General features: G+C 44.3%; 2 protein-coding genes and 1 long non-coding RNA gene across 4 annotated transcripts; all 3 read right to left on the bottom strand.

Moving 5' to 3' along the window:
* Positions 1-6484: 6484 nt before the first annotated feature.
* Positions 6485-16885, bottom strand: LOC104060735 (L-threonine 3-dehydrogenase, mitochondrial). Of its 2 annotated transcripts, XM_054063581.1 has the most exons (10): positions 16768-16786; positions 16447-16506; positions 13208-13409; positions 12807-12849; positions 11057-11127; positions 10186-10335; positions 9923-10095; positions 8749-8839; positions 7908-8177; positions 6485-7237 (listed from the first exon to the last, which is right to left on the bottom strand). In XM_054063581.1, exons 3-10 carry the CDS (start codon positions 13389-13391, stop codon positions 7098-7100), a joined length of 1122 nt encoding a protein of 373 aa, XP_053919556.1. In that variant the 5' UTR covers positions 13392-13409; positions 16447-16506; positions 16768-16786; the 3' UTR covers positions 6485-7097. The 2 variants fall into 2 exon arrangements, with proteins under 2 accessions (XP_053919556.1, XP_009560863.2); XM_009562568.2 differs by lacking the exon at positions 16447-16506 and having other exon boundaries at positions 16768-16885.
* Positions 16886-26316: 9431 nt separating this feature from the next.
* Positions 26317-35387, bottom strand: LOC128851824 (uncharacterized). The gene is made up of 3 exons (XR_008449317.1): positions 29300-35387; positions 26548-28178; positions 26317-26434 (listed from the first exon to the last, which is right to left on the bottom strand). It is a non-coding gene; the product is annotated as an uncharacterized LOC128851824 (long non-coding RNA).
* Positions 35388-35434: 47 nt separating this feature from the next.
* Positions 35435-70882, bottom strand: MTMR9 (myotubularin related protein 9). Its single transcript, XM_009562569.2, has 10 exons — positions 70213-70882; positions 66693-66801; positions 65073-65198; positions 55630-55803; positions 53035-53252; positions 50959-51120; positions 47475-47616; positions 46500-46720; positions 44230-44381; positions 35435-43531 (listed from the first exon to the last, which is right to left on the bottom strand). Exons 1-10 carry the CDS (start codon positions 70395-70397, stop codon positions 43368-43370), a joined length of 1653 nt encoding a protein of 550 aa, XP_009560864.1. The 5' UTR covers positions 70398-70882; the 3' UTR covers positions 35435-43367.
* Between the last annotated feature and the right edge of the window lie 282 nt (positions 70883-71164).

The raw sequence follows: 71164 nt of genomic DNA, 5'->3' as shown, positions 1-71164 counted from the left end.
GGCATGTTCAGCTAGAAAAGTTTTAACAATGAGTGACTGACTGCAGGAGCTCTCAGGAAGATTTTGGTGAGCCCTGAGACTGGCTGGAGCATCTCACACCTCCATCAGAAGGATGAGCAGTAAATTGAGGTGGCATCACGATTTACAGGGTGTTCAGAAGAGGAGGGAAGCAAAATGGAGATAATGAATGGTTTGTAGGACTTTGCTTTGCAAGGTAACAAAGTTCTGCTTGAGGTCCAAAGAAATGGTGTGGCCAGCTGGAGCAGGGAAGTGATCATCCCTCTGTATTTGGCAATGGTGAGGCTGCGCCTCAAATCCTAGGTTCAGTTTTGGGCCCCTCACTAAAAGAGAGACATTGAGGGGCTGGAGCCCGTCCAGAGAAAGGAAATGGAGCTGGGCAAGGATCTGGAGCGCAAGTGCTATGAGAAGTGACTGAGGGAACTGGGATTGTTTAGCCTGGAGAAAAAGGAGGCTGGGAGAGATCTTATCATTCTCTACAACCACCTGAAAGGAGGTTGAAGCAAGGTGGATGTCGGTCTCTTTGCCAAGTAAAAAGTAATAGAATAAGAAGAAATGGCCTCAAGTTGTGCCAAGGGAGGTTTAGATAGGATAATAGGAAATTTCCTGTACTGAAAGATTGTGAAGCCCTGGCAGGGGCTGTCCAGGGAAGTGGTGGAGTCACCATCCCTGGAGATGCTCAAAAACCATGTAGCCATGGTACTTTGGGACATGGTTTAGTAGGCATGGTGGTTTTGGACTGATGGTTGGACTGAATCATGTTAGAGGTTTTTTCTAACCACAATGATTCTTTGATTCTATGATTTTATGATTGTACAAAATATTATCCTGCACTTTAGATTTTCTCTGCCCATTCAAAAGAGAGGATGAGAGAGCGGTTTAATGTGTGGATGGCATGCACCCATTAATGTTTTTTGGAAAGAAGATGAAATCCCCTCAAAGCTGAACACTAACCTGAGCACTGCACCTTCTCAGAAGCTTTTGTTTGCTCCCCAGGGAGGCTCACAAGGACTATGGAAAAAACAACTATCAGAGGAGAGTAAATGCATAGAAGCAACCCGTGGGTCAGGATGGATGGTGGATCCACTGGACCACCACTCCAGTGCTGAACTGGATTTTTACTAAACTGTTGGCTTGAGTCCTCAAAAAGGCACAGATAATCATAGAATCATAGAATCACTAGGTTGGAAGGGACCCACTGAGTCATCGGGTCCAACCATTCCTAACACTCCCTAAACCATGCCCCTCAGCACCTCATCCACCTGTCCCTTAAACACCTCCAGGGAAGGTGACTCAACCACCTCCCTGGGCAGCCTGTTCCAGTGCCCAATGACCTTTTCGATGAAAAATTTTTTCCTGTTGTCCAGGAAATCACTACCAGCTTGAAAGAAAACTCCCTAAATTGTTCCCAGTCAGGTGGAGGGAGCAAATTTATTTTGTGGATGAGCAATGCCCACTACAGATCTGAGGTCCATGATGGTTCCACTGAAACACAGTTGTCTTTTGAATCCTGTCTCTGCTGGCAAAAACCAGCCATGTGTGCCAATGCTTGTAGGTGCTGTATAGAGTTACTGCCATCTCTAAACATCCAAGTTTATTCCAGACATTGGCCCTGACTTGAAGAGGAGTGCATTATCACAGCCATCGCCATGTAATATACATGAAGCACCAAGGAAGGATAGAGCCAACATCTTTCTTATGACACTGCTACCCAGCTGGGATGTGCAAGCCCACCTCTCCATGCCCTCCACATTCCCCTTCAAACCCAGCTACACCACAGGCATTCAGACCCACAGTGAGTTTGGGATCCTGTACAATTATGGTATGAATCCAAAAATAGCCTGAAGGGCACTCAGCTGGCGTGAGCCTCCAGAGAAGGGTAAAGACTTCATAATGCCAGATAATGTTCACCTAAATTAGAAACAGACTGCACTGACTGGGCCAGGAAAGCCCCCAGCCCTGCCAGAACGTGGGATGTCATGAGTGAGGGCTGCAACGTGGGCATCCCCACCCCCAGAGCCACACTTCTGCCCTCTGGCTAACCTGGGATCTCTTCTCCACCTCCCTGGATCGGAATTCTCCCTGGAGGCATGCAGAGTCCTCAATAAATGGTATATTACAGCCTGGCTGCCTCCCGAGGAGGGGTTTCCAAAAGCACAGAAGTTAATGATCTGCAGCCCTCTTGCTGTTCTGCTGAAGGAAGAAGGTTCCTCCTTTTCTGCACCTCTCTGATGTCTTAAGCAGCCAACAGCAGAAAGCAGCTGCATCGGTATGGGCTTAAACAAAGGAATTAAGCTTAGCATTTTAGGAATTTGTCATTGCAACAGGACCCAGATCCAGGCAGGGGTTGCATTTCTATCCCAGGCTTGGGCAGTGCCTTACTGGATGACAGAGAGACCCTTTCTGTGGGCTCTGTTTCCAATTCAGCAGTCTGGGTATTAATAGCTCATTGCACAGAGGCACGTGGTTCAGTACCCATTCCAAACCAAGGGAAGCTGAACAAGCTCACTCTGTCAGCACTCACAGCATGAGAAGGAGCAGATCTCCTTCCTTTAAAGCTTTTTAGCGTACACCTACCCATAACTATGGTGTCAGCACTGCTTCAGCTCTGTGCATTCCCTCTTAAACGGAAACAGCAAGGTGAGGATAGTGAAGCCAATCACTGACTAGAAGGCAAACGAGAAAGGAAACATAGAATCATAAAATGATAGAAGTTGGAAGGGACCTTAAAGATCATCCAGCTCCAAACCTCCTGCCATGGGTAGGGACACCTTCCACTGCATCAGGTTGCTCAAACCCTTATCCAGCCTGGCCTTGAACACTTCCAGGAACTGGGTTTCTGCAACTTCTCCGGGCAACCTGTGCCACTGCCTCAGCACCCTCAGAGTAAAGAATTTCTTCCTAATATCTAATCTAAATCTCCCCTCTTTCACCTTCAAACCATCCCCCCTCATCTATCCCAGCACTCTCTGATAAAGAACCCTTCCCCAGCTTTCCCGTAGCCCCCTTTAAGTACTGGAAGGCTGCCCTAAGGCCTCCCCTGAGCCTTCCCTTCTCGGGGCTGAACATGCCCAACTCTCTCAGCCAGCCCTTGGATCATCTCAGTGGCCTCCCCTGGACTCACTCCAATAGGTTTGTGTCCTTCCTGTGCTGAGGACACCAGAACTGAACACAGGACTCCAGGGGAGGTCTTACAAGAGGAGAGTAGAGGGGACAAATCAACCCCCTTGACCTGCTGTTCTGCAAGAAGCATAATGCCTGCATTAGTTGTTAAAGCATGGTCAAGCAGAGCACGTCCTCCACAAGAAGTTCCCACCATTAGAAAGTGGAGGTGTAAGAGGAGGAAAAGGCCTTGTTTAACCTGGAGGGAGTGTTCATTCACTGGTGAATGCGTCAGGGCGGGTCCGTTGTAAAGCATTAGGAGCACACTCATTCTCATGTTTGCACAAACTTCTCCCCACAACCAATGCAGCTGGTTGTGCAACAGCTGGAGCCTGCACAGAAGCAGAAACGAGGACCCTACAATCCTTCATTCTTGGCATGCGGTCTGTAACGCTGAGAACACCATTGCTCTTTCCTTGCAATTTCAAAGCTGCTTGGATGTAAAGAGAGACAGAAACATGGCTGAAGACAGACCAGCTGGCTGCTCAATACAAGAAAGGGCTAACAAACCTCGAAGTGACAGAGGAGTACTTGAAACCTAGCACTTTTTGGATGGCTGCCACCTACAAGTACAGCCCATTCACCTGCCTGGTTGCACCGAAGATTAAGGGGTTACCATGCTGTGTCTGCCTGTGAGGAACTCTGCTACACAGAGCAACTGGGATAACCAGTAGAAAGTTAAACGTACATACACCTGTTTAATAGTCCCTGCACAGACTGGAGACTGTCTGTATCTTTTTCTGTGCCTCAAATCATGCACCACTTCTGTGGCTGAAGAAAAGGCTTCAGCACCAACCAGCACAGAATCATAGAATCATTAAGGTTAGAAAAGACCTCTAAGATCAAGTCCGTCAGCCCAACCCCACTGTGCCTACTAAACCATGTCCCGAAGTGCTATGGCTACATGCTTTTCAAATTCATACAAGGATGGAGACTCCACCACTTCCCTGGGCAGCCTGTCCCAGTGCTTCACCACTCTTTCAGTAGAGAAATGTTTCCTAATATCCAATTTAAACCTCCCCTAGTGCAACGTGAGTCCATTTCCTCTCATCCTGTCACTCCTTACTTGGGAGGAGAGACCAACAACCATCACTGCTCTTGCATGCTCTAAACAAGGATGACAAAACAAAGATATGTCTGCATAGGGTTTTATTTCAGGAAGTACCAATCCACAACTTACAATATGTGAAAAAATATTGTTAACAACTTTTTTTTTCCTGAATATGTAATTTAACAACTACAACGCTCAAATGTCATGAGGGAAATCTCTGCCCAGAAGTCAAACATGAAACTGGTAGCAAAAGTTATACATTTTGTACCACCTCAAATTGGTTTAATACAGAAAATACTGTACCATAGTTACAACAGAATTTAATGGGGAAGACAGCAAAAAATGTAACATGAATCCTTGGTCACAGGTTGACAAATCAGGATTTCAAACAGGACCCAGACCCTGTAGACATCTCTAATGACATTCCCTATCATCACTTTGTTACCTTTGCACAACTCAGTTGCATGTTTATTTTGGATTTTGCAAAACAGAAGTTTAAGTGTCTGCTGCTAAATGAAGTCAGTGACTTTTGGCAGACAGAAGTGCACAAGTCTGAAAATCACCTTCACTGTAGCACATTATCCAAAGCTTTTGCACAAATGTCACAACCACGGCCAGTGTGTTTCAGAAGAAGCGACATCCTTGCTCTTCACTCCTGTTAGTGTTAACCTAACAGGAGCTGGGAACAAGGGTGAGGGGAGTAGACCTCATGACTTTGAGGAAAGTAAAGCAATGGAGTGAGACCCATCAACAACTCTTTATTTTCACACATCTTGTAGAAAGGAGGCAATGAGGAGTCCCCAGGGTCTGAATTATAAGAGACTGGAAGGGACAAGACACTTCAGCTCGTATTAAAGCCCTTAACCTGACAGCTCAGCATAACAGTTTACTAGGAGATAATCCTGTTTTGGCAGGGCAGAGGACAAAACCTGAGCCAGTCTTTCCTTGGAGGGTATGAACGGAGGGCCAACTTTGCTGGCCTACTGAGCCAAAGATTACACTTGAACAACACGACAGTTACAACATCGGCCAAAGTTTAAAAACTTGTCTTTTCAGAAACATAAACAATATAAAAAATGATTCCATAACAGGCCACAACCTTAGAAATTTTTGAACTTAAATAACTGGGAAACACATACTTTGCCAAGAGATAAACAATAAGACATAGACAACACCAAGAGATACAAGTTTAACAAATGTTTAAAGTAACTGGGTTTCACCACAGAATATTCATTTTAAGGTTACTTTCATGAGAAAACGTTGCCCTGCAGCATGTAGACTCCTTCACAAAGAGACAGAAATCTGGTCACTTCAGTTATCCAATCGCTGAGGAAATACCGCAAGGTTACAGAGAGCATAACAGACTCACAACTGCCAAAGCATCATCACAGAAAACATGGCAAATGCTGTAGGCAAAAAAATACTTCAACTTGTTCACCTACGCACGCTATTGGAGTATTCAAGACAAAAAAGATGGAGAGCTTCATATAGAGAATTTCCAGTCATTTTGAAAATAAAAGAATTTTTCTTCGGAAAAAAAATAAATCCAAAGTTCCCAGATGCTGTTTCTCAAGGCATCCTATTGCTGTAATAGCCGATGGCTCAAATTCACATCCTAGGAAACTGATATTTTACCTAAAATATCTTTCCTGTCTCTCCAGTTTGTCTTTTCTCAATGTCTCCTGAGTAGCTTTTTGATAGACAGATCTTCCTTGCATGCAGATACTAAGACTCCCTTGTTAATCCTAGAATCTCCTGTGCATGAAACTCAATGAACAGAACAGCCCTTAACTGTAGCTAGAAGATTGTTTCAGCTTCTGGATCCTTCTCTAAGGAATAAAAGCATATGAGTTACACATAAATAGCACCTACAGCTACACTTAGAGTGCACATGGAAAAATGTAGTGAACATGAACAGATTTCAAAGGCTGACTTGACTCTACTGTAAGACTCCATCATCAGCCCACCTTTAAAACTTGCTCCAGGCAGTAGGCCATCATGCTAGCACGGCAAACAACTGGGACAACCAAAAGTACTCCTAATTAACAATAAACCCATACCCAGGCATTGCCTTCTTGAAATATGATCCAGATTCACGTACATGTGACAGCTCTTCTGATTTCAGCTCTACCTCCAAAGTTAAACAGGAGGCAGTACCACTTTCAAACAACAGGACAAGGCTTAGCTTGTAAACCCTGTCTTTTTAAAGCATATTGAGAATTCAAGTCCTATTCCTCTTCACATTTATAAGCATTATAAGACTAATGCAACTTTGTATGCCCTATGTATAGAAAAGTGTATGCTTATACAGCACTCTCTCTATATATAAATAGGAACTATCAACCAAAGTTTGATTTCAAACTAGAATTGCAATGACCCCTGCCATCTAGAAACATGAAGTAGCTCTTCTAATCTCTTTTGTAAGCAAAGAGTAGAAAGGATCATATCTTACTATACCCTGATATCCTCCACCAGGAAAACGAAAACCTAACGTTAACTTTGCGGGATGTGCCTGAAACACCAGGTTTAACAATATTACCCCATATTGTTTGCCAAAGAAGACGCAGGAAGCAGGAATGATTGGAGAGCCATCAGCCAGGAGTAAGTAAGTGCTTTGCCTTTTTGTTTTTTCTAGTTGCTCAAGTTCAAGAATTCTCTGTTTGTCATCAGTGCTGTGTTTGGAGACTGTACCAAATGATATGATTTATCTAATAGCACATTCCAGCTACAGTATGTTTCTGCCCAACTCTATTGCTACTTACGAAAATTAATAACTGACATGCTCTAAGACTCAGAAAATTATAAACTAATTTAGCCATTTCTTCCTGGTCCTCTGTGGAAATCTGGAAACATATTACAAAGTATTTCAGTTAGCTTGAGCAATCCTGGAGTCAGACCCAAGGAAGCTGAACATCGTAGTCACCAACTCAGGGAGATCATAATCATGTTTCCAACCCCAATCCCTTCGGGCATTCCTGTCATCAAAGTTCATTGGCCAGCTGTCAGCTGCAAGGAAAGAGAGAAGAAAGAAGGAGCATGAGTCTTAGGAAAGATTTCTTTAAAGTTCAAGACCTATTATCACTGGGCAACTGAACTACTACAGCTGAATTTCAAACTGCAAGGCTTGAATTGTACAGGAGCAATTTCCAAGTGTCCTAAAAGAAAGGGGCCACAAAGACAATATGAGGGCTAGAGCACCTCCCACATGACGACAGGCTGAGAGAGTTGGGATCGTTCAGCCTGGAGAGGAGAAGGCTCAGGGAAGAACTTCTAGCAGCCTGCAAGTACTTAAAGGGTGCTACAGGAAAACTGGGGAGGGGCTCTTGACCAGGGAGTGTAAGAAGCTAAAAGAAGGGAGATTTAAATTAGACATTAGGAAGAAATTCTTTACTCTGAGGATGGTGAGGCAGTGGCACAGGTTGCCCAGAGAGGTTGCAGAAACCCAGTTCCTGGAGGTGTTCAAGGCCAGGTTGGATGGGGCTTTGAGCAATCTGATGCAGTAGAAGGTGTCTCGGCTCATGGCAGGGGGTTTGGAACTATATGATCTTTAAGGTCCTTTCCAACCCAAACCATTCTATGCTTCTGTGATAATGATAATTCTATGCTTTTGTTTTGCTCTTAACGTATAGCAATCTTACATTTTTCCTTACCCGCTGTCAAAGAAGCTGATACTAACCTATGGCTTGCCTGACTTCATCCACACTGTAGGTCACCTGGAGCTCTGGAACATGCTTCTGCACCTCCTGCACCAGCTCTTCTGGAGTGAAGCTCATGGCACTGATGTTGTATGTCCTCATGCTCAGGGCCTCTGCAGGGGCCTCCATGACCTCTAGAGTCGCTCTCAGACAGTCATCAATATACATCATAGGGAGTCGAGTGTCTGGTTTTAGGTTGCATTGAAATTTGCCAGTCTTCATGGCATCATGGAAAATCTGGACAGCATAATCTGTAAAAAAGAACAATGGATGTGTTCCCATCTGCCTCCGTTCATTATTCACTTCATGACAATCAACAATCCTCAGACCACCTCGAAAGTCTCCTGTCTAAAATCCAGCAGGAGAACTGTTTATGACTTACACTGTACAGCAGGAGTATAAGAAGTCATCCTGAACTACCCTTTGGGACATGGTTTAATAGGCACGGTGGTGTTGGGCTGACAGTGGACTTGATCATCTTAAAGGTCTTTTCCAACCTCAGTGATTCTATGATGTGGTTCCAGCATTTGCGCATTGCAGCAAGACCGCAGAGTTTAAAGTATTTTTAAAGGAAATGGTCTCAATGGCTGTAATTAATCCAAAACCTCTCACACACTGTTTAGATATAAAGGCTACAAAATGATACCTGAGGCCAGAATGGACAGAAGTATTGTTGTCTCACTACTGAAATAGCACCTCTACACTGATGCTCTGTGCTGCCGCAGATTGAATTTTTACAAACACACTCAAAATGTCTGTATTGGCTTATGCTTTTTTGCTGTCCTTGCCTGCAACACTGAGAAATACATACAAGTCACTTACCTGTTGTTCCCCCACCAGGCTGAGAGTCAGCAGATATAATTCCTGGATACCTCAGGCAGCGGAAGTCTAGGCCGTACCGGTAATGGTAGTACTATGGAGAGAGGACAGAAACATAGCTTTACGCATCAAGACTAGACCACTCAACCCATTGATTCCACAGGAAAAATCTACCACAGAATGAACCTTCACTCTGTAGCTGCCCCACGACAAGGATGAAAGAAAAGGAACTACTGAACAGTCTCCATTCCTTGCCAGGCAGCTGAGCTCTCTGCTTGCCCTTTTCTAGTTTTCATCCCCAACAGTTGATATGGATTGGCTTCTAACACAGGGTCTATAACTAGTGTTCTGAAACTGAAAAATCCTAAAATCGTGAGGCATTTCAGGTTAATACAGTCTTCAGACCTGCCCCTGTCCTTCACAAATTTAAAGTGTGAGGAAACTGTATGCAAAAAGATCAGCTTTAACAATGTTATGTTTATAAAAACCTACAAAGCTAAAAGAGGAGAAGTGCATGTACAGACTACCACAACTTTGTCTTCAGAGTCCTTTGGTTTTGGGGGGAAGGAGTGAAGCAAAAACCATCTTTGTCCAGCATGCTTTCACAAGGTTTCATACACTGCCATTTAGGTATTGCCATTCATAATGGCAGATGAGGCAGAAGCCAAATGCAAAAGAATCAGGGAAAGAAATTATATTGAAAGCTAGATGCTTGCCAGCTTCCAATTCTTTGTTCTTTTCCCAATTAAACCAAGAGATTTTTGTCATTAAGAGCTGCCTCAAACTACTATCGAGTACTAAAGCCTGAAGGAAGGAAAGAATGGGAAGAAAACACTGCTGAGAGGAATTATAGAATGGTTTGGCTTGGAAGGGATCTTGAAGATCATCCAGTTCCAAACCCCCTGCCATAGGCAGGGACACCTTCCACTGGATCAGGTTGCTCAAGGCCCCATCCAGCCTGGCCTTGAACATCTCCAGGGATGGGGCATCCACAACTTCCTGGGAAATCTGTGCCAGTGCCCCACCATCCTCACAGTGAAAAAATTCTTCCCAATATCTCATCTAAATCTCCCCTCTTTCAGCTTACCCCACATCCTATCACTACACTAGAATCTTAGAAAAGCAATGTATTTCTTCTGGAACCTTCATGAACTAAATAAAATAAAAAAGTTCTCACTTCTCCCATGAGCTCAGCGTGAACCTTGGAGACTCCATAGATTGTCCTCGGTCTCTGAATGCACAGATCAGGAGTTGGATCTCGAGGCGAAGTGGGTCCAAAAGCTCCAATAGTGCTTGGAACAAAGAGTCTCAAATGATGCTCAGCTGCAATATCCAGAACATTGTGTAAACCTGAAAGAAGCAACAGGATTTATGAGAACAATCACTGCACTTTCTCAAGCTTCTGTTAGGAGTCATGGACTTGAAACTCTTTTCACATACCAGTAATATTTACAGCTCTGGCTAAAGGGACATTTGCTTCTCCAACAGCACTGAGCAAAGCGCTGTAGTGGAACAGCCAAGTTATCCGATTATTCACCACTATCTCACGTAAATTCTTGTAGTCCAAGATATCCGCATAGATAAAAGGACCTAGAAGAAACGCATCCATCAGTAAATTTAATGCCAGAAAGAATGAATGTAAATAAAAGTTTTACATGGAACTCCATGCTTCTTGACCACACCTAAACTGAGCATTTGACTGCAGAGTAGAATGCACATCTAACAGCAGTGGAATTAGTAAAGAAGCAGGAGAAATGAAGGGAGACTGCTACCTTTACCTCAAAAACAGACTGATTAACTGAAAACATGCATGAAAACAGGGAACATAGGTGTTTGAATAGCATACATTATAAATATCTCATGGAACAGTAATAATGAGGAAAAACTTATTCCAATTCCTAATGGAAATGAAAGAGTCCAAAAAAATGCTCTGTATGCATCTTATTAAAAAAAATTGCTTGATCATGGAAAAATAAAGTACAAATTAAATTTCCAGCTTGTTCCCTCTGAAAGAATAAAAGCATCTCTTTTTACAGCAGCAGCACAATAGCCAAGCTAAACTTGACTCAAGTATTTATTCTGGTCAACAAACTAAAAAAGTACAAAATAAAACATTTAGAAAATGGGAATAGTAGGCAGAAGAAATCAATGTTCTGGCAAGATTTCAAAGCAGGAAGGCAGCATCCAGAAGTTTCCAATGGCAACCTGTTCAGTTTAATCCACTTATCATTTAGACTTTAGTAATTAGTCTATCAACATTGGAGGTAAAGTCAAGAGGTTTTTTTCCCCATATGCTTCCCTGGTCACTTACCGCTATAAAAAACATTATCCGCAGGCTTTCTAATGTCAGACAAGATCACGTTGTTCTTTCCAAAGCGTTTCCTGTATAAAAACACCCACATGGTACAGTGAGTCCACAGTCTTCAAGATAAGTCTTACGTTGCTATGCTACTGTTTTGTTTATCAGGAGATATATCAGAAGAACAATAATTTCCACAGTGAAATCAGCTACTGCGCTTAAAAACACCAGTCCCTTAAATGTCAATGCAGCATCTTAAAAAATTAACAAGCTACCTAGTAGCTAGTGAAAGACTGCATAAGGATAGCGAAATTTGAGGAAAAAGACATTCCTACCCTCTTCTTTCTGAAAATTTTACCCAGAGATAATCTCTTCCCTTGCAGAAAACAAGAAGCCATCAGGATTGCCATAAGTGCAGCTACTTTTATATCAACAAAGTAAGTACAACAGCATAATCTCTGCCTTGTGCTTTTCTAATCAACAAAAGGCTGTCACAGATAGCAAGCCTGATGGCACTGGTACATTACAGCCTTCCACTATTTGCATGATTTGTAAATATATCATTGAAATGGTAAAACACATCCAAACCACACCATGGTGTTGAATGCTCAGTATGGTTATAGTCCAAATCCTCTGCAACACACACTGTCTGTGTGCAAACAATACTCTAGAGCTGAGTAGGTGTGGATATGGACAAGCGTATGGACCAGGGAGAACTCTCAGAGCATTTTACATTTCTTGAAGAGATAACATGAAAGAATAAGGTAAGCGTGTATGTCAGGTGTGTGAAAAGAGGAAGCCAGAAGAAATAAATTTTTTATTTCCTTTGTTTGCTGCATCCATTCGTCTTTCACTAAATCATAAAAACTTTAAGATCTTGCAACCTAAACTTTATTTTTGTTTGCATTCAACTAAACAGGGCACCTTATTCCTGAAGTTACTGAAGTGAAATTTTAAGAGAAAATCCCCTGGGGCCTTCATGAAATCTGGGGAGGGGCTTTTTATCAGGGAGTGCAGGGATAAAAGGATGAGAAGGAATGGTTCTAAGCTAAAGAGTGGAGATTTAGATGAGGTATCAGGAAGAAATCTTCCCCTGTAAGGGTGGTGAGACACTGACACGGGCTGTCCAGAGAAGCTGTGTATGTCCCACTCCGGAGGTGTTTAAGGCCAGGTTGGATGGGGCTCTGAGCAACCTGACCCAGTGGGAGGTGTCTCTGCCCATGGCAGGGGCGTGGAACTGGATGCACTGTAAGGCACCTTCAAACTCAAACCATTCTATGATAAAAGCCAGCAGTGGCTGGGTAGTTAGCAAAGGACTATGGATTTTTTCAAGTGGATGTTTGCACTTTCTTCTGTCTTGCAGTACATGGATAAAATTCCAGCCTCTCTCTCTCTCAAATCCAGCCTTATTATGCCAGACCAAAAAAGAGAAATGGAAAACTGACTACCCTCTGAGGATTCAGATTCTGAACACTTATATTTAACTGGAAGCAAACTGAACTCAGTCTCTTCGCCAAAATTATGCTATTTTGGGAATCGTGATTAATGTACACACAGAAAGTGCATCAGTGAACTAAGCACAGGAGTAAAACTGAAATGATGGTGAAAATTAAAATTATTTACAGAACTAAGAGGCAAAAAAGAATCTGCAATCACCCCTAGGATTCTCTTATACACAACTTTACTGAAAATTATTGCTTCTAAAACTGATGGATAAAGCTTGGATTCCTCACTAATGGGAAGTCAGAGAATCACACCATACCTCAAAAGTTTAGCAAGTCCCACTCCAAGCTGGCCAAGGCCACCTAAAAGGCAACACACAGAAGACAAAAAATCAGAGAAAAAGTGATATCAAAATTTAGAGCTCCATTATTACATGTTTCACATCAGAAATGATTACTATTTTTCTCAGCGAGTCAGAAAGCTTTTGTATTTTTCTCAAGGAAATCCAATGAACTGGTTTTAGTAGATTTCTGGAATAAATATAGTAGGAATGCTTCCATGTGACTCTGATCCTATCACCATACAGAAAAGACTATCACAATTCTAGAACACTCTGAGTATTTTTGCTTCCAGTGTTCTGCTCACCAGAGAGAGAGGAGGGGAGTGCAGGACTCGACTGAGAAGCTGGAGCACAAAACCAGTTATGACAGGAATGCTTACCTGTAATTAGCACCCGAGGATGATCAGACTCGGAAAAAGAAACCGAGTGAAAGCTAGCATCGGAGGCAACCTGGCGGGGTGAGACTCCAATGCATCGAATTGGCACGATGGAAATCCCACATCCACAACCAGAGCTCTGCAGCAGCTGGCTGACAGCTCTGCTCACAGTTTTGACAATTGGCATCTTCCTCCTTCAAACACACTGTGGGAAGAAGAGAGAAGATTAGTCACAAATGACTCAGACACATTAAATATTTTAACCACTCCCTTAAAAAACTCAGAAGGGTTTAAAGGAAGTGTGATGCAATCCAAGTCCTAGCTGACGTGTCAGCTGAGAGTCATGTCTGCCAGAAGCAGCCTGCGAAATAACATGAATAATGTATTCAGCAGAAATGATCTCAAGAAAATACCCATAGCCCCAGCACAGAGTCCAGTGTAATGAACACTGAGAATACAGTTCAAGTTAAGCCCTTATCAAGTCACTAGACCCATGATTTCAAGCACAAAAGACAGCAAATACAGAATTCAGCTGCTACGACTATACAGCTCTGCTGTGGGTACTTCAGAGTGAAAGTTTCAGACTGTCCCAAGCAAGCAAACCTTCTTAGTATTGCATCAGCTAAGCCAACGGAGCGGCAGTAAATCTCTTTAAAGAGCACTGCTTTGCTCAGACTTAATATGCATGATGGACAGCAGCCGGAAAGCAAACAAAGGAGCAGCACTACAAGTTTTGGGTTAATGAAAATGACCTAATTATTCCACACCAAAAAAAAAGATCTATGATTCACTTATAATAACACATGGCACAAATATTCCTAAGCTACCCTGAACTACATGCAAGTTCGAGTTTTTTTTCTCTCCCAATCTTTGATATTGGGGAAGAAAATGGAGAAAACTGTCCCCAAATAAATCACACCTGCATCCACAACTGATCTTTTCAGAGGTTCCAGCTTACTTCTTTCAAATACAATTCTTAAGGCATAATCACTTAAATCCTTCCTTACCCCCTTTCAACAACTTGTAATTCTCTTTCCCAAAGTGTTGAAATAGGTAAATTAGATAAAAACAAATTTCAAACCAGCTTGCTTGAGATTACCCTCTCAGTTCCCTTCTCCTGTGTGTTCTTGTGGCTTATATTATAAAAAGGACAGTCGGGAAAGAGGAAGCCCACAGCAAGAAATTACAGCAGCTAATTGCTGCAGAGGAATTCCAGCACTCTCAATTCTTGTACACAGAGAAAAGCAAACAAGTAATTAAGGTGGGTGTTCCTTTCACTTACAGCAACACTTAAGGCTGAGAATTTTCCAGTACTTTCGGGAGTCCTGCTATTTAGATACAGCAGATCTGCTAAACTATTTATCACACGTTTAATAAAATATCCTCTCCCTCGCAAGTGCAGTATTAAAAAGCACATTTGGATATTTAAACTGATCAAAGAGACTTATTTTGAGATCCATGTCAACCCCTCCACAAACCCTTAGACTTGTTTGCTCACTTGTTTATTGCCTTTAGAAGTGTGGTCAATTAGCATCCTGATGAATTAGCCAAGCCTCTGCTGCAACTCACAGCCACAAACCTATTAGAGGATCAGTCTCCCTGATTACACGCTTGATTCATTAAAGCCTTATCTCTCCTCTCACGGTGCTACTAAATCCATGACTCCACCTTCTCCAGGCTTTGCAGAAGTCTCTTGCAATCCTTTATTATACACCAACCCTATATCCCCACATCTAACTCCACCTACAAAACTGGAGAAAACAAGCTATTCCCTGTGCACTGGGAGTGAAGAAACCCTGTTTCCTGAGGACTCCATCTAAGGGTATGACAGCTTTCTCCTATCTTTATTCTCTAGCATTGATTAGTACAACTCAGCTTATGTTGCTGATGAAGAAGGGACTGAAACATCTCTCCTAGGAAGAAAGGCTGAGAGAGCTGGGAGTGTTCAGCCTGGAAATGGCAAAGGGGGGATCTTATCAATGTGTATAAATACCTGAAGGGAGGGTGCAAAGAGGACAGAGCCAGGCTCTTCTCAGTGGTGCTCAGTGCCAGGACCAGAGGCCGTGGGCACAAACTGAAACACAGGAGTTTCCTCTGAACACCAAGAAACACTTTTTTACTGTGAGGGCAATTAAGCACTGGCAAAGGTTGCCCAGAGGTGTGATGGAATCTACATCCTTGGAGATATTTAAAAGCCATCTGGGCATGGTTCTGGGCAACCAGCTCTGGGTGGCCCTACTTGAGCAGGGGGTTGGCCCACATGACCTCAAGAAGTTCCTCCCCACCTCAAGCACTCTCTGATGCTCAACCAAGGGACTAATAAGATTCCCCTCCCCTGCAAGCCCACTTTCACAAAACAGACATGTTCTTGCTATTTTTGAGACTCAGTCCCTGTCAAGCTTGCTTGAAATTAGCCATCAGGCACAGTAGTAGTAAGGGGTGAGGAGAAGGAAGGCAGCAGGCAGACCTATCCAGACAACTTGATCTCATAATACACATTTCTCCCTTGAAGAGAAGGGAGAAATTCTCCTTCCAAGGCAGGAAGACCAATAGTCTTTGCCCTTTAAATAGCCACAATAACACCTTCTTGTTTCAGAATAGTATAATAAAAAACTCTTGTAGCAAGAGAGACTCTGTTCTCTGTTGCAGAAAATTTCCTTTAGAGTACCTGGAAAGGCATTTTGAGCTCTAAAAAGAAAGTACAAGCTAAAGTTAGTTGTTACTAGCTCTGCTAGGATCAAACCAGTTTCCCACCAACTGGGCTGGTTTCTCTAGACACACCTGGAGTGAAACCACACAGGCTCAAGCTGAGAATTTACTTACAAGTCTAGGCTGACTCAAAAGAACAGTAAGCTCATTTCACACCAGAAACTGAACTCCCCTGGCTCACCAAGCAGCACAGCTGCGTGCAAAAATCCCACCTCCAACCTGCACTTATTTCTACTTCAAATATGAAAGTGGGGGCAGGGGAATAGTGTAACTAGCTATTAAATTCTAAAGTTGCCAGCACATCTATATAAAGACATTAATAGTATCCCTTAAAAACACCTCCCCAAACCAACCATGAGACAAAGGTAGATTCACCACAATGTTTAATTCGCAAAAGCAACTCGGACATAAAAGCTCCGGCAGTTCCGCTAGACTAGAGTTTCCTATTTAAAATAACTTCTAGGAGTTATTAAACAGCTCTGAAAAGCTCTGAACACAAAAAGTACCATTTAACAGATGAAAAAAACCCTTACATTTTCTGATATGTTTCTTTCTTACTGTCCCAAAGAGAAATACTTCCGTACCATTAGGAACTGGAGAGAAAAAGAAATAGATACATATTTTCACCACCACCCCCATATTATCTTCCGTCTGTTTTCTCAGTCACTGCTTTTACTCATCAACCCAACTAAAATTAGCAACTAGCTCTTTTGTTTTCTACATCAAGTAAAATGAGGAAGTTTTATGGTGAAACATGCAGTTATTTCCCCTACCCCATTAATTTAAAATAACAACCAATGCTCATTTCAAGGATTAAGCAATGCATGCTGGCATTTTTCCTCTTCTGTACTCACCTGTCTCGCAGCCGGTGATAGAGGAGGAGCAGAGGGAAGATGGAAATTTATAGGACACAGCCTCTTTTGAAAGCCAATCAAAACCCGATGGAAAGTAGGAGTTGTCCCACACCCTAAAAAAAAAAAAAAAAAGAAGGAAGAAAAAAAAAGCAAGCGCGTGAGAGCAGCAGCAGCCACGGATATCACTCTGTTCCCATTTGCTTGGTTTTGAAATGTCTGTAACTTTGTGATAGGCTCAGAAGCTACGCAACCAGCTCTTCGAACGACCAGAACCTTGCAACCTAGGGTCACCCGCTGAAGGACAGGTTTTAAACTCACCAGTTGTGGTGCAAAGGATTAATACAAAGGAAACACATGTCGAAATGTAAAGCAATAATCTCCCTTGGAGAGGGAGAAATTACTGAGTTTTGTAAGAAGATTAAAGTGCATGGAGAGGGAAAACGCGTTCATAAAATGACATTTAGGAAGCTGACTGCCAGCTGCTGCTCTGCTGCCGGATTTCCAAAGGGTTATATAAGCGGTAAGCACCTGTTGCTCCTAAAAAAGACAAAAATATGCTTATGGAAGCTAGTAGTTACTTAGGTATTAGTTATTAATAGCACATCACAGTGATAAGAAAGATAAGAAAGTCATAGGTTTGGTCTGGAAAATACCAGAACAGCAAGCTTCAAAGAAAATAGGAAAGAGAGAAAAGAGAGTGGTCAGAACGAAGCCCAAAAGTTCCCACAGGATTTCTGGGGGCTGCTCAGCTGCTGAGACGCCATGGAATGCTCCTCCACAGAGCTAACCAAAGAAATCCAAAATGTGCCTCTTTCCAATAAAGTGAAGGCTCTCTCTAGGATGCAGGATCTCAAAGATTTCTAACCACTAGCACTTCCCAAATAGACAACAGCCTTGGACATATGGTCCATGCCAATTCACTAAGCTCCAAGTTCTTGTTCTCCACTCCTGCTGGTCTCCAAAACACAAAGTTTCTGCTTCAGACCTGAGCAAGGGATTAGGCTCAGGAAAGCTCGTCTACTTTCTCCAAGCCTATCAAAAAGAGGTTGAGAGGAAAGATACTGCCCACTTTGGGCATCCAAAAGATGAGGTACATGCCACCTTGCCTGTCCCACAGGAAAGCCTCATTCCCTGGTGTCCAAGTGTAGCCAGCTGGCAAGTCCATCGGATCATCACACCTGGAAGCACTCAAGCTGCAACAAACAGAGGATACTCTCAGCTCAACCAACAGTTGATGAAGCCTGGATGGCTGGAAGGACCAAAGCCATCACATGTCCCCTGTTGGCATTTCCTCTGGCTAGGAGAGCCCCAAACTGGGGGACCCAGTGTTCCCCCACAGCATCCCCTGGCAAGGCAGATGTACCAGGGCAGGTCAGAGGGGTGGCCAGGCTGTGCTTTTCCTTCTGGGAGGTAGCTGTTGGATAACCTCTGTTAAAATAACCTTGGCACACACATACACACAGCCTCCGTGGCTCATTTTCCAAAGGTGACGCAGGACAGCGGGATGACTCTGTTCCCCTCACACAGCCTGCCAAGAAACAACGTCACCAAGACATCAGATGGAAATCTGACCTCAGCAATCAATCAATAAATAAAAAAAGTCAGATTACAGCAGCTATGGAACAGTGTGATGCTCTGCGAATGGATAAGGGAGGATCCACTTTGCACTAGGCCTCTAGGGATGAAGGAGAGAGGCTGATGGGAAAGAAATCCTGTGACCTCATGGCAGATCCTCGTGAGGAGCTGAGAAAGGGTTTGGAGATGAAAGCGCTGCTGTATCTCTCCAGGGATGAAGGAGACAGGCTGGTAGGAGAGAAACCCTGCGACCCCCTTGCAGAGCCTGGTGAGCAGCCAAATGGCTGAGAGGGCTTGGAGATGGAAGCACCACTTGGAGATGGATGTGCTGCTGCATCCTCCCAGGGATGAAGGAGAAAGGCTGGTGAGAGAAACCCTGTGAGCCCACGGCAGATCCTGATGAGGAGCTGAGAAAAGGCTTGGAGACGGAAGTGCTGCTTAGAAATGGAAGTACTGTTCCATCCCTCCAGGGATAAAGGAGAGAGCCTGGTGGGAAAGAAACCCTGTGACCCCGTGGCAGATCCTGGTGAGAAGCCAAAGGGCTGAGAAAGCTTGGAGATGGAAGCACTGCTGCATATTTCCAGGGATGAAGGAGAGCGGCTGGTGGAAGAGAAACCCTGTGACCCCAAGGCAAGTTCTGGTGAGGAGCTGAGAAAGAGTTTGGAGATGGAAGCGCTGCTTGGAGATGGAAGCGCTGCTGCATCCTCCCAAGGATGAAGGAGACAAGGCTGGTGGGAGAGAAACCCTGTGACCCAACAGCAGGTTCTGGTGAGGAGCCAAAGGGCTGAGAAAGCCTGGAGATGGAAGCGCTGCTTGGAGATGGAAGAGCTGCTGCATCCTCCCAGGGATGAAGGAGACCGGCTGGTGGGAGAAGAAACCCTGTGCCCTCATGTGAGATCCTGGAGAGGAGCCAAAGCGCTGAGAAGGCTTGGAAATGGAAGCCCTGCTGCATCCTCTCAGGGATGAAGGAGAGAGGCTGGTGGGAGCGAATCCCTGTGCCCCCACGGCAGATCCTGGTGCGGGGCTGAGCGGGCTGTCTCCCGGCTCCACTCGGGGCTGCCGGGAGCCGTGTCCGCCCCGCAGGCCCCGGTTCCCGCTGGGACCCCCCCGCCCCGGTCCCCGCTCACCGGCGCCGCTCGCAGCCCGGGAGGCGGGGCAGGCGCCGGGCGTCACCGCTGCCGGGCGGAGACTGGGAACTAACGGGTGATGTGGCTTCAAAGCGCCGCCGCGCAGGCGTGATGTCAGGATCGTTAGGGTGGGGAGAGACCAACCAACCGCACGGTGCCCGTGAGCCGTAGCCCAAGTGCCGCATCGTGACCGGCAATGCGCGCTCGCGGCCCAGAAACCAGCCGTATCCCGGGCTGCATCCACAGCAGCGTGGCCAGCAGGGGAGGGAGGGGCTGTTCCTCTCTTGTGAGACCTCACCTGGAATACTGTGTCCAGTTTTGGAATCATCAATGTAAGAAGGATATGGAGCTGTTGGAACGGGTCGAGAGTAGGCTACAAAGATGACCGGGGTCTGGAGCACCTTCCCTATGAGGACAGGCAGAGAGAGCTGGGCCTGTTCAGCCTGGAGAAGAGAAGGCTCGGAGGAGACCTTATAGCGATCTTCCAGTATCTGAAGGAGCTACAAGAAAACTGGGGAGGGACTGTTCACAAAGGCTCATAGCAATAGGAGCAGAGGGAATGGGTATAAACTGGAGAGGGGCAGATTTAGGCTTCATATAAGGAAAAATTTCTTCACTATGAGAGTGGTGAGGCTCTGGCACAGGTTGCCCAGGAAGGCTGTGGCTGCCCCATCCCTGGAGGTGTTCAAGGCCAGGTTGGATTGGGCATTGGGCAGCCTGATCTAGTGGGATGTCCCTGCCCATGGCAGGGGGTTGGAACTGGATGATCTTTAAGGTCCCTTCCAACCCTAACTACTCTATGGTTCTATGATTCTATGAAGTCAAGATTTAGTGAAGAAACTTCTCAGGGGGATCAGTGACCTGTTGCTCAACTCCTTGAGGAGGATGAGTGCTGCTGTTGATGATCCCTCTGGGTGAGAGAAAGGAGCACCAACCTGCATATTTTGCCAAAGAAAACCTTTTGATTAAATAACTGTTGATGAGGGCATGGCAAAATGGGAGTTATGTTTCCCCCTTTCCAGTAAGCGGAAACTTCACCAGAGTGCCACGACTTCTCAGATATGATGGATAGCGGTTTAGCAACATCATCCATCAGTTCCCTCAGGGTTTGTGGATGCACTTTGTCAGGTCCCATGGACTTGTGCACCTTTAGGTTCCTTAAATGGTCTCACACTTGGTCTTCTCCTACAGTGGGAAGTTCTTCATTCCACATGAGATCCTCATGTGCCCCTTGCTTTGGTATGTCAGTGATATAACGCAGACTAGGAAGAATGTGGGCACTTTCCAGAAATAAATGAGAGACCTGCTTCCGCAGGATGTGGAGAAGGCTGAGGTACTCAGTGACTTTTTTGCCTCAGTCTTCACAGGCAAGGGATCAAGCCACACTGCACATGTCACAGAATGCAAAGGCAGAAATTGGTAGATTGAAGAAATGCCTTTGGTGTCTTTTATGATAATTAATGGCAGAACAGTGATGGCAAGATTTCAGGAATAAAGTATTAGACATTTGCTATCCTACAGGTTAGAAAACTTAAAAGGGAAAGATGGAAGGTCTTTTGTGTCCTCTTCTCCCCGCTGTGAACACTCCAAGGCCTCTTTATGGGCAGAAGTTAGGCAATATGGAAAAACTATGATCTGCAAATCAGTGTGAAGTGCAGCAGACTTCAGAAATTATAGGTAACATTTCAAAAAGATATGTTTAAATGTGAACAGGACAAAGGAGGAGGTTGATTTGCCTTCAGGAGCACCTTCAGACACAGAAAGTACTGCTGAGAGTGAGGGCAAACATGACTCAAGCAGTACTCATTTATAAAATAGAAACTGATAAGCTCAACACCACACAAAAATAACTCCATTGTATGAATAACAATTAAGTGGGTCCAGCCAACAGAAAGGATCCACAATTAACAAATGTAGTTATGGCACTTAGCTTCCATGTGCCTCTATGTTCTTCTTAGAACAAATGGCCTCAAAACCCAGCATTTTTTTGAAGAGTGATTATTTTGCCAAGCTGTGTGAGGTTCTTATCTACTCTTTGCTGGGGTTAGGCAGGTATTGCTCACAGAATTATGGAGTCATAGATTGGTTTGGGTTTGAAGGGACTTTAAAGCCCATCCAGTTCCAATTCCCCTGCCATGGGCAGGGACACCTACTAGATCAGGTAGCTCAAAGCCTTGTTCAACCTGGCCTTGACCACCTCATGACTCAGTGAACTGAACTAAAATTGTAAATATAACCACAGCAAATCAAGCAAAGCTCATCCCAGTCCAGTTTTCTTCTCTCTAACAGCATCTGTTTCCCCACAACACTCTCACAGACCTCTGAGATCTACAGCTGAAAGACTTTCTGAACCACACATGCTATCTTCACATGCACTTGTTGTTAATGTTTTTCTCCTCCACAAACTTGCCCATATGATTTTCAAGCTTGTAGTTTCTACACTGGATAATATGTCTGCTTCAAACATAATTTTGTGCCCTCTAATTATGTGTAGCTAAGCTCTTACATAACAATTCTCAACCTGCCTGCCAAGGGGCAAAATTCATAAGCAGGAGGGAGAGGGAAAATAAAGTCTTATAAGCATCTCTGTGGCAAGCTAATCTTATCTCAAAGCCTTTGTTCTTCAAGATTGCTTGGGGACTTAATGTTTTTTATGGTTGTGAAAGATAAAAATGTTTGGAATAAGGGGGGTGGGAAGTAGTAACGTTGTTTGCTAGAAGTACAGCTCAGCAGAAGGTAGGAGGGGAAGGGTCTGGACCTGTGGAAGCTCTTTGTACAGCTGTTGGTGGAAATGACCTGACTTGTGAAGATTGGCACAGGGAAAGGAGGATTCAATCAACTGCTGTCTGAAAGCAGGCATTGTTGACTACATCCCATGTTAGGACTTGCTGTGGTCCATCAAATCAATGATGCATCAAACATGGTGTCGTCCTTGCCAGCAGCGTGTCCTGCTTGTCCTTCAGAGGACATCATACTGATCCATAGTCACAATGTTCCATTAAGAAGGGGAACAACATACAGGGTGCCTCTGCCAACAGCACCTTGTACTGTTAGACGTCACCTACTCCCTCAACCATGAGCGGCAGGGGAACCTTGATTTAGGAGTGGGGTTCCCATATCGAGCTCTGCTTCCCAGAGTGCAAAAACCTAGCATACCATAATGCCGCTAAGACTTTTTGGATAAAAGTGTGACATGGGGTCAGATTTAAATCCAAATCCTTTGCACAAACTGCTCCAAGCTCTCTAATCCCTCCCGGCTGTTCATTAAGAGCTTTTTGCTACGTACAGCCTTACGAGTTTTCTAGGAAATAAGGAGTGTCTGGACTGCGTTGAACCATGTCACATTACTGAGCTTCTGCAGTTTTGGCCAGTTGAGGCCCCTCTCTAGAAGGATCGTCTACCAGTATCCACCAAGAACCACACAACTTTGTCCTCCCTGACTCCATAAAGTGTTACAGTATTATCACATCTATTTGGGAAGTGTCTGTATATCAGCCCAAACAGATGAGTTTGCCCTTCAGCAGGCTGTTTGCAAACAAGAACAGACAATTCAGGACTTTCATGCTAAGGAAATCAGGCAGAGGCAGGATGGAGAGAAGGACAACAGATGAGGCAACAAATTGCATGTGATGGGCTGAATAATAGAATGGTTTGGGTTAGAAGGGACCTTAAGGACCATCCAGTTCCATCCCCCTGCCATGGGCAGGGACACCTTCTGTTGTATCAGGTTGCACAAAGCCCCATCTGACCTGGACTTGAACTTCAGGGATGGGGCTTCCACAACTTCTCTGGGGAACCTGTTCCAATGCCTCCACACACTCTCACAGTAAAAAATTTCTCCCTATTATCTAATCTGAATCTCCGCTCTTTCAGCTTAAAACCAGTCCCCTTCACCCTATCACTATGTTCCCTGATAAAGAGCCCCTTTTCCTCTTTCCTGTTGACAATCTTTCCTGCAAAACAGAAGAGGAGACAGCACTGAGGGGGGCAACGCAGCGCAGAGAAGCTATGAAGAGACTGAGTGAAGGAGAGCATTGGATAAATCACGCAGAACTAGCGTACAGGAGTACCAGAGGACTGTATGAGCTGGCTGCTGCGTGTGGTCACTTCTCAGTGGGGACCTAGCAACCCCTCCAGGATAGCTTATCGTGGACTCCACTGCTTTCCTGTTGGACTACAAATAGGGTAGGCAGCAACAGGGTTAACACAACTCCTTTGTCCAATCCCAGACCAGTGAGCACTCAAAGTGAGGGTCTTCTGGGCCCCCATTTTACTCCAAATGGAGTTCTTTGCTCCAGGTATTTGTGCACCACCCAGTCCTGAGGAAAGAAGAAACACCAGGGAGATCAGCATTGCATGATTCAAAATGTAACCTGAGACAAGGGTGACAGTCAAGAGGCCTTGCACACAGATGGCTGTCTATGTGGGACCCAACTCGGAAGGCATCTGACATCAACAGCCTACTTAAAAGTGATGCCTTGCACACAGATGGCTATCCATACAGGACCAACTTGGAAGGTATCTGATATCCCAAAGCCCACTTTACAGTGGTGCATTTTGGGGTAAGAAAAGCATTTGTAGAAGTTGCTTTCTCTGTTGTTATGAAACACCTACACAGGTGCTTGAAGTGAAGGTCCTTTCCCCAGAAAGGAAAATGAAGAGGCAGAATTTGTAAGCAAGGAGCTCCAAAACCTCAGCACAAAGAGCTTTGGAATGGGAAAGGGAGACTGGACTGCATTTGACGGCATTTTCTTCAGAAGGCTTGTCAGCTCACAGGACGCATTTCTGTTTTGCCAGAGTCCAGCACTCAGTGGGTTCTTTGCTGTGAACATGCAGCTCCACTGCCTTTATTCTCTACGTGGTCTCATACTTAAAAGAGCAAGTATGTTGATAGGATGAATTTCTTCTTGAAATAGCTACGCCCATCTCCTGCACGAATCAGCCAGCAGACTGTCTTTTGTGATAAGCTAAAAGCTGCACATGAGTTTGCTGGACAGCTGTCAGTTGGGGCTGTAAATGCAAGTGTGTGTACTGATAAGGTGTATCTCTGGTTTTGAAGCATGGTGTCATAACTGTCAGGCTGTCCAGATAACACAAACACAAGCCCTAGATGTCCTGTTCCAGTGAAGATCCTCTTGGCTGGATGAAGTCCTTCCTACATTGGTTTCTGCACCAAAGATCAACCAGGTGACTCATTCTCCTGGGCTGAGGCTTCAGTTAGCGAAGCCAGTTAGGACTTTGCATTTACACTGGCCTTGGTGGGGAAGGGGTAGCCACAGCTCTGTGATCATTGTATACTAAGTTGTATTCTTATATTTTTCCTACAAGCTTTTGCCACAGCCTACTGTTAAGAGACAGCTTAATAAAGAAGTGTACTTTTTCTGTTACTTTATATGGTCTTATGTCCCTCAGACCACAGCAGCCAGCACTAATGAGTAAATTGTCAGTTCTAAACACTACAAGTTCCTATTGTATCCAAATGTGCCATGGTATCCACAAAGAGTCAGCAAGGAGGGAGACTGAACTTCACTTCGGTGACAGCTCAGCAATACAGAATGTGAAAAGAAGAAACATCTCCCTGTGGTGCAGAACTGATTTAACCCTGATGTTCATCATCACCAACAGATCTCACACAGGCTGTGGCTGTGCACAGGACGGTGTCACACTGTGTTGGCAGGCAAGGGAGAACCTTGTACTGCTCAAAATTAGTTGTAATCTTCCCCATGTGAGTGACTGGCATTGCTTTTGCACCCAAACATGTGCATCACACTGGACTGCCATTTCCTTGGAGAAGAAAAGATGGAGGAAACTTTATTTAGAATTCATTCTTTTAAATTAAAAGAATTAGCTCGATGCTGTTTGGTTCAGTTAGTTTTTCCTTAAAAGAAAAGAGAGGTGAAGCTCTGTGCAACCCATGGATGCCTTGTTTTCAAGTTCATTCACCTGGCATCATTCCATCTCTTGGCAGCTCCTGCAAAGTGAAAACATGGGTGTTAGCCCTTCAGATACGTTGAGAAGGAGGAATGCTTCTGCTGATAGCATCTTTCAGCCTGATTGTTCAACATTCTGTATAGTATCACTGCCCAAAAGGTAACATTTTCTCCAGACAGGCTGGTCAGAGAAGGTGGAAACTTCTGTACCAGGTTTTGCTCCAGCACTGGGTGCACACATCTTAAGGACTCCAGTGGCTGCAGTCATTTCACTTCATGCAGCATCCTGCACAATAACGTATCAGGGTGAAGCCTTCAGAGTTCCCCAAATGCTTTTGTGTTGCTGCCTTCTTATAATCAGCATCTTTTTGTGAACGCAGGATAACAATCCTGCAAGGGCAGCTGTCCTTAAGAGACATTAAATTGTCCACCATGATAAGAGATGTGAATACTGCTAATGCACTGATGGCAGATATTTTATCTGGTTTCTTTCACACCCATCATGCTATTTTCCAGCCTCATGTTGAAGGGTTTTACAAGAAAGATTAAACACAAATAATGACAGTCCAGAGCTACAGGAATTATCAAAACATTGGGAATACGTGAATGGAGCAGAGGTGGGTCTGTGAAAAGCAGAAGTAGCTGGAGGAGTGTGCTGGTTTTGGCTGCGATAGAGTTAACTTTATTCATAGTAGCTTGTACGGTGCTTTGGTTTGGATTTGTGGCAAAAACAGTGCTGATAACACAATGATGTTTTAGTTGTTGCTGAGCAGTACTTGCAGAGGCAAGGCCTTTTCGGCCTCACTTCACCAGCAAGGAGGCTGGGGGTGCGCAAGAATCTGGAAGGGGACACAGCCGGGACAGCTGACCCCAGCTGAACAAAGAAATATTCCATACCATAGGCTGTCAAGCCCAGCCTATAAAGCTGGAGAAGAAGGAGGAAGGTGGGGATGTTTGGAGTGATGGCTTTTGTCTTCCCAAGTTGTGTTATGTATGGTGGAGCCCTGTTTTGCCTGGAGATGGCTGAACATCTGCCTGTTGATGGAAAGTAGTGAATGAATTCCTTGTTTGGTTTTGCTTGTGTGCGCAGCTTTTGTTTTATCTATTAAACTATCTTTATCTCAACCCATGAGTTTTTGCACTTTTACCTTTGTGATTCTCTCCCCAATCCCTCTGGAAGTGGGTGAATGAGCAGCTGCTTGGAGCTCAGTTACTGGCTGGAGTTAAACCACGATGAGGACACGAGGGATCAGTCTTATAGTAGAAATCACCACCCTGCAACAACAAAAAACCAAGAATATATTGGTTTTAAAACCATGCACTCAAATAGTAGCAAGATCATTCATTAGGACAAACTTTTGGCTGTAAGCTAAGTCCTGGAAAAGATAACTTGGAAAGTGAACAGAGTTTCTGTTGCCAAGAGATTTAAGAGCAGGCTGTGTAGCCTCCATCAACAAAGATGTACATTTAGTGGATACTTTCTCAAGGCAAAGAAAGAGGTTTAATGACCTCCCCTCTCTCTCCATGCTTGTCACTTTTGCTGATCTGAAGCCTTTGCAGTATAGCTTAGTTGGCATATAAACAGATCTTGCAGTTGTTGTGTCAGCCATAGAATTGTTTGTGATTTATTTCATACCCAAAAAGCACATACAAAGTAACAATGCAATAGTTGTTTATTCTAAGAATGTACCAAACAGGCTGCTGATTCAAGCTTTGAAGAACACATGGTCCTCAAGAAGCCTACACTGCAACCAGCTAGTAGAAATTCCTAGGTCTCATCCAGATATGCATTTGCTATTTTGGGGAAGAAAAGATGGAGACTCCATCCCTGAGCAGTTTGTTTGAATGCTTCATCACTCTTTCAGTAAAGAAATTGTTCCTAATATCCAGTCTAAATCTCTCCTGGCACAACTTGAGACCATTTCCTCTCATCCTGTCACTTGTTACTTCATTGAGAGACCAACATCCACCTGACTACAACCTCCTTTTAGGGAGCTGTAGAGAATGATAAGGTGTATCCTCAGCCTCCTATTTCCTACACGGAACAGCCCCAGTTCCCTCTGCTGCTCTCCATTACCCCTGTGCTCCAGACCCTTCCCCAGCTCTGTCACCCTTCTCCACATGTGAGCCAGCCCCTAAAAATCTTTCCTGTAGTGAGGGACCCAAAACTGAATAAGGATTCAAGGTGCAGCCTCACCAGCACTGAGTACAGGGGGATGATCCCTTCCCTACACCTGCTGGCCACACCATTTCTGATACAAGCCAGGATGCTGTTGGCCTTCTTGGCTATCTGGACATACTGCTGGCTCATGTTCAGCTGTTGACCAGCACCTCCAGGTCCTTTTCACTCAGGCAGCTTTCCAGCTAATCTTCCCCAAACCTGGAGCGTTGTGTGGGGTTGTGACCAAAGTGCAGGACCCAGCACTTGGCCTTGTTAAACCTCATACAATTTTCATCAGCCCATGAATCCAGCCTGTCCAGGTCCCTCTGCAGAGACTTCCTGCAGAAGGCAGATCACTGAGGCCTGTAATGATGCTAAGAAATCCACAGCAAGCAGATGCTTGCCCTTAAGCAGGGTTTTCACACCTCAGAATGGATACACATAGCTCACAGAGAGCAGGCAGGTGTTCTAATTCAAAGTCTCTTACTTCTCTTTTGCTGACTTTCCTGGTTTTCTGGCAGAGCTCCTGTAGTACACAGAGAACATCACATGGAAGGCTCAGAATAGGAGTTGTCTCCCTGTCCTTCACAGCTTCTGTGAAAGCCACATACACTCATCCTGTAACAACGAGTAACCACAACGTAAAACAAAGGCAGAAGGGAACCCACAGCAGTTGTTTTTGCAGAACTAGATCCATTAATGGTGTCTGGGGTGCACACAGCATCCATTTTTCTTCCTTCCTTACTGACCTTGACAGTGTGCGTTTCCACACAGGGATTCATTTCTAGCAGGCTGTGGGAATGAGAGGCATAATTGGTGCAGCTAATGACAAGTTGCCAGTCTAAGTAGGAGCAGTGTGATAGCTTTCAGGCCAGTAGAAGAGAGTTTGTTCACAGTAAGCTTTGTCTGTCCAGTAAATCATGGCCTGCTTTCCTAAACAGCACACAAGTTCCTTATAAACAGCACACAAGCTGGTATAAAACAAGCTCATACAGGTCTTTGAGGCAAGCAGGCGTTGCAAGACAATAAGGGTTAAGGAATGTGCCCTATGAGAAGTGAAAACCAGACTATCTTAAAAAATCAGACAAAGCCTCATGCCAAGTTCATCTCACACCACAAAGAACAGTGGTCATTAATGCAATGAATATAATTGTCCTCCTCTATTAAGGTTCATCTGGATCTGGCCTTCCAGATATTCCAACAAACAGCTGGGCTGGGCAGTGTGTACCTGAGCTAGTGCATACCCCAAATGACACCAAGGATTCAAGCACAGTGAGAAAGGGGAGACTTTAACGGAAGGGAAGCCAGGCTTAATTGTTTACTTATAGCAAGGGTGGAAAGCCTTGGGTTTTCCCATAGAGAAGATACTCCACGGTCAAAGAAATACCTTTTCATAGAATCATAGAATGGTTTAGCTAGGAAGTGACCTTAAAGATCATCTAGTTCCAATCATAGGCAGGGACACTTTCCACTGGATCAAGTTGCTCAAAACCCAATCCAACCTGGCCTTGAACACCTCCAGGGATGGGGCTTCCATGACTTCTCTGGGCAACCTGCGCCAGTGCCTCACCACCCTCACAGTAAAGAATTTCTTCCTAATATCTAAATCTCCCCCTTTCAGCTTTGTCCAGGACAAAAATAAGCCTGGAGAATCCCCTCCCTTGACCTGCTGGTCATGTTTGTTTTGAATATAGCAAAACAGCAGCTCCAAAACACTGAATATTCAGAAAGTGGCATACTGTAAATATTCAGATGTTCAGGAGTCCAGACATCACTGTTTCTTCCTCCTCTCTTCCCACTGCCACAGGTGGCTAAAAGAGGCCCTGGGCTGAGGCCTGAAAGGACGTTCCATTCATCAAGGTCATTTTCTGCAAGGGAACAAAGCAGAGGAGGAAAAACCTGTAATCAAGTTAAAGCCACTTTCCCAGCTCTGTTTACTGAGCGTATTTGTTAAATAGATTTTCAGGAATAAATAGTTGGTTTATGAAAAAGACTCAGGTTTTGTCTGATAATATAATGTAAAGCTTCCCTGTCAGGGGCTCAAAACCTGTAAAAACTATCACTTGCTGGATATGGGAGCAGATGCCTAACTGCTCAGTGTAGCTTGTCAAGGGAGCCACTGGGTTTCATTGGTCTTGAAGAGCTGTAACCCCATAAACTGACCTGAAAAAGAAGCCTGCTAAAACTTATCACTGCATTTCATGAAATCTGCAAGGTCTTACGGACTTAAATCCCTTATGTCCAAAGTGCCCTGTTCAATTAACCTCAAAACTTCCACTCTAAAATAAAGCTGACTTTTGCCAGAAGACTTTGGAGGGAAACTTGAGGACAGAAAAGTTAAAATGCATTTAAAATGAAGCCCAAAATGGCCACCTCTGCAAAATGGAGCTGTTACTGCAACTGCACAATCATTTATTATGTGCTAGGAGCGTGCTTGATGTATCCAACAACAGGCAGCCACCTTTCCCAGGGACTCACCAGCCTTTCACAGCTGTTAAGGTTGAGGAGAGCAGCCAGCAGCAGCACGCAGAGAAAAATCAACCTAAGAATTTCTTGCCTTTCTCTGAGGGTAATAAAGCATCATATTACAAGCTAGGGAGATGCAAAAGCATTTAAGAATCCCATTTTTCATACAGAATTATTAGGCAATCTTTATAATCTAGCACAATGAGTCTAAAACCATAGAATCATAGAATGGCTTGGGTTGGAAAGGACCTTAAAGAACATCCAGTTCCAATCTCCTGCTGTGGGCAGGGACACCTCCAACTGGATCAGGTTGCTCAAAACAGCTTTTTCAAACAGCTTTTTCAAACCTGTTCTTGAACACCTCCAGGGATGGGGCATCCATGACTTCTCTGGACAACTTGTGCCAGTGCCTCACCACCCTCAATGGAAAAATTTCTTTGTAATAGCTAATCTAAGTCTCTCCCTTTTCAGCTTAAAACCATTCCCCTTCATCTTATCCCTGCACACCCTGTTAAAGTGCCCCTCCGCAGCTTTCCTGTAGCCCCTTTAAGTACTGGAAGGCTGTTCTAAAGTTTCCCAGAGCCTTCGCTTTTCCAGGCTAAACAAGCTCAACTCTCTCAGCCTGTCCTTGCATGGGAGGTACTCCAGCCCTTGCATCATCTTTGTGGCTTCCTGTGGACTCACTCTAACAGATCCATGTCTTTTGCTCCTGAAGTTTAATAGTCCTCTTATTGAAATACAAGTAGTTTATTCCTTTTTCTCATTTGACATCTCTCAGGCAACGGGTGCTGTAGATCAGTTTTTCACGATCTTTCTGCATTTACGTTGAAGTCCCCTACTGCACAGGTGATAAGAGTTGGAATTGTATATTTTTTAATTAGTATAATTTTACTGTCATTCATGTAGACCAAACTGTAATCAACATTTTTCCATCCCTCCCACTGGCAATATGAGGGCTGTTGGAATAGAAAGGGAACTGTATGTTGCCTTCAGTTCTTTATTTATCCACAGCATTTTATTGGAGCAAGATACAAACATACATCAGCATATCAGCACATGCTTTAACTGAAAACATGAGCTTGCCAAGTCAAGCAGGTTGGGAATTTTCCACCCATAAAAGGAGCAATCGCACAAAAAAAAAAAGTCTTTAGGGGCAAAAAGGGGATTTTGCTTAAATCATTCAATTTTGGTTTCATTCCCCTTAAATCAAAAGTCAGCATTTTCTTGAACTGAATCCAAAGTCTTTCAAGTCATGTCAGTATGAAGTTGCATGGCTTCAGGCCACCATTTGCCTGCAAGGACTGCAGCTTTGGGTGCCACACATTTGTAGGCCTTCCAAAATAAACAGGAGAGCCAAGTGCTTGATCACCAAATCCAAAAGGGTATGTGGATTTAAGAGGCTATTTGCAAAGGATAGCTCCATAGTGAGTGTTAAACGTGACAATCCATATATAACTTCTGCCTCAAGAAGTCATTGAGCTGCTTATGACTGGCATCTGGGAAATGTGGGGAAGTGTGGTTGGAAAGCTGTCCTGCAGAAAAGGTGGGTGCTGGTCTCTTCTCCCAAGTAAAAAGTGACAGGATGAAAGGAAATGGCCTCAAGTTGTGCCGGGGAGGCTTAGGCTGGGTATTAGGAAAAAATTCTCTGCTGAAAGAGTGGTGAAGCATTGGAAAAGGCTGCCCAGGGCAGTGGTGGAGTCTCCTTCCCTGAATGTATTTCAAAAAACGTGTAGATGTGGCCCTTCATGACAAAGTTTAGTAGGCACAGTAGTGTTGGGCTGACGGTTGGACTGGATAATCTTAGAGATCTTTTCCTGACTTAATGTTTCTATGATTATATATATCCCATTTGATATTCTCTCCTTAAACATCCACTGATGATAGCTGCTGGAGACCAAGTGTGGCGCTGCTTGAATTTTCTCTCTGACCGGCATGGTCGTTCTTAGGTGCCTGCATTAAGCCAGCTCAGCTCTCTTTCTTGCAGCAGTGTCCTGCTCTGGGGAGACATCTCCTGGGCAGGAGTCCAGAGCGTGAAAATACAACATACAAAGTATCCCACGCACCTCTGGGTGCACAGCAACTCAAAAAGGAATCCTGAAATATTAAGAATCTTTTGTTGAAGGCACTGAAAGGAAATACTCTATGAAGCTTAACTAAATAAAGAAAAAAATGTGTCAAACAGAAACATGTGTGTATAATCTTTTTTTCAGGTCTTAATTTTCAGTCAGGACAATGACCAAAGGCAAACCTTTCACAGAGCTCTGCTAACAAAATAAACCCCTCCACTGCACACACAGATCTCCCTAGCCTAGAGATCAGAGGCAGAGTCAACCACATGTGGCAGCTATTAATCACATCCCTTAATGCCTGGCTGGGCAGGACGTGGACACAGCTACAGGACATGAGCAGAGGGCCCTACACAAAACACTGCACCCACATACGCATTTATAACAAAAGGCAAAAGCACTTTAGATTCACTGCCCAGACATTTCAAATGGAAGAATGGTTTGTCATCAAGTCTGGCCCAAAAATCCCTAACATTTGTTGTAGATACAAGATTCAAGCCAGCTCAGTGTTGGGGCAGAGCCTGACTTAATTTTTCTCTTCTCTTTTTTTTTCTTAACAGGGAAGCAATGAATGCAGTTGGTTTCAGAGCTTTTCACCAATAGAAGAGCAAAGAAAGCTGGACAGGCCACTATTTTCAAGGCTTTCACAGAGAAACAAATGGCCACTTTTTAAAACCTCAGCTTACAGAGTGTAGACATCTCAGAGAATCATGGTATAATATAAGCTGAAAGAGGGGAGATTTAGATGAGATCTTAGGAAGAAACCAGTATCATGCCAGGATAGCAGATCCCCCAGACTGACAATGAAGCAGGAGTGATTTAATAATGCAGTTGCACATTCTGGCACCAACACAACTATCTGAAGTATTAAATTAGCATGAACACAAGTTAGAGCTTACAGCAAGCTGGCTCTGAAACCATCCCATTCTCCAGGTTCAGCTGTGAGTCAAGGCCTCCCTGATGCAGCCCAGCTGGATAATCCTGCCTCTGAGAGACGAGAGGCTGCCAAAGTGTGAGAAAGAGCACAGAGCCCTGCCAGATAAGAAAGGTAACACCAAGGACAGAGGTAGGGTTACTGAGATGCAATAGGTAGCAGCTCAAAAGTACAAGAGGAGAAACATCCAACACTGGAAGGCAGAAAATCCTAAAGGGGAGAAAACCCAATCCTAAATGAATCATGCCATCTCAGCAGTGTGGATGATCCATTCCAGCAAGCAGTTGCGGCAGCAAAGACACTTTGGGTGTCTTTCTTGATGGTCAGTGTGGCCTTATAGGTCAGCAGTCCTCACTTCACAGAATCATAAAATGGTTTTGGCTGGAAAGGACCTTAAAGCCCATCCAGTTCCACCCCTCTTGGGATGAACAGGGACACCTTCCACTGGATCAGGCTGCCCAAAGCGTCATCCAGCCTGGCCTTGAATACCTCCAGGGATGGAACATACACAACTTCTCTGGACGGCCTGTGCCAGTGCCTCACCACCCTCACAGGAAAAAAAAAAATCTTTCTAATATCTAATCTAAATCTCCCCTCTTTCAGCTTAAAACTGTTCCCCCTTGTCCTGTCCTTGCACTCCCTGAAAACAGCCCCTCATCAGCTTTCCTGTAAGGCCACTTTAAGTACTGGAAGGCTGCTCTAAGGTCTCCCCAGAGCCTTCTCTTGTCCAGGCTGAACAACCCCAACTCTCTCAGCCTGTCCTTGTATGGGAGGTGCTCCAGCCCTATGATCATCTTCATGGCCACTTGGGTGTATCCTGCTCCAGGGACAGAGGGAGGATTACAAACTACTGAGAAGCTTGTATGGTTTATATTTTTCATGGTATCAGGATTTTAGGGTTTTGTGTTTTTTTTAAAAAAAAATAACTCCAACACTGCAAATAAGAAAAGCCAATTTTAAGCTCAGAAACACGTGAATGGAGGAATATTGGAAACTCAAATGAAAAGCGCCAAGGAGAAGAGAGTAGGACATGTTCAAACAAGTTGCTCTGCTTCTCAAGGCCATGATGGTAGGGAAGGGAAAGTCAGATCTGGGCCAGGTGTTAAGGCAACAGCTGCATCAGAAAGAAATCCAAGGAGCTGGAGAAAGAGAGAGGAGACACCAAAAGGTTGATTTTAACTCAGGAAAGGGGACAGCTTGATCCTCATTGCATAGCAGTCTGTCTCCTTCACTCATACAGGAGGTGCCATCCTGTTAGAGACTTAAGGATGCTCCTAATACGGAGAGCAATATACACAGCCAACCCCTAAAGGATCTGATTCTTCATTAATTAATCCTATATCTTATCTTCCCCCTAAAATGGTCCCAAACAAACAACAATTTTAACACGCTCTCGCTCAGGTACAATGCAAGCCCAAGCAATGGCAGCATACAGACCATTCCCTTCTAGGAATAGCGGATCACTAAAATACAGTCCCAGGCAAAATCTAGAGCATCATTTGCATAGTGTGCAAAAAGGACTTGTGTGTAGCACTACCAAAAGGGCCAGATTGGGCACCAGCACTGCTGGGAATTACTTCTGCTGTTGAGGGTCTCCAGTAGCAGACAAGAACCATCCATCATCCTCTTGTAAGTGGCATGGTGCCATGGAGCTGATGGCTCCAAAAGTGCTCACCACTCTGCTACATGCAACCACCCTCTCCTTTTCCATGTAGCATCCAGAAGAGCTCATCCTGTTCAAAGCCTTCTGCAACAGCCTCTCCCGGTGCCTGAGGCTTAATCTCCCTCCCACTCCCTCCTATTCACAGGGTTTTCATAAACTCACTCCTGCTTCCTTTCTGCCCCCTTGCTGAATCTCCAGACCTTTCTCACAACTCACTGTGCTGAGTGAAAGGAGCTCTCCCTGGCCTTTCAGTACACTTGGAGACGCAACACAGCTCTTGCCATAGAGATGATAGAATCATAGAATGGTTTGGGTTGGAAGGAACTTTAAAGACCATCCAGTTCCAGTTCCCTGCATCACAGGCAGGGACACCTTCCATTGGATCAGGTTGCTCAGATGTGCCATCCCTTTGGTTGGCTGCTCCACACAGTACCATACTCTGTGGGCACAAGTCTTGTATTTCTGTGGAGTTATTTTTAGTCTAGTTGAGAGTCACGCAGATTTTAAGTGCATGGCTTTCTGTAATGGGCAAGGATTGAGGCATTTCCTCTTTTCTCCCCTTTTAGCTCCACCTCAGCTTCACAACATGTTCAATACATTAGACCCTGGTTCTAAGCTAGAATATGCTTTTAATTAAAGTTGTACAATACCCAAGCAGTCTCTATCCCAAAACACACACAAGGCACATGAGCACAGGGAATTTTGCCTGAACTTACCCAGAAAGCACACTTTTTTGTTCAAGACAGGTGCAGAAGCAATAACTCACTTGAGATGACACCAGCAATCTGTGGCAGTGACAGGACCAGGACTTCAGTCTCTCGAATTCCAGTCCTGTACCTAAATAAAATAAATAAATCAATCATCCTTCCAGTCTACATGAGGATGCAGTTGCAGCAATAGAGCCTTAGATGACAGCTTATTGAGCCACATAGGTTTTCACCTTACAAATCTTCTGTGTGACTTAAACATATCATGATACTTTTAGTAATTAACACCACAAAAGCCAACTCGGGCTTCAGGGCTTTTCTCTTTTGGTTGGGTTACTTTTCCTTACAAGTTTTTTCAATCCAGTGTCCTATGTGGAATCACGAAAGGCTGGACCAGCCAAATGAGGAGTTAAAAAAAGAGGTGAAGCAGAACAGGATCATTCTAATTCAGCACTGCCATAATCTTCCCCATTGTGAAATGACAGCCTTGCCAGCTGCTGGCAATTCAGCCAGAATACTTTGTGTATTTGATGTTGAGCAAGTGTCCCCTATAGGATAGGTAAAAGAAAGACCTTTTTCCTTGCAAGGCACAGCTTCCTCCCTGCCGACTTCCCACACATATGGGACTGTAGAAACCAAAGTCCTGTACTTAGCCCACTGTAGTCCAAATTGCTATTTTCTCCTTGAAACACCTGATTAAATAAAAAACAGAGAGAATCCTTTTCACTCTAGTAGCAATGTCATCAGTTCTTCAGGGAAAACAGGTGTGTTGGTGGATGACGAGCTCAACATGAACTGGCAATGTGCGCTTGCAGCCCAGAAAGCCAACTTTATCCTGGGCTGCATCAAAATAAGTGGGACCAGCAGGGCAAGGGATGGGATTCCGCCCCTCTCCTTTCCTCTTGTGAGACCTCACCTGGAGCCTTGCATTCAGGTCTGGAGTCCTCAGCACAGGAATGACATGGAGCTGTTGGAGTGAGTCCAGAGCAGGCCATGGAGATGATGTTAGGGCTGGAGCACCTCCAGTACCGAGGACAGGCTGAGAGAGTTGGAGTTGTTCAGTCTAGAGAAGGCTCTGGTGAGACCTTATAGCAGCCTTCAAGTACCTAAAGAGCCTACAGGAAAGCTGAGGAGGTGCTCTTTATCAAGGAGTGCAGGGACAGGATGAGGCAGAATGGTTTTAAGCTGAAAGAGGGGAGGTTTAGTTTAGATAGTAGGAAGAAATGCTATCCTGTAAGGGTGGTGAGGCACTGGCACAAGTTGTCCAGAGTTGTGGATGCCCTGTACCTGGAGGTGCTGAAGGCCAGGTTGGATGAGGCTTTGAGCAACCTGATCCAGTGGGAGATGAACCTGCCCATGGCAGCAGGGTTGGAACTGGATGATCTTTAAGGTCACTTCCAACCCAAACCATTCTATGATTCTATCATACAGCCCTCCCACACACTGCACAGCAACAACAAAGCCTTCAGCATTTAGGGCAGAGTGCCTTAACTGTGCAGCCACAACCCACAGTGCTTAAGACTGAAGAAAAGGTAAATGGCAATATAAAGAAGAAAAAGCTTCAATTCATTTTGTGTAAACAAGTACAGAAGCACATTTTCCCTAAAAAGCAGCAGGAGCAAACACTGAATTTATGTGACCAATCTGCTGAATTCCCACAGGAATTCAACAGCAACTTTGTGCACCCACCCCCCATTATTTTATCCCAAGCAAAAGTTTTGCTCACTAGATAATCCACAAAAAATTATCCAAGACCCCCCAATATTTACATGAGAAACAGGTTTTCTTCTTTTTTGTGTAGTGGCCAGCTTGTCTGCCAGTACGTTAAGATTTTGAGTCAGCAGATTTGGAGCTTTAAGAGTAAACCATGCAGCAGCGTAACCTGCAGCAACAGGTAAAGTGATGCAAAGCCACAAGCAACAGTCTTGCAACAGAATACCAAAGGATTATCCTCTCCAGCTCTGAAAGACAAATGACACAGGCTTGTCTTGACATTTACACAGCAGGAAAAGCTGTGAGCAACCCAACAGTTCAGCATTTAGAGTTACTTAAAATTAATGCACAACAGTAGTTCCTCATTGTTTTCATTCACTGCTTGGGGGAAAAACCTGGCAGCAGAAAAGAAAGCCCCCAAAATGGTACTAAACAAAAGCACTTGTGTTCTCAAATAAGAAGTGCCAGCTGCCTCAATCTCTGGAGTTTCAGCTTCCTTAAGATCTATTTGTGCCACAGCATACGAAAGATACTGAGATTTGGATGCTGCAGTCACCACTAGCCAGAAGAACCCAATGTTCAAAGAGGTGAAGTCACGGACATCCCATCTGCCAGGGTTAATGGGTTTCCCTGCCAGGCTGCTGCTTCTCATGAAGCTTGTAGGAACAGATTTGCCTACAGGAATGCTGGGAATGAGCTCAGTGATAAGACAAGGGGTAACAGTTTTAATATGAAAGAGGACAGATTTAGGTTAGATATTAGGGAGAAATGTTTTCCTGTGAAGGTAGTGAGGCACTGGCACAGGTTGCACAGAGAAGTTGTGGATGCCTCATCCCTGGAGATGTTCAAGGCAAGGTTGGATGGGGCTTTGAGCAACCTGATCCAGTGGGAGGTGTCCCTGCCCAAGGCAGGGGGGGTTGGAACTGAATGGGCTTTGAGGTCCCTTCCAACCCTAACCATCTCATGATTCCAAGTAATTGTCTTCCTATTCCCTACCCTGCATAACCTTGGCAAAGCTGGTGAACAGAGTAGTAAGCACCAAGATGGGACAGAGCTGATGCCACATGACTTAAAGGGAGGCTTGGGGAAGCTACAGCTGAAGTGAGTCACAGACCAAGGCCCAGGTCAAGCTCTTTAAACACATGGCATTTTCATGAGTGGCATCCAGTTTGAATCCGGTATGTGACTTTATAAGCTTTTAAATATTCAAGAGTCTTTATATATTTGGTTTAAAACTCCTGGACTAAAAATGCCCTCAAATGACAAATAAGAAGGAATGTTAAATAAAAAGAAATTCAAACATTCGATCAGATAGTTATTTTCTCCTCTGGTCTCCAAATTCAAGCTTAAACCAGATTAGGCTGCCTTATTATAGCTAAAAATATTTTAAAATAGACCCACTCTGCTTCAGCTGGGACTTCTGCAAATGTTTTGCACAAACAGGACTGAAAAATCAATCTTTTCACACCAAAACTTTCAGCACCCTTCACTGAGTTATCATACAGGACAAGATGCTGCAAGGCAGTGCACACACACCCCCCTCCCCGAGTCTCCATCTGCTGAAATGCCAGAAGCTACACAAATTCTTGACCTTCCAGAGACCACAAATGATGTCACAGGGCAACAGACAGCCCAGTGCTTCACAGCCTACTGACCCACCAGCCAGGAGAGATTCACGAGTGTCCATGGTTCACAGACTCTGTTTCTCCAAGAATGGCTTGTCCTCTTTTCACTCCTTCCCCTGGCAAGTACAGTTAGGCACCCCACAACCCTTAAAAATCAATAGAGAACTGTGAGCTCATCTCCACTGATGGAATTCTTGCAAGGTTTTGCTTCATTCCAAACCACTCTCCCTTTCAAGACATCCACCTGCTTTACTTTAGAGGGTTCGACACAAGTGTGAAGTCTTAGCTAAGTTAATTAAGACAAGGGATAATGATTTGAAGATGAACAAGGGCAGATTTAGATTAGATATTAGGAAAAAAATTTTTCCTGTGAAGGTGGGGAGGCAGTGGCACAGGTTGCCCAGAGAAGTCATGGACACCCTGTACCTGGAGGTGTTCAAGGCCAGGTTGGACGAGGCTGACAGCAACCTGATCCAGTGAAAGGTGTCCCTGCCCATGGCAGGGGGGTTGGAACTGGATGATCTTTCAGGTCCCTTCTGACCCAAACCATTCTATGATTCTATGAATTGTTTATTCATCACGTGCAGAGCTGATGTTAAAGGAACAATCGATAGGGGCAGAGCTCTGCAAACTATGCACAGATGCAGGGTCTCAACCTTATCCTTCGCATGCTGCCCTGCAGCACAAAATCCTCTTCTACCACCACAGCCCATATTAAGCTGTAGGAGAAAACACAAGTGAGTTGAAAAGAACAAAAGTTTCAGGTAAGAGCTTACACCCAAGTCACACACACATCCCGCCAATGGCAAGTGAAGGCAGGGCTAATAAAGAAAATTCACCACTGTAATTAAGGAACTTTTCAGAATATTCAAGGTTTTAATTTGAACAGACATTTCTACTGTGTTCTCAACATATCTACAGCAAAGTTTACAGCCACTTTGTACCTGTTTTTTCCCTCGTCCAAATGGCTGAGCAATTTGAGCCATGACCGTTTTTCTCCATTTGTTCCTTTCTTTTGCAATATATTGAAAACCGCAGCAGCTGGAATTCTGTACACATACAGCATATATCTAACAACAGCACACAACTCTCAGCTCTGTTACTTATTTCATTTAAAAAAAAAAATAAAAATCAAGACTGATGCAGCAGCCAAGTCCAATTAACAATCCCAGATGTTTAGACAGAAGTGCACTCATCACTTAGGTTTGCGCTAGTTAACAGATACATAGCACACATCACGCAGTGCTGGTCAGTGGCACAGTCACAGAAGGAGTGCTAGAATGGACATTTTTCCTCATACAGGAGCCCACATGGGATAGAACTTTCCAAGGCTTTAGCAAAGCATACGTTAGGCGCCAATATGCTGTACAGTGCAATTTCTTATATGGAACATGGACAACAGTGCACTTAAACCAGTCACCACATTCAAGAATTAGATCAATACAATCAAAATATTGAAAGTACATATTATATTCCCTTATGAAAATTGTGCAAGTTAGTTCCTTTTCCCTTTTTTTCTTTTTTTGGTAAATGGCAGAGTGTCCACATTGATTGACCCCAGAGTTTGGGGAGGGGGGCCTCAGCGTGCAGCTTATTACACAGCTAGCAATGTGCAAAAGAGAAGTAGGGGTGCCGGCAAGCGTGTAAGGCAGTGTCAGACTGAAGAAATGGAACTGGGCACCTACTACAGTGCTTACAGCTCAGGGAGATGCACATACTCTAAAAACAGGGTGTCAGTGACTTCACAAGGCAGAATCCTGCAAACATCCCCCTCTAAGAGGAAACAAGCTGCTCATCAACATTAAATATGTGAATAAATACAACGGACATGCAGGTAAGCGAGGAAGTGGAGTGCTCCACTGTGTATCACACCAGTAGCCACCAGACTGGAGCCTGTGAATCATGGGGAATGAAAAGAGCAATGTGCAAACAGCCTGACACTGGTCTGTGAACCCTCTTCTCCCAGGAGACATCTTGTCTCAACCCCATCACGTGTAGTACCTTGCAGGACTGCTCCAGGCAGCATCTCCTGAAGGTGATTATTTGCAGGTTAACTAGAGCCTCCAGCTCCTACTGTTTGCTGTGAATACAAGGTGATGTACAGCAGAGGAATCGGGGATGAAAGTGCTGTGGCTGCTCAGAACAACACTAATGTTTTCACATGAAAGCTGTGATCCACACTAAGCCAAGGCAAGCACACAGCCCGTGGGTGTGGATTCAGTCCTGAAACAGAACTCGAGGATGAAATGCCAGCTCAGAGAGCATTTTCTGCCTTTTGTTAGCTGTCACAGCTGGTTACCCAATTTCCTCAGATGCCTGCAGTTTGTATGAGACTAGAGCAGCCAGGCAATTAGATCAAAAAAACCCCTCTTTGCTTCTCTATTATTTAGCTCAATATATAATTACTATGTTAGGAAATTGCATAACCTTTAAGAGTGTTTTATGTATCATCTATTATGGGGAAAACAGTGCCTTCGGAGTCCTTCCCAGCTGGCTGGCACTTACGTATTTCAGATGTAAAGGAACAGAATGAATTCTGAATTGGATAGGGATACAACATCCAGGCAGGTGCAGATCCCACAGACCTAATTTTAAAGGGTGAACAATAATTTTAATGTCTTACATTTGCAATCTACCCAGAAGGCAACTCCAGAAGCCCTGGTTGGGAGGTTGGTGGGAGGCATGGTCTACTTGTGCCTCCTCTGTTACTCAGTAAAGATCACCAGCCACCCTAAGAATTGCTCCCTATGTCAGACTTGATGTAGTAAACAGGACTGTTTCTCTCCAAACCCCAAAAAATAAATGGGTATTACAAGCAGAGGGAATTATTTTTCCCCCTTAAGTGAGTAATGGTTTAAAGGGGATCTTTTTATTTTTCAAGCCACACGACTTTAGAACTAAGCTTAGGTTGGTTAAGAAGAAAATAATTAAGGAAATAAGGACTGAAGCAAAAAGTGTTAAGGTAACACTTTATCAAATAATTTTATAGTGTTTCCTTGGTTATAGAATATATTTAGTGATTACATGACTTTAGCAAAAAATTATTCTCCAGATACTTCTATGACAACTGGAGACTCTCCATTGTCACATCTATCTTTCTTTACGTGAAGTGACTTTAAATAAAGGCAGTTTCATTCCAAAACAGCATAAAGTGTCATGGAAGCTCAACAGTTTCCAAAGAGATCAACAGTGACCTAACACAGCTCCATTTATTTCAGTAGAAACAGGCTAACAGCAAGCACCTTTTAAGATAATCCCAGTCACATGCACTGTTGTTAATTCAAGTCTTCTCAGTCATCTACAGCTATGAATGGATTCAAGCTGAACAAATGTCTAGGTGAGTTAATATTTCACACTCTCTTATCTGCCCAATTAAAAAAAAAAAATTCTAGCAAAATCTCTGATTTCGTAAAAAAAAAAAGAAGCAAATTGCAGCCACAGAAACAGAAAGATCAGGTACAAAATACAAGGCTACTTGAGAAAAAGCTTATCCCTAAAGTCTTTAAGCAGTTTTAGCAGCTACAAACGATCTAAACTATTAACATTTTTGTAGTGTGATGGCCTCTTAATCTGCAGCAGCTACCTGACATGTTAGATCATCTTAGCTTTCAACTTCTGCTTTTAATGATTCACAAAAGATATAGTGAGAATGTGAGAGGAAAAAGTGCACCAGGTGGAGCAAAAGCGTTTTGTTGAGCTGTAGGTTAAGTGCTGCTCTTGCACTATAGCAACGCTGTAAGGCTGATCAAATGTACAAAAGCAGCCAGTGCAGTCCAAAGGTTCAAGAAGGCAGCCTGGCTCTAGTTAAAAGGACAGCTCTGAGCCACTGCTCTGCCAGTGAACACCTCTGCCAACTCCTTAACCTTTTTGTTTTCCAGGTAGAATAAAAAAAAACCGAAAAGGTTGTTATTTCTTAGGAGATACTTGCCCATGAGGAAGAATTCCACCTGAAGATCATGGCTTAAACATTAGCAGCAGAATCCCTACTTCAGTTCTGTATTGCACTGAAATTTCTTGTTCTGGTTTGGTATTCAACTTAACTGCTCCCAAGCCAACGCTTAACACAAAAACTCAAGTGCCAGATGTGAAGGCTACTGAGAGGATCATACAGACTGGTAGAACCTGTAGTTGGATTATATAATTTTCTAGTTTTTCTAGGAAACTAAAGACCTAAGCTGCCTTACTTACTCTTGGAGAGAGAAAAGGTGCTTCAGACAAAATACCTTTACCTATCTATACATAACTTTGTATTTTGATCCTGCCAAGTGTTTAGAGAGTTCAACAAAACCAGACAAAAGTCCAAAGCAAGTTTAAAACATCCTGTCTCTTGGCCCATCCTGGTCATCCATACAGTTGAGTGGAGGTAAGAGTTCCAGCTTCTGCTGACACCAGACAATTTTGAGACAGAAAAGCTGCCAAGAGAGGACACTTATGCCCAGTTGAGTACATCTTCTGTAAACAAAACAAAAATCCCTCCCAAAAAGCAGGGAGATACATAATGTGAACGTTTCAGCAGTGGGAGGACTGGGGGTTAACTGTACCCAGAGAGCTCTGCAACACATGCATTTTCCATGTTCAGTCTTTAACGTAAAGAGGACTGGAAAGGAAAGACCCGAGGCAAAGCCCTGCCAGCTCACAGGTTTTCCTGCATCCTATCATCTGTTTCCATCTCTGCTAGCTGCCGCCTCAATGCATTAACCTTTGCCTGCAGTTCTTTGTTGTATTTTATAATGTTGATCATTTCTTCATGGGCTTCATCTAGGAACTTGGAAGGCCTGTTCCACCGAAGAAAGACACCTGAAAGCACAGAGGCAGAAGCGTTTCTTGTTATGAGAAGGAAACATTGCTCACCAGCTCTCAAGTAATGTGCAGACAGTTTACGCATTTTTTCCTTATCCTCGCCCCTAAATAGCATTTAGAAATACTGATCTTCTTCTCAGAGTTCACCATTATTTTAAACAAGGCTAATAATAAAAAAATTAAGGGTTTTTATTTCTTTTTCCCCTCGTATATTGATCCAACCACATTAAATACCCATCCTACTATCACAGCCTACTTGCTTCACTGTAATTAGTTCTTAAGCGTACATGGGATGGAGAAAGTTTCTGCAGCAGGAAACCTACTGCACAGATTATCCTGGCCAACACGGGTCAGTCACGATGAAAGAGAAGTCTTGGTTGATAAAGTAAAAAAAGCCTAAGGCCTGCCCAACACTCATAAATTATATTGTATCACTGCAGAAATACTGTGCTAAGATGTTAAGTGTTACTAGTAAGGCTTCCTGGCAGCAAGCAGCATGTCACCAGACCTTAGAAGGAGAAAGCATTACGCCTCTGGAGATGGTACATGCCAAAAATATTTTGGAACTGATTTCAAAGTGAGTGAGATCACCATCAGCTGAGACAAACTAAGCACGGAGCAGAGACAACAGGAGTGAATGCTTAAGAAGTAGCCACAATGTATACATTGTAACTGAAAAAGCAAACCTGGCTTACCTTCCCAGAGCTGCAGGCTCTGCGGGGCAACAGAGGGCCAGATGACAAGGCTGTTGGCCTCATAAAGAGGATTCTGGAATTTGCTCAGCTCTTCAGACCTGTTCACCCAGGACCACAGGGACATAGTCTTTTGCGGTAGCTTCAGTTTAGACCTAACAAACCCATAGGGACAAGTTAGCTTTTGCTTTTACACTGTAAAGGCTTGTTTTGTTTTGCCAGGATCCCACAGACTAGAATGCCACAAGCTTTCCCATGTGCTACTATCCCAGACAATTCAGGCTAATCCTTTAAATACATCTGAACAACATGGCACAGGGTATAAACATAAAGCAATTTACTCAACCTAGCTGATTACAATTAATTCAAAGAAAAGATTGGTAAATAACATTTGTAAGCTGGGTGGAAGCAAGTTATCTTCTATCCGGATGAAGTCCCATCCCAAAAATGGCTTGACTGCCAAGTTTCAAAAGGGACTGAACTCCTGTCTTAAGATAGAGCTGGAAGGTGTTGTAGGTCTGCATCAGGTAAGGATTTTAGTACAATTCTCAGAGCACATTAAGCAGTGTTATTGCTGGAATTGTGCAACAGGAAGGTCTGATGAGGTCCCTCTGGTGGCAGGAAGCATAAGGGCACAGAGAGAAAACTGCTGTTTTCCTGGGTCAAACCCATCTCTAAGAGTTACATAGGGGTCTCTATTCCTTAACGCTTCAGCAAACCTCATTCTGCTTGCACTAGCAAATTGAACTGCCGCCCAGGCAGAACACTTGCCATCCCCGTGAGTGCTTCAGGCAGCACAAGCTTAAGAGCAGACAAACATTTTCTGTGGTCACAGGCTGACACACTCAGATGTGACAGTCAGGTTATTACATGTAACATTCAATACTCTTTCAAATTTCATCTTACTGGTTTCAAGTCTAACTTGGTTTTGCAGATGACCAGTTCGGCAGTCCTGCAGAAGGCAGAAGAGTCCCTTCTAATCAAAGATTACTTTAAGGGCAGAAAGGTTTACAGGAAGCCTTAAATTACCTTCCTTTTCCATAACATCGGTTCTATTTTTCCCTTCTACTCATTCAGCGGCCTTGAGTTAAGCAGGAGACCAGACATGATTCTACTGGAGTCAGAAGTCCTGAGAACAGAGCTGTCAAGTTCAAAACAGGAATCCAAACCTCTCTGGCAGCTACCGTGTGCCATGGGAGGTTCCACTCTTCCAGGACCCCACCCTGTTTGCTACTCCCCTACTTGGGATATGCCCACAGCTGCCCCACTGGTATAGCACAGCATATAACCCAGGGGAGGATTCAGAAGCTCGGTTTTGGTCTGCTCAGGTACCTTAAAATGCCAACAAGCTTGTAAGCAAGCTCAGCACAGGCCTATCATAGCCTGACAAGGTAGACTCCAGCAGAATACAGTCCTGGCTGCTCCCTTTCAAAGTTGCACAAGCATCCATCTGAGAGCTCGCAGCATTTGCTGAGAACCTCAGACAGTGCAGATTGCCCACATACATTTCCTCAAGTCATGGGTGACAGCTGGAGGGTTTTTTGGTCCTTCTTTTGAAGTTGTACTACTGCATGGCCCAAAAGACCTCAAACCTAACCAGGATGCTCATAGCCAACCAATCAAAGCTTTTGCCAACTGGTAACTGTGAGACAGATCCTTCTGAAATAAACTCTTCCATGTTTGCAGCTTCCATGTTTGCATCATCCAGTTAATGGATGATGCAAAAAGCAAACCCTTCCTTTCCTGGGGGTGTTGGGACCACAGGCTACAAAATCATGTTCTTACCTGACAGCTAAAGTTAAGAACAAGACTTTCCAGCTTGGCTTCTACCTGCCTTGACCTCCTCCAGGCCTGCGTGGACAAGCTTGCTTCCCACAGTTATGACTCACATCACTGTTGAATTCTAGCTGTTTGTTCTCTTACAGAAAGAGTTTCTGTGTAAGAGACTATATAAACTGGTGATGTGTGTAGGTTTTTAAAGGACACACAGGGAAACAGAAAAAGCAGTCTACAGAATTAGCTTGCACTTGGAGAAGACTAATTCAACTCTCTGACCAAGCCACAAATTTCTTTAGCTACTGTCCCCACCCTCACTTGTAAGTGGGACACACTTCCTAACTTTGCAACAGACTACATTACTACAATAAGAGATGGTCACCGGTGCTAGGACAGACCACAAAAAAAAGCACCCTCACCCTTTTTCAAAACAAGAGACTTTTCTTGTCAGATGCAGCCCAATACTTATAGGACTCAAAGCAAGCATCCTCACCAACCTTTCATTTTCATTGTTTCCCAGGAATGTCCCAAACTGTGAAGCATAAGCATGTTCAAAGAGCATGATGAGGAACTGTTCATTGAATTCAAAAGAGCAAGGGAACTGACGAAGGATTTGCCACACACAGTCCAAAAAAAGGAGAAACACCGGGGCTTCCCACTTCTGCTTGCTATTTGAATAGGCTGATTGGGCACAGCGCTGCTGAAAAGGGTGACCCGCCTACACATAAAAAAACAGAGACAGCATCATAAACAAAGTAGTGGCTGTGAGTACATGTATCAAAAAGATTTCAGCGCTAGTTCTGTCCATGCAACTATGCTGTTACTACTCTTTTCTACAACCATAGTTTTGTCAGGCATCCAGTAACAAACTGCTAGTAACCACAAGCAACTTTGCTGCCTTTTTCAGGCTATGTAAGTAGCCAAGAACAAACTGGCATAGGTGCACTGAAGGATCAGGCTGAGGACACTTACTGAGAGCATAGAAAGAACAGAGCTCTCTGGTGGTGAGACACTGGAACCGGTTGCTCGGAGAAGCTGTGGGTGCCCCGTCCTTGGAAGTGTTCAAAAGGCCAGGTTAGACGAGGCTTTGAGCAACCTGGCCTAATGGAAGGTGTCCTTGCCCATGGCAGAGAGGTTGGAACTGGATGATCTTTAAGGTCTCTTCCAACCAAAACCATTCTATGATTCTAAGGTTTTGTAATTTAGTCTGAATAGCTTTCTCTAAAGATACTTTCATCCTGAGCACACAAAACAGGCAGTTCCCCCAAACCCAAAAAACTACCGTGAGAGGTAGAGCCTCCATGATTGCCAGAGGTACAAATGACTCTGTTAAGGATGTTGCTCTTAGGACAAAGGCCATTCACACTAAGCAGGGCTGCAACAAGGCCCAACCTGTTTGCTGCCTCTCAGGCTATTTCTCAATACAACTGTCACTGGAATAGATTGCTGCTTGGTCCATTGACATTTCTTACCTGTAACCACTCCCTCACAACAAGAGATTCAAAGCCACGTATGGTCCTGCACCTTGGATCCAAGATAATCTGTGCCAGAGAAGTTACCTGGAGTGTTGAATCAGTTCCTTCAGTCCCATGGACCAACACTGATGCACCTTCCCTGTGAGAAAGGTGGAAAGGAATAAGAATGTGAATAAGCAGAACCCCTTCTAAGGACTTCTGCATCCCAGTGGATGTCATTATACCCCAGTGTTGCTACCCTGAGAGTGCTGAGGTTTTGCTGGCTCTTTCCTCCTCCTTCCTGCCCCACCCCATATGGAAGCATACCACCTTCTCCGCCTGGACCCTCACCAATACTAACCAGAGCTCTGCATCACTTCAGCCTTAGTTTCTTGCTAAGCATTCTGGAAATTCAAACCCTTTGCCACATTGATGGAAGATGCAGTGAGATCTTTTCTGTCATTCTCATTCTTTTCTGAATTGGTGCTCCTTTGAGTTATAGCATGGAAATGCATTTCAAAATTTGCTTGTGTCATTTATTGTTTTGCTAAATACTCTGAACTCTTCCCACAACACTGCAACGAAGAGATCATCCCCCCAGATGCTCTGCAAAACAATACTATGAGATTCTTGCTTAAGCCTGGGTTTAATTGTATTTGGGTCTCAGCTGGCATTTACTGCAACAGAAGTAAGCCAATAAGGAAAGAAAGGCAGAGCTTGGCCTCCACAAAAGCAGAAGAGTTAGTGTGCTGAACAAGGAAGCTTGTCAAGGAGCCAAGCACAAAGGGTTCTCACTCACCAGCCAGCACAAGTGAATCAGCAAAACAACCTGAGGAGCAGAGGGAGCTCAGAGGGTTTGGGGCAGGAAGGTTTTGCACATTGCTAGGCGCCCATGTGCTGTCACTCCCCACAGTCCAGTGGGGACTGTCCAGGGTGGCCGATTCCCTCCTCTCTTCTCCATCCTAGGCTGTATGTGAATACAATATCAGAATCTCACCCACATGCTCTTGAAGGAAGGACTGGATGGTATTAACGGACATTTATTCCCCTAACTCCTCCCATACCATGATGCAATATCTCACTTCTGTGAACACCCTTACACCCAGAAAGGGAGCTAACTGCAGGTTGTATTTGTTTCCATGTTGAGATCCCAAGTAAGCAGCAAACTGCAGGTAAGATCAATCCACCAAGCAAGTGGCTCCGCAGATATTACTTGTTTTTTGAAGTGAAAAAGTATCAGAATCTGTACCTTAAGCATTGCATCATCTTTGTCTATAGTCCTACACTTAAAACAAACCCCATGCCTCTATGATGTAGGTCATGTTCAGATACTTTCTCTCCTCCTCCCATAGGCAGTGGAGATAAAGATGCTGCTTAACAGCCAAGCACAGCTGCAAAAGGCTAACTGCAAGCCTATGCTCTTCCCAAAGTGGGGCTCACCAGGATAAGACCTTTCATCTTTCAGGCCCCTCACCTTAAAGATGCTGGAATGGATCTGCATGGAAAAGAGATACTGGAAGATCTCAGCCATTCCCTTATTGTGGCCAATATAACTGAACCATCCTTGTCAGCTCAGCTACGATTTTCAGGTTCTAAATGAAGCAGGCCAGACACCAGTGCTGAGCTGACCTGACACAGTTCCAGGCAAACAGAACAAGCAAAGCTGAGGTTAAAAATGATGAAATTGTCTCAGCAAGCCAGAAGAGTTTCATCACCGACCTTTCTCATTATACACATGTGGGAAAGAATTTACAGAGAAAACTACTGATCAAGAGCAATCCTTTTCTGGCACAATCAAAAACTAAAAAGGCACCATCAGTGCTTTTAAAAAGCACAGCAGCTCAAATGGAATGATCAAATGAATGACATTTGGACAGGCTGGATCTATGGACTGAGGCCAACTGTATGGGGTTCAGCAAGACTCACTGTCAGGTCCTGCAACCTGGGCCACAACAACCCCGTGCAATGCTACAGGCTTGGGGAAGATTGGCTGGAAAGCTGTCAGGTGGAAAACAACCTGAGGGTGCTGTTCAACAGCAGCTGAACGTGAGCCCAGATGTGCCCAAGTGGCCAAGAAGGCCAACAGCATCCTGGCTTATATCAGAAATGGTGTGGCCAGCAGGAATAGGGAAGTGATTGTCCCCCTGGACTCAGTGCTGGTGAGGCCGCATCTCTAATCCTGTGTTCAGTTTTGGGCCCCTCACAAGAAAGGCATTGAGATGCTGAAGCATGTCCAGAGAAGGCCAGTGAAGCTGAGGAAGGATCTGGAGCACAAATCTTAGAAGGAGCAGCTGAGGAAACTGGGGTTCTTTAGTTTGCAAAAGAGGAGGCTGAGGGGAGACCTTATGACTGTCTACAACTGCCTGAAAGGAGGTTGTAATAAGGTGGGTGTTGGTTTCTTCCTCCAGGTAACAAGCAAGAAGATGAAAGGAAATGGCCTCAAGTAGCACCAGGGGAAGTTTAGATTGGATATAAGGAAAAATTTCTTTACTGAAAGGGTTTTCAAGGATTGGAACAGACTGCCCAGGGCAGTGGTGGAGTCACCATCCCTGAAGGGATTTAAAAGACATGCAGATGTGGTGCTTAGGAACACAGTTTAGTGGTGGCTTGGCAGTTTTAGGTTAATGGTTGGACTGGATAATCTTAAAGGTCTTTTCCAACCTAAACAATTCTATTCTATGATATTTTAAAGCAGTAATGCTGTTTTACCAATGAGACTGCATTTCAGCCTCCTTGTGTGCCTGTACAACACACTTCTTAGTGGGTGTGAAAATGTAAGCTTTCCCTGAGTCTTGAGAAGGACTTTCTCCTCTCAGAGCCACAAAGAACTCACATTTAGACATCTGCATTTGATCTTACAAAACGTGGCACCTGACAGCTAGATTTTGCTTTCCAGCCTGAGGTCTGAGGACAAGTGAGACAAGTCAGCAGTATTTATTAAAGAAATGTCACGTTAAGAGGCCATAAGCATTTATAAGGGATGAACAGGATTGCTTAGATAGGACTATGTGGATACAATATTGAAGAGAAAAAAGCACTGGACCAATTCCTGGGGGAAACAAGGTAAAGCCGTTGTTTTAATCTCTAGAAGTGAGGTGGTGTAATGGAAACTTTCAGCAGAAACACAAGGACTTTTTTTAAAGACTGTTCTCAATTTACTGGGCTACTAAGCAGCATTTCAGATGGGCACATTCTAACCTAAACCTTCAATAAAAGTATCCAAAATAGATTGGTTGCATCAGATATAGGAATAGACCTTAACTAGATGATCTAAGACCTATTCTTAGCCAATATTTCTTCTCTCGGGCTTGTACTTCCAAAAATGCAAGCATGACTTACTGTAAGAACATTCCTTAACCATGATGAATCATTATCTTGCATTAGAACAAACAAGCTAGTTCATGGTGGGCAGTTACTAATACTTAAAGTAGAAATAGAGGTATTTAACAAGCAATCTGTAATAAGTGAATGAAGAACTTGAAGTTTTCTGAAAAAGTCTTACCTGTCAATACACTGAGCAGCTAGACAAGCTGCAGTTAGTATCTCCTTGATGTGAGTCAGCCAGTTGGAAGCTTCCAGTTTACTGAGCCAGCGGTCCATATTGTGAGACTGGTCATTACAAGCTTCCACAAGTTTGATAAGGCTTTCCTGTAGGATATTAAACCTTTGGGAAAAACAAAATATTATTGCAAATATAAGCAGTAACATAGCAATCACGACAGCATGGTTACAGAAATACATTGATCTGAAAACAAAGCACCGTGATTTATAAGAAGTCATTTCAGAAAGCATAACCCTATGGAAGTCATGTCTCCTCACTCAGCAAACTGCTTATACTGTTAATGCAGAGCTGTGGCTAAATGCCAGCAGAATAGCACTCTTCAGACATAAGCAGTCTCTTATTACTGCAGTTGTGGATGCTCTCTCCCTTGAAGTGTTCAAGGCCAGGTTGAATGAGGCCTTGAGCAATCTGGTTCCAACCCCCCATAGCAGGGGTTTGGAACTGGATGATCTTTAAGGTCCCTTCCAACCCAAACCATTCCATGATTCTTACCTTTCGAAACAAATTGCTTCAATAAGGCATTATAACAGTACAGACTTTTCCTTATCTTAACTGAACTCTGTGCGTTCAGCAGAGTATCGCACCCTTCCCATGTAAACTGTGTTTCAGTAGTCTCACTCCCACTATCAAATACAAGTGTGGCTGCCACCTGGCATGAACATTACCAATTGTCAGCCAAGACTGAAGCACTGCACCTTCTTTCTCTGTACTACACCAGCAGCTTTGGGGGAGTTTTAACCTGTAGAGCTGCAACAGTAATCTGAAAGACATTCATCACACAGACACAACGCCACTGTAATGGAAAATTTTAAACTACTCAACATCTTGATGTAGAACCACACAAAGATTAGTTTGGTTAACTTCCAAGAATGAAAGAAAAAACAGGGGAAGGGAATGCATTTTGTATTGGCTCTGCAGTTGATGCAATAAGTCCTCAAGCCCTGGAAAACTGGCATTCAGCGTGCAGCTGATAAAAACAAATACTTCTCTAGTCTTGTTTCGTGCTATGTCTTCCAGGGGAACCAAACACCATGTAAAGCTGATTCCAGCATATGCTCAGGTCTGACAGAGGATGCAGCTAGCAGACTAGATCTCAGAAAAGATAACAAAGCCAAATAATAACAGCATGAGATACTTCGTCTTCATATATTGTGATTTATTTATTCCTCTCTATCTGGTGCTTACATCCACCTGTAAAATAATCCATCCCTGGAGGTGTTCAAGATGAGGATGAATGAGGCTTTGAGCAACCTGATCCAGTGGAAGGTGTCCCTGCCCATGGCAGGAGGGTTTGGAACTGGATGCTCTTTAAGGTCCCTGCTAACCCAAACCATTTTATGAATCAACATCAAATTTAAGTCCACATAAAATTTTTAGAACAAAATCAAATACCAAAACCAAAAACCAACAGCCAGGAAATTCCTTGTACTAACACCTTAAGAGCTAGCCTATACAGTGATGAGAGGAGTGACTGCTTTCCAATAGCTTCAACAACGTTCCTTGATGTCTATGTAGTAGGATTCCTCAAAACTAGGGCTTAAGAGCAGTTGAAGACAGTCACACTAAAAGACTCTTTACCTTAGTAACTTGTCTCCAAATGACCAAACAATATTAGATGTCCAGAGAAAACTACTGGATAAAAGTGTGACTGCCACAGAACAAACCATCACCTGGAAAGATTTTCTGGCAAGGGACTTGCTCATTCCTGTGTGCTACTGCAAAGGGAAACAGGAATGCTGGAGTGCAGCTATAGATTGTCAGAGAAAGAGATGGCACAGGGAGATTGTCTGATGTCTGAAACCTGCAGTGGGTTGTTCAGAACAAGGAACTAAACACAGCTTTACAAAGCCAAGTAACTATCATCCACATACCCTGATTTTGTCAAAAAAGGAACATGACAGGAACCAGGATACACAGCCACTTTTCACAGAAGCAAACACTCCATGGAGCTAGCACTGCCTTCCAATGCAAGCCTAATAGCTGAGCACAGAGGAGGGACTGTGTGGTTTCACCCACCTCTCAATACATTTGTGAATCCTCCTCCACTGGGGATAGTGTGCTTCCTGTTCAAAGCCACCTCCTTTGGCCCTGGCCTGCTGGGCAACATTCAAGGACCTCGTATCAATAATGTAGCCACGCTTGCCAGGACGCAGAGTGGCATTAATAAGCTTCTCGTCTTCTTTACACCGTCTGCCATTCGTACCTGTAAGAGGCTGGCTACTTCGCATCATGACCTGTGAAGACAAATAACCATGAATTAGGTACTGAAAGCAGAGAGAGACTTAAGATTGAAAGCCACTGATCACTTGAGCTCTAGTAGAAGAATTAAAGGTTTAATCTCACTATGCAAAGGACACCTCTCCACTAAAGGATTTCTTAAGGGTCTGCAAATGCTAACTGCAAACTGTTGCATTAGGTCACTGGGTCTCAAACACAGGCATTAAGAGCAGCTTTCTAGATAAGTGTGCTGCTGAAATTCACACTCGATACTTATCTTCCATAAGCTCAGACCTTAAAACGCTTCTTCTATCAGTTCAGGGGTAAAATTCAAGTGGGGTCCTCCTGGATGTCCAGCTCTTCTCTGTGGAACTGGACCAGCAAGCGCAGCTGTACCCTGCTGCTCCTCCTTCTTCCATCTGTTTCGAGCTCCACACGTGTGAACACAAACATCCTGACCTGTACTGCCCGGTGCAAAGAAACATCTCTCTAGTTCTCTCTTCAGCTGCTGTCCTCTCTCGCCATGAACCCTTCACAGTTCTCTTAAGTCCAAGATGTTGTGGAGTCTCCTTCTGCAGAGATATTCAAACCCCACCTGGATGCATTCCCGTGCAACCTTTAGCAGGGGGGTAGACTGTATAATTTCCAGAGATCCCTTCAAACCCTGACCATTCTGTGATTCTGTGACATAATTTATTTACAAAACAAACTAGAAATCCTTGAATTGAGGCTACTTTCTAAATTACAGACATCTCCTTAGAGGCTTTATCACTTTAATTATTCCTGTAGTACCACCTTTGTGAGCCATTGGCCTGACTTTCTGCTGATGACTCCTTTCAAGCCAACACTTTCAGTACTGCCATATTTAAGGTTTCTTCCCAGCTCTGTTTTAACACTTCAATGACATGAGTATTTTAAAAGATGCCTGTTAGGTGCAGTTTTACCCAGTGGGGAGACTAATAAACCTTAGGTCTGCAGGTTTATTAGCTGAGATTTCTCTTTAGTTTAGCTTTTCAATTAAGAAAGCACCCCAGCACCTCAAATGATAAGTAAAATGTTAGGGTAGCCAGTCAGCAACCCAACTACGTTCAAGAACTCAGAACCAGGAGAGCAACATGACAGATAGTATTACTGTCACAAGTTCAAGCACTTTGAGCCAAACACTATTATATTCCTCACACTTCAAATGCACGCAATTCAGAGAAATAATTGCACAAATCTTCCTTCAATGGTCTTCATTCAAGCTGAGGAAAAGCACAAAACATGACTATTAAGAAGTTGGTCTGGAGGAGACCTTATAGTGGCCTTCCAGTACTTGGAAAGGGGCCTTTAGGAAAGCTGGGGAGGGGCTCTTTATCAGGCAGTGCAGGGATAAGATGAGAGGGGGAAATGGCTTTAAATTGGAAGGAGGAAGATTTACATTTGACATTAGGAAGAAATTTTTCACGACAAGAGTGGTGAGGCACTGGCACAGGTTGCCCAGGGAACTTGTGGATGCCCCCTCCCTGGAAGTGTTCAAGGCCTGGCTGGATGGGGCCTTGAGCAGCCTGGTCTAGTGGAAGGTATCCCTGCCTATATCAGGGGAGTTGGAACTGGATGGACTATAAGGTCTCTATCAAACCCAAAACATTCTATAAAAGGTAACACTATGTCAGAGTAGACATCCTCTAATTTGGGGCTTACAAATCTTGGCAATGGGAGGTGAGAACACAGTAGATCATTTGACTCAGAAGCCTGGATCAAGTTTACAAGTCACAGGTTGGACATCCCAACATCCACAGAACTGGTTACATCAGCAAGAGATACAAGGAATTGACTCAACAATTTCATAAAGTGCATTTCTTAATTATAGTATACCAGTCACTCAACTAGATTTTGGCTTGCAGAAAGGTGGTGAAGTCTGCGCAATATCAAGAATCGCAACTCCTTTAAATATGTTATACTGACAGGCTCAGAGAACAGATTGTTCTGATTGCTCGTTCAACAGTTACACAGCAGAAGCAGTGCTGGCTCTGGGGACACTTGCTGTCATCATGACTATTATGAAGGAGACACCCAGAGACAGGGCAATGCGGTTTCTGCCATCCTTTCAGCGTGAAGCCTTCTGGCAGACAAAGCGAGTAAGGGTGCCAGCGGTGGCTTTACAAGTCTCATCTTACTCTTACTGCTGTAAGCAAGCCAGTACACACCCAAACAAGCAGATTAATAGCTATTCCTTGCATGAAGATTACCCATTCCATCACCCAGAACCAGTTTCACTGTATACGCTTCAGAAGTTGGAAAATAAAAGGAGTGAACATCTCATGAACTGTCTTCAGTCTATAGCACAAGTTGTTTTTTCATTAAATGAACAGATTCTCCCTCAGGTACAACTGTTACTCAAATGCAGCTTACCATTCCATTTTTCTTATGGTAATAGCTGAGGACTGGGAAGCGACTGCCATGGCGAAACATGGCAACTTTCCGAAGGGCTTCATCATCGATGGATTTGGGGACCATGACAATTGGAGGGTAGGAGGGACAGACAGAGAATTCCTTATTGATGCAGCTTAGACGCCATTCATCTGTCTGAAAATGAGAGGAACACAGAGGTTTGGGTCAAAAAACAGATATTACTATTACAGTTTAACACACTAGGGAAACAAAACCTTCATATTTAAAATGAAGCACACAAAAACCAATTAATATTGGTGATCCATTCCATCTGCACCACTGATGAGGGTTCAGTTGTCTCTGCTAGCATAAATAATTTGCACATCCAGGAATGTGAACTCCCTGCAACAGCGTAACTATGCTTATTTGTCAGATCAAATCCAGGACAGTATCTTGTCTCTAACAAAACATGGCTAAAGAGATGCTATTGAAGAAAAACAAACCTAGACACTCTCTGCAGTGCACTCCTCATCCTCTACATGTCAGATGTTTTATTACAGGTATTTGAAGGTATATACAATCATAGAAACATGTGGGTGGGAAGTGACCTTAGAGATCATCCAGTTCCAACCCTCCTGCCATGGGCAGAGAGGGACACCTTCCACTGGATCAGGTTGCTCGAAGCCTCATCCAATCTGACCTTGAAAACCTGCAGGGTTAGGGTATCCACAGCTTCCCCACACAACCTGTGCTTCACCATCCTCACCAGAAAGAGTTTCTTCCCAATATCTCATTCTAAATCTCCCCTCTCACACCTTAAAAACATTCCCCCTCATTCCATCCCTGCACTTCCTGATAAAGAGCCCCTCCTCAGCTTTTCTGTAGTCCCCCTTTAAGTACTAGATGGTCTCCCCGGTGTCATGCCTTCTCCAGGCTGAAAAACCCTAAGTCTCTCAGTCTGTCCTTGTATGGGAGGCACTCCAGCCCTCTAATCACCTTCGTGGCCTCCCCTGGACCCGCTCTAACAGATCCATGTCCTTCCTATGCTGAGAACTCCAGAACTGAATGCAGGACTCCAGGTGAGGTCTTACAAGAGCAGAGTAAAGGAGGAGAATCACCTCCCTCTACCTGCTGGTCATGCTTCTTTTGATGCAGGTACCTCTATCTGTGCTGAGAGCAGACTTAGTAACACTGCCCACAAGACAAAGGTGGCCAAGAAAGGTGAGAACGTCCACCAACTCCAGATGACAAAGCTGCTTTAAGGATAAAACTGCAGTGTAACATTTCCAGCTCAGTTCTTCTCTAGAGGCTCTGCTTTACGTAAAGCACTACAGCTGCTCCTCCAAAAGCACCTCCTGGAACCAGGGCAGAATCTAAGCATAAATGTCTCATAATGAACTCCTGTTATATAACTTTTTGGCTTCCAACAGCTGAACACTTGTGAAAGAAGTACTGCATATTGGCACCCTGCACTCTCGCAGGCACTTGGCACAAAACCTCAGGCTACCTGATAGCCAGGGTCAGACACAGGACAAGGGCTCCATCTCAGGCAAAACCAAAGGTCAACAAGAGGCCTCACTGATGAGAAGGCCTCACTTACTGAAGTCCAGGCTGGAAGAACTGATGTTACCTAACTGCAGCCTCGGACAAGCCCAGCCTTCGCAGAGGGCTTGCTGTTTCTGGGCTGAGACCACACCACTGCCTCCTGCGTTAAGGACACCGCCCAGATACATCAAATGACAGAGAGAAGAATATTTTATGCAGGGGCACATAACACAGATCAGAACCTTGATTAAAGTTTGGCAGGGAACTGAGCTCACAATCCTCAATAGCAGCATAGTGGCTTAGCTGGGCTGCATCTTCAATCAGTGCATCCTTATCCTGTATTCCTTATGGCTAACAAAATCTGCTGACAGAAGCCTTGGCAGGGAAAGAAACCCAGAAGCCTCTACAACATGCTTTGATTTTAAAAGCAGCATTATATTCTTAAAAAACAGCAGCAGAATGGCACTCAAATTTGCCTGCAAGACCTCCTGCAAGACAAAAAAGAAGCTAAAACTAAATATAAAATTCTTTTGAAGAGGAACAGTCAGCTGCTATCAAGGCATCTTTTTTCTTTAGTTCCTATGCGTTGACATGACACAGGTGTGAGACAGAAAAAAAGACCTTGATCATAGAATCATTAAGGTTGAAAAAGACCTCCAAGATCATCAAGTCCAAATGTCAGCCCAACATCACTGTGACTACTAAACCATAGAATTAAAGAATAGTTTGGGCTGGAAGCGACCTTAGAGATCATCTAGTTCCAAACCCCCTGCCATGGGCACGGATGCGTCCCACTAGATCAGGCTGACCAAGGCCCCATCCAACCTGGCCTTGAACACTTCCAGGGACGGGGCGTCCAAAACTTCCCTGGGCAACCTGTTGTAGTGCCTCATCACTCTCATAGTGAAGAAATTCTTCCTTATGTCCAGCCTAAATCTGCCCCCCTCCAGTTTACACCCATTGTCCCTAGCCCTATCACTACAAACCTCTGTAAACAGTCCCTCCCCAGCTTTCTTGTAGGTGTCATCAGCAAACTTGCTGAGGGTGCACTCAATCTTGCTGTCTGTATCATTGATGAAGATATTAAACAGCACCGGTCCCAGTACGGACCCCTGACAGACACCACTTGTCACGGATCTCCACCTGGACTTTGAGCCATTGACCACTACTCTATGAATACGACCGTCCAACCAGTTTCTTATCCACCCAACAGTCCACCCATCAAACCCATATCTCTCCAATTTAGAGAGAAGGATGTTGTGGGGAACCACTTCAAAGGCTTTACAGAAGTCCAGATAGACCACATCCGGTTTACCCATGCCCACTACTGTCGTAACCCCTTTATAGAAATCCACTAAGTTGGTCATACAGGACTTGCCCTTTGCCAGCCGTGCTGGCTGCCATTAACCACCTCCCCATCCTCCATGTGCTTTAGCATGTCTTCTGGGAGGATCTGTTCCATGATCTTCCCAGGCACAGAGATAAGGCTGACAGATTGGTAGTTCTCAGGGTCATTTTTCCTACCCTTTTTAAAAATAGGCACAATGTTACCTTTCTTCCAGTTAAGGAAGTCATGGCAGTCATGGACTGCTCCTGACTGCCATGACTTTTCAAACATCATGGAGAGTGGCTTGGCAATCACATCTGCCAACTCCCCCAGGACTCTAGTATGCATCTCATCAGGGCTCATAGACTTACATATGTTCAGGTTCCTCAGGTGGTCACTAACCTGATCCTCCTCTACAGTGGGAGGGGTTTTACCTCCCTGGTCACCATCTTGTTGTCCCATGACCCAGGAGAGGTGAGGAGAGCAGTTATCAGTGAAGACTGAGGCAAAAAAAGTTGTTAAGTACCATTTTTGGTAGGGACTGGGAAGCCTTTGTGTGTGACTGCAGCAGGTAGAGACCTTATATAGATGCCATAAAAAAGTCTTCTCATTTGTGTTTCAGCCAGACAAAAAGGCAGGGGGATAAAGTAGTAATCACAGGAAGTAAGAGAAGAGCACAATTAAATTATACAGCAACAGAATACACAAAACTCACAACAATTCCGGAAGGCTGGTTTAGCATGCAGTAAGTACCCAGCTCTGATGAGGAGAATGTCTCTTTTCCTCTTTCCCTTCTTCCAGAGGCTTGGTACCTCTTGCCTTACATGTCCTGACTGGCACTTGGTTATATAATCAGACTGGTCCAATGGAAAACTAGAATCAATTTAGAAAGATTTTCTGGCAATTAAGTCTTTCCATCAGATGAACAAGATGATCTGATTCACAACAGTATTTCCTCATCAGTAGATCCAGGACATGGGATGTATGGCATAAGAGACAGCAAAATCGTCCTTTTTGGTGGCAGCCTAAGATGCTGTGAAAAGTCCACATTGCGTGCAATGCCATCATCAAAACCAGCAATTGCTACCTGTGTTCAGTGGCCTATCTAGACTCTCGCACCATCCCTGTTGTAAGCTTATTTCATTATTCATTAGCCTCAAGACAGCCTCTCTGAACATCTGCATTTTATAAAAAGCAGAGGTTCTCCCAGATGCCAAGTTAATTCGCCTCCAGCAATCTCATCATAGGCAGGGATGAAAGTAGGTCTGGATCACATAAAGGAGGGTGGCTAGTCAGAGCTCATGCTTTTAATGCACCAACAATGGTATTTTTTATAGCTTTTTGGAGTGCCTATGTCAAATTACAGCAGATTTCATATGACTGTGTGCAATTTGTTTACAACGAAACAACTATTCATGGATAAAGGAGAGAACTGATAAATACCTTAAGGCCGCAGAGAATGTAGAGAAGACAAAAATCAGAACTGTGCTGTGCTTTTTGAGAGACTGTCTGTCTCCAATACTGCCAGCATGAAAAGGAATGGAAGAGTATCAGCACGATTTATCCCTCGCCTTGGTAATTTAACTCTGCCCATAATCTCCTCTCCTCATCGTTTGTAACATGAGGCAGATGATACTGTTATGTCATTCAGTTACAATTTACTGCTATGTGGGAAGAGGGAGCACAGCAGCAATTAGCACCATTTGTCTTCCATAGCACGGCTACTTCTGCAGAGATCCAGTTAACCTCTGCAATGCCAGCTTCAGACTACTGAAACACACTCCAAGAGGAATCAGATGATAGTAAAATCCAACAGCACAAGTCTCTTCTTGGCTTTTGCTTGGGGTATGTCCGTAATTCGGAAGAAAAAATTGCCATTAGTAACTGGAAGAGCAAGGTAGCAGCAATTGACCCAGGTGCAGCAGCAGATGTAGACACAGGAAGCAGTAAGGACTGCAGTGAAGAGGAAGAGGTGGACCTCATCTTCAGGCATCACCAGATAAGTATGCTGCATGACACTCAACAGATCAAGAAGTTATTTACTTCTCCCAGCAAGAGATCTGTACCATAGGGAATCAGAAAAAAACTAATTCCAGCTAAGGCTGGAAAATGCAAAGGACTGGGGGCTAAGCAGGAGAAGGAGGAAAGGACTCCAAAGGAAAAAAAAAACTAGTCAGAAGTATTTTCTTAATACACATTGCAGGATTAACTCTTACATAAGTACTGTGTGCGGTTTTGGGCACCACAGTATAATAAGGACATCGAGCTAGTGGAGTGTCCAGAGGAGGGGCACAAAGCTGATGAAAAGCTTAGAGGGGAAGCCATATGGGGAGTGGCTAAAGTCACTTGGTCTCTTCAGCCTGAAGGAGACTGAGAAGAGACTTCATTGCAGTTTACTGCTTCCTCACAAGGGGAGAAGGAGAAGCAGGCATGGTTTCTCCTCTCTGGCAACCAATGATAGGACCCGAGAGAATGGCAGGATGATGTGCCAGGGGAGGTTTTAGGCTGAATATCAAGAAAAAGTTCTTCACTCAGAGGGTGGTGGAGCACTGGAATTGGCTCCCTGGGAAATAGCCATAGCAACAAGCCTCACGATATTCAAGAAGCATTTGGACAATACCTTCAGACACATGGTGCAAATGTTCGGGTTGTCCTGTGGAGGGATGGGAGTCGGACTCAATAATCCTTGTAGGTCCATTCCAACTCAGGACTGTCTACGTTTCACTGATTCCTACTTCTGTCCTAATACTTCCTGGCAGCTATTGCTTTTCAAATGTTACTGAAGGACTAAAACAACAGTCATTCTTCTTCCTAAAACTTGTAATTGCTAGGAGAGGTCATTGTCCACAAAACAGCATAAAATAGTTAAAGTTCTAAGCAGTGCAATTTTGGATGTAACAGTATAAAAAGAATATAAAGCTACTGGAGAGTGTCCAGAGGAGGGGCACAAAATTGATGAAGGGTTTAGAGAGGAATCCGTATGAGGAATGGCTAAAGTCACCTGGTCTGTTCTACTTTTAAGGCTCTAAGCCATCAAGGAACAGTCAAGAAACCAGCAGGGACCTTGAAGGATCATGCAAAGCAGCAGTGACAGAGGCTATTCCCAAAGAATAGGGAATACACAGTTAGTAACAGATTGTGGGTGGGCAAGAAGTCTAACGATGGATGCAGGCAAAGATTGATGTTTGTCTGATAAGAACAAAATAGGGGCTAACCACACCACTGCAAGCAGAGCCCAAACCCAGAGAAATCCAGCTTTTTAAGAAGTTCCAGTAGGGAAGATAAAACACAGATGAACTGTCCAGAACCCTGAGCTTTTTCCTACAACAAAATGGAAGGGGAAAAAAAAAAGAGAGAACAAAGAAGGTGAATTTTGTGGCAATGAAACCTCCATGTTAATTATACTGTTAGAGTACAAACTTCTCGGGGCTTCTACATATAAAACTTTAAGGAGAAACAGAATTTCCAGAGTTAGTTTGCAGTACTCTGCAGCTGTAGAATTTGGCAGAAGGGACGTCTATTAGCTCTTCTCTGACTCCTCAGGAGAAAAAACAAAAACCCTTGCGTATACTCCAATACCATACAGCCACTCACTGGTTACGCTGTAGTACAATGAAGAATACAATATTTTTTACACATGTTTCACCCAACACAACCCACAAGCAGTCCAGATCTCACGTACTACCCAGTGCTTCAAGCAAAAACACAGCACACAGGCAAAAGCTGGATGAGCAAACATTACCTATCCTGTGCCTCTTTACTACATTCACATATTTGTCTATAATATCTTTGAAGTCTTATCTTGCGGTACAGTAATTTGGAGCCTGCAGGCACTGTGGAGTTCTTGCTGTGACATTTCATAAAACCAACTTCTTCATATGACATAATTCTCACCTGAACTACTCCTGTTGGATTTATCAGAGCAGCTGTTCATGGAAAGACACCTGTCAAAAGCCCTGCTGACCAGAGCTGTAGATTATTCCCAAGAAAACAAACTAGTCACAGTCATCAGCATGACGGCCAACTGAAACTTAATTCCTCCAAGTATTTAGATCAAATAAACTTACTTGCCTTAACAGTTCTTCTCTCAGCACCTTCAGGACTACATGCAATAACATTGTGATAGTATAGCAGCCTCCCTAGTTCTGGAGCTGAGCTGCAGGGACAAAGTGCTTGAGTGTTTGCTATCAAATTCCAGGGGCAATACTAGACGACACGTTGTCAGATCAATGCAGCACAGTGAAATCACATGGGGTATGCATGTTGGGAGAAAAACATATCTGGCACAACACAGAATTAATGGTTTGGGTTGGAAGGGGTCTTAAAGATCATCCAGTTACAAGACTCCCTGCCACTGGCAGGGACACATCCTACTGGATCAGGTTACCCAAAGCCCCATCCAACCTGGCCTTGAACACCTCCAGGGATGGAGTATCCACCACTTCTCTGGGCAGCCTGTGTCAGTGCCTCAACACCCTCAGAGAAAAACATTTCTTCCTAAGATGTGATGTAAATCTCCCCTCTTTCAGCTTAAAACCATTCCCCCTTGTCCTGTCCCTGTGCCCCCTGACAAACAGCCCGTCTTCAGCTCTCCTGCAGGTGATATGCCAAGACAAATAGATAAATTATTGTTATACAGTATAATCAAGCCATATTACCAAATCTTTTTTGATCTTAACTGTTATATTTTCACTTTGCCATTATAGAACGTGTCAAGAGTTATGACAACTCTCCTGTAGCAGACAAATGTGGAACTAACACATCACTAGAGCTCCAATGTGGGTGAAATATAGGTTTTGACAAGTTGTTACCGTATTGGGGAGGGTAAAGCATAACAGACCTAGACAGATGATTTAATGGAGAGGGAGGTAACCTTCTGAATTCCCCTCATTTTACTTTTTTGAGGAAAAAAAAAATTGTCAGCCATTACATGTTTTAGCCAGTCAATTAAGAAAGTTAATTACAGAACAAGAAATATTTGGTCCATGAGATATTTATCTGTTGTTTGGGAAATGCAAATCATTTGGAAGTGGCTTTTGCTACCATTTCATTAAAAAGGAGTGGCATCTGAAGTTTTGGGTTAAAAGCCAACAATTAATCAACTGCTGTTAGGGAGGCATATTTTAAAGTAATTAATTATTTTCCTTGAAATGTAGCACTATAAAGTAATTAGATTTTTAAATGTAAACCTTCCAAGGAACAGATGTTCAGAAAGCCAAGAGATCCCCAAATAAGGTATCAGTGCAATTTTAAACCTCTGAAAGAGAAAAAAGCGTCATATCAATAGATTCATGTTAGCAACTGTATCTGCACGGTGGCAAGTATAATCACCATGATTCAATTCCTTTTATATACAAAGGATTTCAGCTACACACAGAAAGCAAAACATGAACAGAAGCACAACCATCTCCTGCAAATCTTTCACTGAGCTCTGAGGAATCTCCTTCTACTTACTGCAATCCTGCTCCCACACTCCTCCCGTCTTACCAGATAGCACTTCAGCTTCTTCCCTTCTGATTCTCATTGAAATGCCTGCAAGTTTCCTCCGCAGAACAGGGAAAGCATCTGCTGCTTTGCCTCCGAACAGGAGGGCACACTGATCACACATTTGCTTTCCCCAGCTGCAACTAAAACCAAAACTGTGGTGCTAGTTATTGTAACAGGTGAGTTTGTATGTCTTTTGACAGCAGATGAAGATGGGATACGTTAGAGTCCTCCCATTAAGAGACAAAAATAGAAAGATCCCTGAACTCCTTTAATCTCCTAGCGATTACATCATATTAATCTGGTCAAGCTTATCATATCATTCAGTTATTAGTCATAAACAGGAAGCGATAGATGTTGTAAACAAGCTGGGCTGCAGATCAAAGGAAAAAAATCAATATTCCTTGACTCTGTACTAATGGATATGGTCTCAAAAAGCTAAGATGATGCAGCAAGTGCATATATTTACTGTGAAACAAAGACAAGGAACACAAAGACGCTAATCCAAGGCACAAGATAGGCTCCTGCAACCAAACCGCTTATCACCCTATCACATTCAACATCCTAAAATGAAGTTTGGACAGCAGATGCAACAGGCAATGCACAAGAACAATTGCTACCCTACAGGTACCAAAATATCATGAACATGCTCACTGCACTTGGAAGAACACGACTAGAAATTCTCTGCTGTCTGAATACTCCCAATATCTCCCCAGCATGGACTAGGGCGAAGAGTGTTTCAAATCAGGCATCTTTATCTGCTGCCATCATCCTAGAGAGCTAAATTTTAAATTTGTTCTTACAATAAGGAGGGCTATCCAAAGGACAAAATCATTTCCTAAGTTCCCATGCTTCTAGGAGACTTTTAAATAGGCCTCACAACCCCATTTGTAGAAGGTAAAACACAAGTGCTGCACAAGAATGTTCAGCAAATAAACAGAAATGTTTATGCATTTACAGAGTGAATATTTGAACACCACTCACTATCCATGCAGCTATTACCACCATCCAGGATTTCCAGTCCAGAAGCTACTGGATTAAATATTTCAAACCGTTACACTCACTCAAGTACATCCAAGTGTCTGTAAATCCTGAAGATCCAACTTACCACTGAACTGAGGAGCTCAAATTCTTGGTCAGGCAGAAAAGAGCGCCAGCCATCTTCAACAATTTCAAACATCGGCCGGTAGAAGAAGGGATACATGAGAGTAACAGAATCCAAAGTGGAAAGTGCCTGTGTGGATAGGAGAAAAAAACAGCTACTTAATTAATTCAAACTGCTGTTTTATTCCCAAAAAATAATCACAGAAACATAAAAAGGTTTGGGGTGGAAGGGACTTTAAAGATCATCCAGTTCCAAACATCCTGCCATGGGCAGGTGCATCTTCCACTGAATCACGTTGTTCAAAGCTCCATCCAACCTGGCCTTGAAAACCTGCAGGGATGGGGCATCCACAACTTCCTCAGGCAACCTGTGCCAGTGCCTCACCACCCTCACAGGAAAAAGTTTCTCCCCAGTATCTCATTCTGAGCCTCCCCTCTCCCATCTTAAAACCACTTTCTCTTGTCCTGTCCCTGCACTCCCTGATAAACAGCCCCTCCTCAGCTTTCCTGTAGGCCTCCTTTCAGTACTGGAAGGCTGCTAGAAGGTACCCCAGCAGCCTTCTCTTCTCCAGACTGAACAACCCCAACTCTCTCAGCCTTTCCTTGTATGGGAGGTGCTCCGGCCCTCAGATCATCTTCAGGGCCTCCTCTAGACCTGTTCTAACAGCTTCATGTCCTTCCTGTGCTGAGGACTCCAGAGCTGAATGCAGGACTCTACGTGAGGTCTCACAAGAAGAGAGTAGAGTGGCAGAATCTCCTCGCTCATCCTGTTGTTCACACTTCTTTTGATGCAGTCCAGGACATGGCTGGCTTTCTGAGCTGCAAGCGCACATTTCTGGCTCCTGTTGAGCTCTTCATCCACTAATACTCTACGCCCTTCTCTCCTAGGGCTGCTCTCGATCCATTCTCCACCCAGCCTCTATTTTTGCTAGGGATCACTCCAAGACAGGAGTAGGGCCTTGCACTTGGCCTTGTTGAACTTCATGTGGTTCACACAGGCCCACCTCTCACAGAGACCAAAAAGTATTTTGCTGTAATATTGGTGATGCCAACTCAAGCCACCCAAAAGTATACAGCTATAAAGCTAGAAATACTGAGATAGCTTTGGGGTGGGGTAACAAACATAAAAGACAGTAGCACAAACACAAACAGGTAACAGCATCTAACTCGTGCACACAGAAACATTTCTGCAGGCTACACCACGTAACAGCATGTTAAGGATGAGAAAGGCACACAGCAAACAGGTCTAATTAATGGGACACATCCCACATAGCGTTTATTCAGTTACTAACAACAGAGCTTAAATTCAGTCACTTAATGTTGTCTGATACACAAGAAACGCAGACCGATTCAGTTTTGCCTCCTCATGCTCTAGCATAATGAATCTGAGCTTCATTTTCCCAAATGCTATATTACAAGATATTGGATCAAGAAATTATGTGGGCAGCCTTTTTTTTTTTCCTTAAAAAAAAAAACTACAATCAATATTTTAGCAATTGAAAGGAAATATGTCAATCCTCATTTGCCTTCCAGAACAGCAATGAAAACCTTCATAAACCTTCAGCTGTGAAGGTCTGATCAAGACCTGAGCACTTAAATGTTATTTATCTTTATGAATTCTTACCTCAATAGAGCTAGCAATGTTCAAACACTCCTCCATCCCAGGTATGTCCAGCTGGATAATTCGCAGATCTTTGCATTTTATAATGATGGTACCCAACGAGCCCACAAACCTACAGCAAAACATGAAGAAGGAATCTCTTATGAACAGGATCTGCTAAGGCATGATGAGGTACTGCAGCTCTTCCCACAACATATGTCTACGAGACAAAATTCCTTTAGTAGCGATTTGTCTGCAATATCTTTCAAAATAACAAACAAAAGGTCCCCTCTATTTCATATTTGCAAGTTGCGCTCTGCTTCTTTAATTCCATCCTCGTGATATGGCACTGAGTGGAAGTATTGCAAGATAAAAAAAGGAAGGTTTTCCTCCCAGCTTTGCTTTAAAACATGACAGAAAAGGTATTTTCTCAGGTATATTCTGACAGTACTGGAAGCTTCAGCTGCAAGTTTGCAGCTTCACTAGGGCAATGTGTTGAAACTTTGTGGACTGCAAAAAGTATTCGAGTTAGTTCTTTTTGATAACATTTCAGCCTGGCTACATAGCACTCCTTTGATTTTATTGGTTTCTGATACCTGCACTCCCACAGAGACATTTACTCTGCGGACCTTGAAGAAGTTAAGGTCTTATCACTGCTCCTACAGTACAAATCAACTCAGAAAAACTTTCTACATCACAAAACACAGCACACAGATGCCCTCTCCAGTCTTCCTTATGTACCTGAAAGAAGGAAGATGCCTGAGCAGAAGCTGAATGTTTTCTTTATGTTAACTCAACTCTAGCATTCACAGAAATGCTGCAGATTTTAATTGATAAAGCAGTGAACTAAGGAAAAGCCACTGAGTCCCCCCCCACACCATGGCAGCACTTGCAGCAACAAAGGGCAATGCAAGACGCAGAAGCAGGCAAGGCCTGAAGGATCAAGCTTCAGCCCATCATGGCTGAATTTGCAGTTAGCCTAGAGCTGCACCCACTTCCAGGAGGAAACCTGTCACTAACTGATTTGCTTCACCTGTGCTAGGAAAGGTGCCTGTAATTCCTTTTAGAATTATTATTACAGCTGAAAGGTCATCATCCATTCCTCCTGTGCAGGCACAGGTTAACACGGAAAACCATGAGCCAGTAATGTGCGCTCGCAACCTAAAAGGCCAACCATATCCTGGGTTGCTTCAGAAGCAGCATGGCCAGCAGGTCAAGGGAGATGATTCCCTCCCTATACTACACTCTCATGAGACCCCACCTGGGGTACTGTGTCCAGTTTTGGAATCCCCAACATAAGAAGGAGAAGGAACTGTCGGAAACGGTCCAGGGGAGAGCCACAAAGATGATCTGAGCCCTGTAGGATCTCTGCAATGAGGACAGGCTGCAAAAGTTGGGGTTGTTCTGTCTGGAGAAGAGAAAGCTCCAGGGAAGCCTTATAGATGCCTTCCAGAACCTGAAGGAGGCTACAGGAAAGCTGAGGAGGGGCTTTTCACAAGGCCACATAGTAATAGGACAAGGCAGAACGGCTTTAAATTGGAACGGGGAAGATTTAGATTAGACATTAGGAAGAAATTCTTTGTCATGAGGTTGGTGAGGCACTGGCACAGTTCGCTCACAGAAGCTATGGATTCCCCATCACTGGAAGTGTTCAAGGTCAGGTTGAATTTGAACAACCTGATCTAGTGGGAGGTGACCCTGCCTCCCAAAAAACTAGACGTTCTTTAAGGTCCTTTCCAACCCAAACCATTCTACGATTCCAACCAATTCTGATTTCAGTAGCACTGAAGGAAGAACTACAGGCGTTGTGACAGAAGAGTACTGCAGCTCCAGCAGACAGTCTGTGCATAGTCTGCCCTTGTTGCACTGTCATCTCACAGATCCCAATGTAGTAACACAGTGCCTCACCAGAGCTGCACTTCCTCTCCACATTTCTTTAAGTGGAAACACCACAGGAGATTGCTAGACACTGATCCACTTCTCAAACCTTACAGGTGAGAGTTAAGTTGCATCAATAGCTACAAGAATTTAAGCAGCAGTTTGGTCACCATCTGATAGCTGGGGAAAACACAGCTTTGTAAAAAAAGACACTCATACCATGGATGAATTAATCAACCCAGCACAATGTCACAGTTGTAGCACACCGATAACCCAAAGCAGTGCCAAACTGGACCGTTCTACAGCCTTTATTGGTTTAGGAGCTTTGTTATTCCACTCTCTCCAGCACTGAGAAGAATATACTCTTATCCTTTTCTATGGCAAAGTTTCATTGCACCTGCAGATGTGGCCATGTCCACTATAAATCATGTGCGAAGCTAGCAACGCATCACTCCCTCACCATAACGTTCCCTGCTCATTTGGTTTTAACTTACATTGTGACTGAAACTAAGCTCATAAAGAAAGAAGAGCTTGTAGATAATAATTTTCAGAAAAGAGCTATGGCTGGTATAGTACTGGCAGTAAGGAGAACGATGCTAAACTGCCCTGATGACTGAGCAGTATGAGATGGGAACAGATTTCTGGAGGTATCCATCACTCTGTTCCTCTCCACTCTGAGGCCAAGACACAGCATCTCAGAAATGCTCAGAGAAATCAGGAATACAGGAACAAAAATCAGCATCCAGTTCTTCACTCATTCTCAGATTCTAAGGCAACTTGATTTTTTAATTGCTGCTGTTTGATTTTTCTAGTCTTGTTGGCTGAAAGGAAATCTATTTTTTCACATTGCTTTAAGGGGCAAAGAAAAAGGGGAGTTGACTTTGTAATTAACAAAAAAATCTGAAGTATTACAAGCAAAGTGAAAAAGGACCAAGGTGAGAAAGCAGAAGACAACACCCAGGTGAGATGCGACTGCCCCTCAGCAAGAGAAGCATGATGGGTAATGGTTATACGTAAGGTAGACATAAGTGACGGTGCAAAGATTCATCTCCAAAGTCCCTGCAACAAAAAGGGATAGGCAGGAATAAACTATAGTGCTGCACCCGCAATTCAGCTTCACCACATCATTCCCACAAGCAATACTCCACTAGAGCATTTCTGATTCCCATAAGGGGGTTGGGAAGTCAGGGAATGATGCTGCCAAGCAGTAGGAGACCGGCTGGGGCTGAAAGAGTTCGGAGTCCATTTTTGCCTTCAGTTGTGCTGGGTGACCAAAGCAAATCACTTTATCAGCGCCTTTGCTTCCCTCTCTATTGAATGGTGGTAGAGATGCAGCTTTCATAAAGCTTTGAGGAGCCACTGATGAAATCCATCGAACAATTAACAAGGAACGCTGCTGACAAAGGCACTTAAATAGAAAAATTCAAACTCCATATACAAAAAAATGAATCTTAATGTGCAAACATCCAATATCAGTACCAAATAGAGTAAGAATCAACCTGCCTGTGCCAATATTCTGCCCTGAGCTCCAGACGACCGCCCTTTCTCTGCTCCAAACCTGGATTTGAAAAGGCCCAGGCATGTGCCAGCCTTGACAACTACTTTCCAATCCATAATGGGGCACAAACGATCAGGTACAGGTAGGCAGGAAAATTGGGAGGCATACCTTTTCTCAATGGAATCTATGTTGGAGTGCAGCAGCCACAGCTCCTCAGCATTGTCTTGACGCCGTGAAGAAAAAATGAGGTGATGACCTGTCAAGCACAGCGTCCCCTCCACGGCCAGGTAGAACGGGCGGTGCAGGACAACGTTGTCCGCGCGAGGGGTCTTGATAAGCTCTGCAAACTCCATCCTTGCTGACAAAGGGGCTCGGGAGGGCCTCTGCCACCAACACTTGTTGGGGGAAACAGGGGTACAACCTCAGTGACAGCAACAGGGAGGGGATGGAGAAGCTTCGAGGAGCTCAGGACGGCCTCCAACACGCGGGCAGCCCTGCCCGGTGCCACCAAGGGCTGGCAGGGGCATAACCCGAAGGGTGACCGCGTTTCCTGGCGCGACGGAGAAAGCCAGCTCGACCCCGGGGCAGGGAGGTGGAAGGATGAGGGAAGGGAGAGCTGCGGGACACCGCAGGCCCCGCTCAGGCAAGGCTGAAGCCCTCAGAGGGGAGCCCGGCGGAGGCGCGGGGGGGGCAGGGCGGCGAGGGCGCGGCGGAGCGGGCGGGAATCCCCAATGAGGCCGCCCCGAGCCGCCCCAGGACCCCCGGCCCCGCCGCTCCCTGGAAGCGCCCGGTGCAGCGCGGCCAGCCGGAAGCTGCTCGGCCCTGCCCCGTGTATCGGGCGCTCACGTGATCTGCCAGGCCCAATCCGCGCCCCCGCCCTTTTCCCCTTACCGGAAACGACGCACCCTCAACTAGAGGTTTGCGCCCCGATCAGGGACTGCGAGCGAGTGGGCGGGGCCAAATTGGGGCCGGGTCAATGGGGGCGTGTCCTGCTCGGGAAGGAGCCAACGAGAGAGGGCGCTTCGGGAAGGGGGCGGGGCTTGTGAGGGGGCGGAGCCTCGGGGCGGGCCGGGGTGGGGCTCTAGGCTGGAGGGGGGCGGGTCACTGCTTTGAGGCGGGA

The sequence above is a fragment of the Cuculus canorus genome, chromosome 3, assembly GCF_017976375.1.
Source record: "Cuculus canorus isolate bCucCan1 chromosome 3, bCucCan1.pri, whole genome shotgun sequence".
In the NCBI taxonomy this organism is placed as follows: Eukaryota; Metazoa; Chordata; class Aves; order Cuculiformes; family Cuculidae; genus Cuculus; species Cuculus canorus.
Note: the sequence above shows the minus strand (reverse complement) of the source record. Positions and strands in the feature narration are given on the sequence as shown.

Coding starts and splice junctions, on each gene's coding strand:
- LOC104060735 (XM_009562568.2), bottom strand. CDS start 13,391: ATGCCAATTGTCAAAACTGTGAGCAGAGCTGTCAGCCAGCTGCTGCAG. Junction 12,850..13,207: donor TCCTCGGGTGCTAATTACAG/GTAAGCATTCCT, acceptor GTTGCCTTTTAG/GTGGCCTTGGCCAGCTTGGA. Junction 8,178..8,748: donor GCCTGGTGGGGGAACAACAG/GTAAGTGACTTG, acceptor TCTTTTTTACAG/ATTATGCTGTCCAGATTTTC.
- MTMR9 (XM_009562569.2), bottom strand. CDS start 70,397: ATGGAGTTTGCAGAGCTTATCAAGACCCCTCGCGCGGACAACGTTGTC. Junction 47,617..50,958: donor GCTGCTCAGTGTATTGACAG/GTAAGACTTTTT, acceptor CCTTTCTCACAG/GGAAGGTGCATCAGTGTTGG. Junction 46,721..47,474: donor TTGTGAGGGAGTGGTTACAG/GTAAGAAATGTC, acceptor TTTTATGTGTAG/GCGGGTCACCCTTTTCAGCA.